Source organism: Engystomops pustulosus, chromosome 4 (assembly GCF_040894005.1).
Source record: "Engystomops pustulosus chromosome 4, aEngPut4.maternal, whole genome shotgun sequence".
Taxonomy (NCBI): Eukaryota; Metazoa; Chordata; class Amphibia; order Anura; family Leptodactylidae; genus Engystomops; species Engystomops pustulosus.
The window spans coordinates 57,232,610-57,299,252 of record NC_092414.1 but is presented as its reverse complement, the minus strand read 5'-3'; the positions used below and the strand labels follow the sequence as shown (position 1 = coordinate 57,299,252).

Here is a 66,643-nt window from a genome sequence, read left to right as displayed (position 1 = left end):
TGTATAAATGTGTGTATGAGTGAAGAACTGTATGTTTTTGTACATAAATATATGTAATATGCACATTTTAAAGGGGGAAGGGGGGCCCCATTCTGAGGTCCGCTATGGGGCCGTGTCTTTCCTAGTTACTCCCCTGACCCAAACTTCTAATTGAAGTTCATGCTTGGCTCTGTGAAGCTGAACCCATCAAGTTTGGTTTCATGTATACTTATCACTAATAATAATTATAAAAATAATAATACACTGTATGCTATTGGGGGACCTAAGTATTCAAATAGGGAACCTCACTGAAGTAAATAATAAAACATTTAATAAACACATAGATTGATGCAAGCTCAGTAACAGCTTTGGCGTTTTATGGCTGTGCAAATGACCCAAATATTATCTTGTCAGGGTGCACGGAAACTCTATGGGCTAAGCTATCCAACAACTTGGAGTTGGAAAACTGAAACATGAACATAATTTTTTTTTTTTAATTGTCTGTTTTTCATGACTATTATGATGTTTATAGACGTTAGTGAGCTTATGACCTACTAGAGTTGTCCTTATAGAAATGTATCATTTACTTCCAGTTGATCATAAATATTCTTCAATGCTGAATCGTTTCAGCTCTCGGTAACAGTTAAAGTTTTCCATATGGTAAAACACATATGCATAAAAAGATTTAACGTCACAGCCATTTTCCTTGGCATGGGGCAGCTTGACAAATGCACTGCAATCTCACACAAGATAAACCAGATGTCTTTGAAGCTGGTCTCCTGCTCAGCAGCTGTCCATGTTACATTTCCATTTTAATTATTTTCTTACAGATGTTGGGTGACACAGTTTACCTTTTTCTAAATTTTATGTTTTGATGTAATTTATTATTTTTTTTATTATAATTTTATATTAAATAGATGTTAATTGTATTTGATATCCTTGATTGATGGTAAAAAAAAGCAAAACTACTTTTATCCGGTTAAGGATCAGAGTAATTTGCCACTTCAGGATAAGGCAATTTGTACGTTTTTGCATCCACTCTTATAATGGCTCCAACATTTTTTGGGATAGGGAAAAGTTCAGGAAGGACTTGGATTTGTTTCCTAATAGCAATTTAAAGTGACTAGAATTCTAGAAATGGGTCAGAAATTGTTGCCCTTAGATTACAAAAAGTGGTTCTATCTCATGGGGACTTGCCTTCTTCTAGAACAACATTTTTCTGCCCCACAAACAATATTACTGTGTTTTAAATTACAGTGGGTACAAAAAGAATTCAGACCCCTTTAAATGTTTCTCTCTTTGCAAACAATTGGTAAGGTCAAAAAGTCTTTTTTGCTCTTTAATGTACACTCTGCACCCCATCTTGACATAAAAAACAGAAATGTAGATATTTTTGCTAATTTATTAAACAAGGAAAATGGAAATATCATATGTATCATAAGTATTCTGACCCTTTGCTGTTCCATTCACATTAAGCTTACATGCTGTCCATTTCCTTCCGATCCTCCTTGAGATGGTTCTACTTCTTTAATGGCTGTCCAGCTGTGTCTAATTAAACTCATTTCACTTGAATAAAAAGGGAACACCTGTTTATATAACACCTCACAGCTAACAGTGCGTGTCAAAGCACATTAGAATCATGTGGTCTAGGGAACTGCACAAGGATCTCAGATTCAGAATTGTGGCAAGGCAAAGTTCTGGCCAAGGTTTCAAAAGGATTTGCGTAGCTCATTGGCCTCTACAATCCTTAAAATGAAAGAAGTTTGGTAAATGCGCCTGTCATAGAGCAGGGTCCTCAAGTCAACAAGAATGTCTTGCCCCTAGGTTGCAGGGTGACCAAACAATTGATTTTCCCCTTAACTTCATCACAACCTACTCTGAAGAAGGTAATGCCATAAAAAAGATCCTACAGAAACACTGGAACATACTCAGGCATGACCCTTATTTTAGAAACCTCATTCCTCAGAATCCAGTACTTACCTACAGGAGATCAAGATCCCTCAAAAACATTTTAGCTCTAAGTCGCCTAAAAAAATCGTAAACCAGTACCCACACTATCTCTTTTTCCCAAAACAGTGAGGAGTTACTGTTGTGGTCACATGAAGTGTAAATGTTGTGAAAGCATAACACATAAGGTGAGGTGTACTTTTATGTCCGAAAACACAAAGGAACAATACGCGATCAAGGATTTTCTCAACGAAAGTTCCAATTATGTGATCTATTTATTGGAATGTACGTGTGGATTACAATACATTGGACGGACCATAATGCCCCTCAGAAAAAGATTCAATAAACATAGGAACAATATTGATCACGGTTTCCTATTGCACAGTGTTTCCCGTCATGCAGCTATGTTCCATAGCAAAAACTATAAAGATTTTAGTCTAACCCCCGATTGAACAAGTAAAATCAAATATTCCCAATAGATTTAGCACTCTGAAGAAAAGGGAAATGTATTGGATCTACAAAATGCAAACCTTTGTACCTGTTGGACTGAATGAGAGCATAAAGAATATCTGACCGTTTTTATGCATCCTAGACATATTCTGATATATAATTTTTTTATATGTATTTATATATTTCTGTATGTATATTGCATGTATTTTATCTATAATTTTAACATATATATTTACTCCTCCATTATGTCGCGGCAAGCGGCTCGTGCCCTGCCGCACTTGGGGAGAGCGTGCGCTTTTGTCCGCTCTCAGCGCAGGCGCGGCGTGTCTATCGGCACCCGGCGCCGAAACATCAAGCATACTTTGTGCATGTAAGTTATCATTTATTAACCTTACAATATAATCTATGCTGTATACCTCAGTCAACTATGGATATATGTAAATCAGTGCACTTCAGCACCGGTTTCTAATCATTTGATTGGCTTCACACTTGTCAGCTATTAGTATACCTCTATAAATGTCTTCTGCCTATCATTGTCATCATTCCTGTCTTTGAGAAAGGGTCGTCCGATCCGAAACGCGTTAGTAGGAATTTCATACATTCTTTTTATTTTTATTTTTTATTGTTTATTTGATTATTTCATTAATAAATACGAAATTACATTTTAAAAAAAATCTTTTTGGAGCCAAGTCAGTATTTACTGCTGTTGTCACTCCCCACACCGGTGGTTAGCGCCCGTGCATTCTAGCCGACCAATCATTGATTTATCAGTTACTACCGGCTCCATTTCTGGAGCCGTTCCTTTTTTGGGCTAGTGGAGCAGCTGACCGTGTTCGGACGTGGATTCACCAGAAGATCCGTACAGCGGATACAACAACTATATGCATACTAGCCAAGGAGGCTTATGGTAAGCACCCACTTGGAAACCATCTTATTTGCTTTTACCTGACAATTTCCCGAGGCGCAGCCCTCCGTTGTCTCTTTTCTTATCTATACAAAACTGAGACAGCCAGCATGGAATCATAGTCAGGGACGTAGCGGAAGGTCAGGACAGGCAGCACAGGAACATAGTCAGGAACGGAATCAAGGTCACAAGGGGAAATCACTATAAATGCAGAGGACATAGGAAAAAACTTTTTCAATGGCAACGAGGCACAAATATCCGGCAGGGAAGGGGCTGAGAATTTATCAGAAATTGGCAGCCAGCCAGTGGCAATTATCAGCATCCTGGCCCTTTAAATCTCTGGAAGCCAGCCTTAGGAGACGGGGATGTGGTAATGCGGAGAGATAAGAACAGTGGCTGGGGTCCGGCAGATCATATAGGAGCAAGGATGCATCCGTGACACGGGTCGTGGATCGGAGGAGCACCCGTGACACCCTCTTGTATATAACCAGCCAACCCATACTCGCAGTATATAGCTTGCCAGCCCATGCCCCCCAGTATATAGCCTGCCCCTGCCCCGAGTTTTCCAAGCCTATAAAAAACATTCTTGTCCTCCAATCAAAAGATTGAGAATATCTTGTAACCATCAACAAATTGTGCAAGAATCACTAGTATTGCATTGCACACCCTTTCTATTATCCCGTCTCATTTATGAGGGAAAAAAGAGATATTTAGAAGCGTCAAGTTTTCCACAATGTTATTTGAGACACTAAAGAGTAAGAAAAATCTACACATCAGAAAGTAAAAACAGATCCGAAAAATGTGGTTCTACTTAGTAAATAAAAAATAAATAGATGAAGCCATCTAGTGAAATTTTTAATGTGTTTTTACTTCCTGATTTTTTAAGATTTTTGACATCTCTTTTATGTACATCATAACCGGGGTGCATTCTTGTCTGAACTGCTGTGAAAAGCATTTAGAGATGATTTACTTACAGCCACATGGACTAAATAAACAAACAATCTAAATATGTTCATTTGAACTTCATGAGATGACATTTTTTGACTGATGGAAGTCCTTGCATTATACAAAAATCCCCGCGCTGCCCGATGTCTCCCCCGTGCTGCCCGATGTCTCCCCCGTGCTGGCCGATGTCTCCCCCGTGCTGGCCGATGTCTCCCCCGTGCTGGCCGATGTCTCCCCCGTGCTGGCCGATGTCTCCCTGCTGCCGTTCCGCGCGTATCTTCCGACAAGTAAGCAGATGTGCCGAACATCTGTAATGTATTCTTCACTGTGTTCTTCACTGTCTTTTTCACTTAAATGATCCTGTGTTCACTGTGTTCACTGTTTTTATTCTATTCTTCATTGTTCTTCACTGTGTTTTTTTAATTAAATGCTCGATCTCGAGCAGGGGAAATACTCGTCCGAGCAACGAGCCGTTTCGAGTACCTTAATACTCGAACGAGCATCAAGCTCGGACGAGTATACTCGCTCATCTCTAGTATTGACCCCTTGATGTTCCTGTGCACATCCAAGTCAGTTGATAAATTCCGCCACTGGACGTACATTTTTGTCCTGAAGTGCTGTCACCATTACAACTGTCAATGGTGACAGCAGTGCGGAAGCTCAGCTGTAACAGTAAGCCACGGTCGAACATCGGCACTTCCTAATCTTACCCCCCACGATTGGCATTCCCGCACCTTTTGGGGACCCCAGTGCTGCCTTCACCACTATTACAGATCCTCTCTCCTGCACAAACAGGTAAATTTTAGGCCTAAATAAAAATGTAAAATTACATATAGAAACTCCCTTTTATTTTAATTCATGTTCTCTTCACTTTAAAGAAACAGTGGGAGAAATAATTGTCGCAGAGACACTGTGTGTTAATTACAGCCATTTTTCACATATGCAAAGTAGCTTCCTTGACTTTTATTCTCTTTTTCATCCCAGGCCCCCTTATTTTGACTGACAGCTCTGTGCCTCTTTAAAATCACTACTCTGCTTCCTTACACTTAAGGACCATCTGCCAATATTCAACTATATACATATTTATAGGAAATATTGTGTTCATTTTTTTAATCGTTGCCACAGAAATGTCATCTAGAGTGCAATACCAGATTTCTATTCACCGAAAGCAAACATAGAAGCTTTCTATAGAAAGACAGCAAGCAGAGATCTTGAAATCTGAATGGAATTGATACAGAAAGTATATTGGAAAAATGCATAATTTTTCATCCTGCAAACAATAATCTTAATTTGCTGAAATTACTGTAGAATATCCCTTTAAATAGCAAATTCCCACACTAGTATTATAGCCCTGTTTTAGTTTACAATCACTGTGTAAAACCATAAGTGGACTGAGCTCCTTATTGTACCTCTACTTCCAATGTTATTTGCTCCATTGTACATGGAATGCTTCTAGGGAAGAATATATCCTTAGGGTAGAGCCTAGTGGAGCATGTATGGCAGTGTCTGGTGGCTCTGTACTAATGGAATCATAGAGGCTTCAACAGTGACGTACTGTACAAGTTCCTTGCCAGTGTTCATAAGCCTTGACAGTAACTTGGATGCAGCTTATATGAAGGGAAGCTAACCTGCTAGGTCGTTAATTACTAACATAATACATTTTGGATATAGTTCAGAACTGACCATATGTATCATGCATTAGTTTGTGGAATAGCATTTAGCCTATACAAAGTGTCTGAAACAGAACATAAGTTTTTCTCTGCCAGAAATGAGGGATTCCATTTGGAGAATACTTGCAGACAGCTTGTTGGTTATAGCATGCAGGTGTTTGCATTGTATAATAGAGGGTCTAGACAAGAATTAGATGTACGTTTCAAAAGATTCTTAGTGCTAAATAAAGGGATAAAAGTAAATGAAAACACAGCTCAGATAAAGTGACATAGCTGATGGCTCTAGAATGCACCATGTAAACAAACTTCTTAATGTTTTTATTCGATGTTGATCTTGCACTTGAGATAACCCTTGTGTTGGACGGCTGCTAGGGAATCTGGGCTGTAATTTCCTGTTATTCCGAACTCCAAAAACGTTGCGATTTTCTTCTACACTTCACAAATCAGCTGTTCTTTTCTTCAGTTTATACATATTCAAGCATATTTTCTTAAGGAAGCTGAGAGAGCGTCTTAGCTCCTGGGTGAGTTAGAAGATACCTTTTGTGTTGCCAGGGAAATATTCAGAATTCCATTTGTAGTCCAATAGGTTCTAGTTTGTTCCCAGGATGAATGACTTTTGTTGTATAAAATGTCTGAGTTCTGCTTTTTAGTTCTAAACTTTAGGCTTTATTTCAAGAAAAAAATGATTTCCTTGAGCTTAAGGTTGAGCATTCCTGGATCACCTTTCTGTGTAGATGTACAATACAATCTGGTGAAAAGATGATATCAACAGATAGAAGCAGATCTCAAATCCACCTCTGACTTCACTCTCGACTGAGCATTAGTTACTTTTGGTAAATGGATCTGCTCTTATTTTAACTCCATTAGGCTCCATTAACACTTATGGAGTCCTGAACCCCTCAGTCTCATTTCCATAATTTTAAAACTCTAAAAAAAACAGGGCATAGGAAGCTAAAAAAAGAGCAGATCCTTCCAGAAGGGGCACACACCAGTGCTTGGTTTACAATCCATTATCCTGGTGGTAGATGGTCCTTTAAGAACATATAATCCCTTAAGGCACCCAGAAGCTAACAGTTGTTTGCTGAATGCTGCCAACATATCTCAGGACTGTATATATTTATTGAAATTTCTCCTGTAGATTAACTTTTGCGGCATCTATATTTTCAGCATACAGATTTGTCAGGGAGACAGAAGTCTTCTTAATCCCTCAAAATATCATGGATATTCTGACAGTGTTAAGATCTATTAATGTCTCCACCATATGATTTCTCGAGATATAATCAGCGCAAAAGTCAATTTACACAAGAAATATTTATATATATATATATACAGTCCTGAGATAAAATTTCCAAACCTGCAGTGACCACCACACAGATATTAGATGCGCAATTGTGAGCTGTGCTGAATTGCAACTACTAAAAAATACCAATAGTCCAGCACCTACAGCATCATAACCTGATTCACCCATTAGTGCTCCTCTTTGTTTCTACATTTTAATTTCTTCCAACGACTCATACTTCTGACTCATACACATGCATTCATGATAATATGGAGTGTTTATGTCTTCTCAATGGGAAAATGAGAAATAAACCGAGAGAAATAAAATAATGGGCATGTTAAATCCAAAGGGTAGACTTTTGTGACCACTGTGATAAAAGCAACCAACTTTTAGAAACCTAGTTTTGCATTTGCATTGGACAATACAAACATAGAACAGAAAGTGTCAGAGTGAGACGACAAACCCCAATTAAAAAGTGTTGAACACAATGTGGATTTTAATACAATTACTATCATTAACTCGTAATGATATCAGTGGTATTCTTTAACATAAAGATTGTATCAAAGTGATTGTCAAAAAGGGGCAGGTAGATGTGCTTGTCAGTGGTTATGATGGAGGAGGCCTGTCTACAGCTGGCCAAAAGTCAGCAGGACACAGGATGCCATAGGTCATAAGTCCTGACCCCCTACTTTCTGGGGGGTCACTCGTAAACCCTGTACTTTATCAGTATAAATATAATGAGTGTGACGCCGTTGAAGCAAACTTTAATGTCAACTAAACCTACCCATTCCAGAGGGACAATGGCTGACTGACTGATGTGTATGGGGACTACCCTTATCTCCCATGACAGTAAAGACAATTCAATTTTAACACACTTGACCCATATACAGTGGGTACAGAAAGTATTCAGACCCCTTTAAATTCTTCACTCTTTATTTCATTGCAGCCAATTGGCATGATCAAAAAGTACTTTGTTTATTAATGTGCACTCTGCAGAAAATAAAAATATAGATATTTTTGCTAATTTATTAAACAAGAAAAACTGAGATTTCACGAAGTCATAAGTATGCAAACCCTTTGCTCTGACGCTCATATTTAACAGATGGTTGTTGGAGTCCAGCTGTGTCTATTTAACCTGCTTGAACTTTATTAGGAAAGGCACACACCTGTCTATATAAGAGCTCACAGTGCACATGAGAATCATAAGGTCTAAGGAACTACCCAAGAAGCTCAGGGACAGAATTGTGGCAGCGCACATATCTGGCCAAGCTTACAAAAGAATTTTTGCATAGCTCAAGCTTTCTAATAGCACGGGGGCCTCCATAATTCTTAAATGGAAGACGTTTTGGGCTTCCACAACTCTTTCTCGACCTGGCTGTCCAGCCAAACTAAGCAGTTGTGGTAGAAGAGCCTTTGTGAGGTACATAAGAAGATCATTATGGCTTACCTCCAGAGATGCAGGAGGGAGATGGGGGAATGTTGCACAAAGTCAACTGCAGCCACTCCACCAGCTGGGGCTTTGTGGCATACTGGAGAGGATCTGCAACGAAGAATGGTAGAGGATCCCCAACTCCAAGTGTGAAAAACTTTTTGCATGAATCCCAAGGAGACTCATGGCTGTAATAGCTCAAAAGCTACTTCAAAGGGTCTGAATACTTATGACCGTGTCATATTTCAGTTTTTCTTGTTTAAAAAAAATGGCAAAAATATCTACATTTCTGCTTTGTTCTTTCAAGATGGGGAGCAGAGTGTACATTAATGATCGAAAAAAGGATTTTTTTTGATAATACCGATTGACTGCAATGGAACAAAGAGTGAAAAATCTAATGGGGTCTGAATACTTTCCATACCCCCTGTAAGTTTCCAGATTGTTCAACATGAGAGAGATGGCTGACTAAAATGAAGAACCAACCCAAAAAAATTCTGACACATCTTAGTTAATAAATAATCATTTGTCAACTGGATTTATAATTTCAAAAAGTAAAACCAAGAAAACGCTTATTAAAAAGTGTGGTTTATTTTAGCACATTTGGTGGGTGGTGGACAAACGCTGTGGTGACTCTGTTGGGCAGATGTTAAAAAGTACAAAGCTTTAATGCAAAATAACTTTGTGGAAAATGAACAAACAAAAAACAAACATGATAACCATTAGCATTCTAGCAGAGACCTGTTTATCTCATTAATCCTATATCACATCATAAAAATGGAAAAATCACAGATATATAAACACATAATTCACAAACTCATCTAAGCTAATATTGCCATAGTCACACAGCATATAACATTTAAAATTGATCTGATTCCACTTATTCCTTACTCCTTGGTGTTATCTTACTGCAAACAATTGTAAATTTTACAAACTTTTGAGTCTACATTTAAAGTTTTTTTTGGTGTTCCTTTTATATCATCCTTTGATATTATATATTCAATAAGTTGATATCATATGGTAATGTGTACCACGCAAAGTATTGGTGTTTCTGTATTTTTTACTACATTTACTTATCTAGTAATCAATAAATATTGATTTTATTTCAAGACAATTATTTTGGATGAACAATGTTTGGTTTCTATGGGTCCCCTAGTGTCACACAAACTAATCACTAGAACAAAGTGGCAATGGTGATAGGAAAGCAATGTGCCTTCCGAGAACTCTACATGTCCTGGTGGCCCAGTGACTATTGCAACTTTTCTCTGAAGGTGTATTGGCTGCAGTACATATAACACATGTTATCTCAGGAATAAACCAATAACTGTCAAACTTTTTTTGTATGTTAACTTATGGATAGCTACAGTAGAACAAGTGCCTCAAGCAGGGGTAACAGTTAAAACATGTTGACAAAGTGTCCGACATTTCACGAGAAAACATACACCATCATTTTATAAAACAATGTTAGAAAATGTGAATCTTGTTGTTAAAAAACAAAGAGGCACCAATGGTGATGACTGCTGCCTAAGGTTTAATCTTAAGACCTTTGTTTCATTTTTGACATTAACATGGAATATGCAGGTGCTGAAAAGACAAAGAGAAAAAAAATCAATAATATTGAAAAAAATGTAGCCAATAACCAAAATGTAATGAAATTCTTCTTTATTGCCTATATGCAGACTCCAGTACCAATTCGCTGTTCTGTTATAAATACAGAGCACTAAAGGTAAAGGAGTTGGTTAAATGCTTTGTATAGTGGCCTTAAGCCAGGAAGGATATGAAATGTCCTTCGTAGAATTCCCTCTTTTATGTCACATCTCACCTTTATGCCATAACAAAAATACCCTTACGTCAGGCAAATATGACTCTTCTCACCTCATTACCCAATATGTAGTCAATACCCCAATATGTAAATTTTTTTAGCTGAACGCCCTCGCCCGAGAATCCGCAGTTCTGCGCATGCACAGTAGCCCCGGCTTCGGAGTAGTGGCCGCGCAGCCGTGGGCTGGCCGTTCTGCGGATGCCTAGAACGCCAGCTTCATAGACGAGGACGCGCAGCTACGAGGAGCTGCATGCCGAAGATGTCAGGGTAGGAGGAGAAAAGAGTCTACTGGGGCGTGTGTGTAGCCTCATGTCCGGTTACCCCACGACCCAGTAGCTGCTTAAGAAAATTTACATATTAGGTTATTAAAGTTTTAAAAAGAAAGCAAGGACAGGAGGATTAGCTCTAAAAAGGGCTATCCTCACGTCCCATACATCCACCTACCACCCGTTCTACCTTTATAAGTAGAATCGTGGTGGTAGGTTCCCTTTAAAGGAATTATACCATGAATTCTGTGCTACATATATTTCTTCAATTCTTTATGTTCTCAGATACACATCCTTGCTTGCATTTACATATGCCTAGGTAATATTTTACCCTACATTATATCTCACATTTAAACTAATCACAAAATATCAATGTTAGTTGGTACAGTCAGCATATTTACCTAATCTTGCATGTCTCTGTGAGACCTGGAAAGAAAAAAAGACATTCAGGATGGAAAAAGATATAATTAGATTACGTTACATGATTGATGACTCCATATTATGTTTTAAAAGTTTGTAAGATGAAAAGTAGCTTTGTTTTTAGTGCATGGGTCTAGTGCTACAAACAAGTTTAAAAGCAAAAACAATACGTGAGGAAACTTGTCACCATAATAAACACATGTTCTCAGCTGGGAACCTTAGTATATAATGCAGCAGACTGGGATACTTATTATACAATATAAAGAGAGGAGATGTTTGTAAGACCTCACACTATGACTATGACTGAGGTAAACTGGGCAAACACAGATTTGGTTGAGGAGGAGCACAACAAAGTCATCTACTTACACTTTGTAGTTTGTCCTCTTAATATAAAGGCTACATCATCTGAGTACTATTAAGAAAGCATCCTTCCAGAAATACTGAGTAAACCCCGAGAACACTTACTATATGTGTGCCACAGCTTCAGCTCCAGAAAGTAACATGGCAGCGATTGTGGACCACTGTTTCTTTTAATAAGCTATTTTTGGGAAATCGTTGGAAGGAAGGGAATGCTGGGCACTTCCGGTATTCCCTTTAACAAACCTTTACTGATCCCTTTACTAACCTTTGAATAGGCAGCAGCTTGTCTTAGGATCTCAAGCCCAGAATCTGAGAGTTCATCTCCTCTATCATGGGATTTTACTGGAAAAAGAAATATATACATCAATACATGTATGGATTACTCAACTATCCATACCATTGTCAGCTTTGTAGTGCAGAGGTTCCCTGTAGGTTTGTAATTTGAAGTCTGATTTATTAAGAAAAGGAGGCAGAGTAGATTAGAAAAAGCTATGTAAATATATTTAGAACAGTTTTTCCTTTTTTTTTGGGGGGGGGGGGACTTTTTCCCCCCAAAAGAACAGGGGATAAGACCATAGATAACTTGCAACCATGGGGGTGAAGAAGAAACCAAGAAATTCCTACTTTTGTAAAACTCCATAAACACATTGATCAGAAATGATTGTAGATTATAAGTGGTTGCACTACCAGTGGACTGGGCTGTTGCTACAATATTCTGGATACCAATCAGCTTGGGCCCCATAATGATCATATGGACACATATTCTAAATACTGTACACTCATTAAGACACATTTATCAAAATTATCTAAAGGCAAAACTCTTCTTGTTGCTCTTGGCAACCAATCAGAGTTCAGATTTAATAGTTTAAAACTGCTTTGGGAAAATGAAAGCTGACCTCTGATTGGGTATGTGCTTAATGCAACTATATTTATAGTTTTTCACACTATTGGATGCGAACACGTAGCATCCAGTCCTGCTGTTTGTATCTGGTGTAAATGTGAGTATCTCAGATTTTCAAAATCCGTGCAGGCTACGCTATGTGGATATGTTGGGGGAAGAATATGCTGCAGAAGATAAAGGAAAAAAACCATGGACCATGGTGGTCCTGTAGTCTGAATAGGAGTCTATCCTTAATTGGAGTTTCTTTCTTTTGGGATTGGAGGAAGGTCGTCAGCTACAATTCAGCCTTGTGTGATAATTACAAGTTGAGGATTTTCAGCTCCAGTTTTATCATTTTATATTTGTACATCAGAGCTCTGATTGATTGACATGAGCAACTAGACCTTTATGATAAATGAGTCCCAATACTTTTATGTCAAAGTACAGATGTAGCATTGGTTGACATGATTGGCTTAATTCGTTAATCAGATGTGATATTACAAACCGTAGTGTAAGTGAATGCACTTTTAGTCATGATAATCAGTGCTACATATGTATGAGAAGGGGTTGATGCTTGGTTCCTATTTACCGTACTGAATATAAATCTTTCTCCCTGTTTAAGTAAATAGTCAAAATTCCACATTTAGCCCTTGAGGTGCATTCCATCAACTTTATGTTATGATCAGTCCATAAATTGTTGTTATGTATGATAAACATCTAAATCAGGACCAAGCATTTTGATGCCTTAGGCAGACAAGAAAATCCCCCCCCCCCCCCACACACACCCATAAAAAATAACTCCTTATTATAGTGTCAGTGGTAGAGAAGAAGTTAAATGGAACCTTTTGTGTTGGGCTCCAACCATGGGCCTACTAAGATACCAGCAGGCACCTCATTACAACTATGTGAGTCACTCAGCCTATCAGCAGGACTCATCTCTCTCCAGCTCTTCCAAGCTAATTTGCATATGACTTTGTAGGAGATTCTTTACAAGTTAATGGGCGAGATTTAACCAAAAAGAAGGATTGCCAAAAAGGGTATTCCTTACCCTATCTTAGGGTGCAGGCAGTTTAAGCCTGGCGACGAGGTTCACATTACAGCATCCACCAGAACCTAATCACGTATAATGTGATCTTCACAATTTTCTCTGGCAAATATGATGGAATCTGTAGCTCTAGACTAAAAGTCCAATCCAGATGTGAACTCAGCCTTATATAATCTTTGTGTTATGTGCCCTGAAGGCATTTTTTATCATTCTGACATATTTGACTGTGCGTACATGCCATAGAATGCCTTCTCTAGCATGCCATTCCAAGGTTAATGACATCTATGATGCTACATAACTCAAAACCATATTTAGAAAGCTGTAACAAAGATCTAACACTTGTACAAATTGATATGGATCAAAGATGTATAATATGGATTGTGCATATGATGTTTCCTAATGATCCTGTATTATCTACCAAGTACATCCGCATGTGTTATGACTGAAGCAGAATTCTCTGATTCTCAGCTTTTATCTGGAGCATGCCAAGTGCCGAGGGTTATTGAGACAAATGATTTCAGCATATGCTGCAGACCTGCCAGCCAAGTCATTTCTCAATGATGTCAACATTAACACCCTGGAAGAAAAGGATCAGACACCCGTTGCACATTTTGCATATTAAAACTGAAGTCTGTGCAGCGAGATTCCTTAAATGACGAGGAAGGAAAAAGAACATTTTCTGACACTTGGGAGGTGACATGGTATATTAACCACATAGGATTTACATCATAGATTCACATGGTTGGGAAAATACTGTACAGTATATACAGTACGTCTACTATTCTGCATAAATGTTACCACCCAATAAACTGTCGTGAGACTACACTAAATGAAGTAATTCTACAAAGCAAATATTACTGCACAATTGGGAATTTTTTTATTTTCTGAACTTTTGAAAATCCTTTATAAAGATTTTTAATGTGGTCATGCACATTTTTGGACACAAGCAACACATTTTATTTCAGGTCACATAAAATCCTAAAATATGTGTTAGGGGGAACTAGCCTGCTGCACTTTTATACAGCAGCTCTACCTTCTATATATAGTATAGTATAGTATATATACTAACTATAACTGAGCATGCCTTCTAATCACTCTGCTCATTCCAACGTCTCATGACATGGGGGGGTGAGCATTTTATGTCATGTTTTTGTAATGTGTGTGTAAGTGTTGGGGCAGTATATTCGGTAATTTATCAATATACATCTATTAAAAGTTCTGCACCGCTTTGTTGATATGTAAGGTGAACCTCATCCAGACATTCCTGACCATAAAATGGCTGCAGATGGAGGTTCATGTGATCTCTCTCTATTAATATTGACACGTAGAACAATAGTGACCGCACACTTGATAGAGGGGTGGTGCTCAATGTAGGATTCTCAATCCACTTTCAATCTATATGGAGAACATGGCACACACCGAACTTGATTTTTAAATGATTTTTTTTTCCAATGATTATATCACATAGCAAAACCTTCACCGTATAATTTTTTCACAGATCAAAAAATTTTTAGCGACGTTTCGGTCATCTCGACCTTTGTCAAGTAGGATCTGACATTAGGGGCATGTCACGTGAAGAGCTAGACTCTCATAGACTCTCTCCATAATTGCCCTGTCAGGACCTTATGATAATATTGATGAATATAAGATCAAGTTCCTGCCAGGGCAATTACTCATGGACATTTATAGTTCAAATGACCCTTCATCTGCAGCCAGTTTATGGACAGAAATGTCTGGCTGATGAGGAAGAAGGCATTTCTGAAGGCTTTACTTTACCTATCAAGAACGTGTTGCAGAACTTTTAATAAATGTATATTAGTAATTATTACTTATTATACCCCCACACTTACACACCTATTACAAAATCTGAGGTGGAAAAAACCTTATCCCTTATGCAGCTTATCCCTGGCTAGGACCTGTAGGAATAGCTATACTTACTAAGTAGCTTTGAGCTTCTTTGACTGTGGTGAGGTATTCTGTGAAGTTTGTTTTTTCTCTCGTATTCACTCACCACTTTCCTGTCTGTTTTCCTTTGTCTGTGTTTATTTTCTAGTGAGTGCTTTTTGGACCTGCTCAGGTGTTTACCCACTATTCCTGACCTCTCCATTGCTCTTGTTACTGTATTCGGCCTTGGTTGTGTGCATACTGGGATTGCTTGTTCAACAAGTTTTTACTTGCAACAATTGTTTCATTAGGGGGGGGGGGGCAAAATTTAGACCCTAGCATCCTTTAGTCCTTTTCAAAATTATCTGGAAAGGTCTTCGTTTTCAGAGAGAGAGAAGTTGTTGGGTCCAGGGATAGCCCTGGTAAGCTGACCATCACTCACCGGCAGGGACTAGCTTAGCCTTAGAGTTTTCCCTTTCCTGTTTTCCTAGTTTTTGTGACACAGGAACCAGAGCTTGCTAACTATGTGTCCTTGGCCTGGATCTCTGGGGAGTTTGTGTATTCATGAAAAACAATGATAGCTACATAATGATGTGGGTTTTATAACCTTTGCTCTTGGCTGAACATGTGAAAGGAACACATAATTATGAGACAGTCTATTACTAAATATGTGTACCATGTGAACGATTAAGTTGGCCACCCAATAGGTAATAGCAGGTAACTGTCCATCAATGGTTTTGTTGTGAAACTGTAGAGCATTTATTTAATTATAATTTTGTGTTTTTAACCAAACTTGAGGTAAGTGAGTAATGGACATAAGTGAACATGCTGTCCACTTTTATAAGCTACAAAATGATGGAATCGTTATACTATAGTCTATAGTCTAGAATTACAGTAATTTTTGCTTCATTTTAGATGCACTGGAGTTTGGATATACAGTTCCCTTTATCGGCATGGCATTTCATGCATAAGATGGACCATAACTTCATCCTCTTACCTGGCTGTAAAACGGTGTTAATAGCGTGGACCACACCATTTGTGGCCATAATGTCTGCTTCAGTAACAGGTGACTTATTCACAAATAAAGTTGAATTTTTCTGAAATAAGACATAAAAAAGTTATGTGTTTTCACATTTTATCTTGACAATTTTTTTGATGTGCTTCATAATGTTTTTTTAGAGTGTCCCCACAAGGGAAAAGTTGTAAAAAGTGACAAGCCTAGTAGAAGATTACTGATAAAAAATAACCAGGTCTACAACTAGGAGGAAGTGCTATTAGGTGCCTATAGAGAACCTACAGAAAATACGAAAAATGTTTAATTTAGTGCTAGTTTTATGAATCTTTGGATTACTTCAGGAGCTATAGCTGCTATGAAATCTATTAAAACTTTTTCAATACCCCTTATCTGAGGTCTCTACTATTATGTGCCATGAAGTCCATGTTCACATTATACCCCATGTTTCATAAACCAGACAAAATAATACACGAGAAAGTCCAAAACTTTATTTTCTACATTTCCGTCTTTGCTTCACCGATATTAACTTTCCATCTAACTATTAATTTTCTTTATTAGTCAGTTCTCCCTTCTGTACATTGAGTCATTATTGCGGTAAAGATCTTGGCTCCAGGAGCTCCATGGCTCCTACGTACTGATCAGAGCAATGTGTCCTGCACTGATGAGCACAATACAGACTATAGCAGATGCTGTGTGTCTGGAGGGGGGAGTATTTGCTCATGTTTTCTGGCATATCAACAAATGATTTCATTCCTTATTGAGATTTCCTTTATACATATCAGCATCTACTTCTAAGGCATGAGATTGGCAATGATATTAAACATTAAAAACATCCTGCTAGGATACTAGTAGATTAAACTACAATATAACATCTAATTTCCATAACCATATGGGAAGGTCTGCGGATACAAAATAGGATAAAGCGATAATTTTGAAATGGCAGAATATACATCAAGGTAATACATACACAATGTTTCTTGAGTAAAATCCATAAAAAATCAGACCTATGTATAGCCTTGCCAAATGTTTCTTTCAAAAGTTTCAAAATGATCACTTTATGCTATTTTATATGGTCAGTTCTAAAAAATGTTTAAAATATATATATTTAGTTTTGCAACAATTATGTTAAATTGTTATTTTATATGCCACTCTTGTTAAATGTAGTATATTCCCCACTAGGGGAATTTATTGAAATTGGAATTTTATCTTTTGGTGTATGAAATCTATAAAGGTTGTAAAAATAGAATTTGCAGATTTTTTAACACCAGGAAGTCTACTACAACAGTGAGGACTATAGGTTTTCCCCAATACATGTACATGATAATGACATTGAAGCCATAAAGCCTGAGCTAAGGGAGTTACATCTTTGGACGCTCGAGCACTTCCCCAGGCCCATATCAAGATCATATTGTACAGGCAGTCCCCCAGGTTACGCACATGATAGGGTCTGTAGGTTTGTTCTTTAGTCGAATTTGTATGTAAGTCGGAACTGTATATTTTATAATTGGAACCCCGAAAAAAAATGTTGGTCTCTGTGACAATTGAATTTTAAAAATGTTGGATTGTCATCAGAACCAGGATTAACAATAAAGCTTCATTACAGACACCTGTGATAACTGTTATAGATGTTTATTGTAGCCTAAGGCTAATGTAGAGTAAATGACCAATTACCAGAGGTCCGTTTGTAACTATGGGTCATCTGTAAGTCGGGTGTTCTTAAGTAGGGGACCGTCTGTATAATATTGTACATATTCTGTAAATTGCACTATAATGTTCAATAAAATGTAATGTGAAAAAAGGAACGACCTTTACTATAAAGGATAAAATTATGATAACATGGTCTCAAGTAAATTCAGTCTGCTATATAAAGCAACATTAGGCAGTGGATACAAATATATACAAGTGTAATTGTACACTTAGTTGAAAAACTAAAATATTGTAAGTCTAACAGATAAGAACTGCCAATTTATTGTAAACCAAACATCAACATTGGCCACTTACAGAGACAGATTCCAGTTTCTCTCCCTGAAGTGACTTCATTCTAACAAGTTGGCTGACGGCCCCGCTAACCAAAATCTCTTCTCCGATGTGATACTTGAGAAGGTTGGATAATTCCTTGGCATTACCTTAGAGCATGAAGAACATGGGCATTAGTATTTCAAATTATTAAAAGATGAAAATATATTTTTATTGCGTCTTAAACGGACACCAAAAAGCAACACAAAAACAGTATCAGAAATTTAGATGAGCAACCTTCTACTCTGATATAAATGGTCTTATAGAAGTACAATGCTCTTCCACAGACTGGGGCATATTTCACCATAAAATATTCCACACAACTGCTCACACAGTGGTGACACACCAGTCTTCTTAAAAAAGCAGTTAGTTCAAGAAACTGGTGATATGTTGCAAGCCAAACCCCCTCCCTTGGAACAATAATAGCAGAGCAGGGAGCAATATGTCGACTGGTGCCTTAGGCCCCAGCAGTTGCTTGGGCCCCGGAAGTTCCAAATTCATTCTGTCATTAACATATTCACAGTAAATTGTCCAATAGAACATCATTGCAATACGTTTTATCTTATACATTAAATGTGGAATCCACAGGTCCAAGGTAGGCTGCAATTTGTTGCAGGTAAAGTAGCAAAAACTTTAAGATAAGTGCAGCTCCCAGAATGGAAAAATAATCATGATATAATGCCCTTAAGGTCATCCATAGCTTTTATTTACATCTAACATGAAATACTAAATATATTTGGATTACAAAAAAAAAATGCTCCTATTATTTTTTTTACTAAAACAAACAAGAAACTGAGCTCATCCTTTGAGTGGTAAACATCCGTGACGCTTGGTGTAACACTCTCCAGAAGCCTTGTGTTTCCTATGTGATGTTAATTACATCTGTATATTTATGTAGGCCTCCGGTAAAGTGCTCATCTGGCAGAATACTCAGTGTTTAGGCCGAAGTTTAAGGACTCACATCTCAGAATCACATCTGTTTTTTCCTTTTTTTTATAGAATGCAAAATGTATTGCAAATATCTTTGATCTCTATTTTAAAACCTCTTAAAGTCTGATAATACAGATACGCTTGTAAGTCATCATTTCAAATATGTTGAAACACAAGCAAACAGTATCCATATTTTATAGTACTTTACTTTATAGTAAAGTTTTCTGGTATTTTTTTTTTTGCTTTGGTTGAATATTCTATCATTGAACGCTCGAAGACAAAATGACAAGGAAAGTTATTGCAGACTATAAAAAAGAAATGTCCTTGAGGGTGATAATTTTATTTGAGGCGTTTCCAGATTTGTTCTGAGTTTTGAAGGCATGTTATAGCCTATATATGGGCTATGTAGTAGAGGTGTCACGCATTACAGTACATGATTTCCTTTAACTTTATCCATCAAAAGTATGAGATGGGTTACAGCAGATCACTAAAAATTAGTAGGCTACTGCACCCATAAGAATGGAACTGTGACCACCAGAGCTAAACTCATGAAGGTTTTCCTCAATGATTACAACATAAAAGGTATCTTATAGTTTGACTTGAACAGGGTACAATTTTGAACAAGAATTATGGGTCAATGGATTAAATATAAGAACATGTCGGGAAAAGGTTTCCCCGGAATAAAATAAAGAGAAAACAGAAACTTATCTGCAGAGATCAACACAGAAAGTCTAACAATCTCCCAAACTAACAACATCATTGTTCTCTATGTTGCTTTTAGCTTAGGAGATCAGATCTAGGGTTGAACCTAGATTTGAAGCCACACAGGACATTTGTGGCAGATAAATTTGTAAAAATGTGCACAGGATTTCTACGCCAACAAATAGAAACTCAAAACTTATTATTATTATACACAGGGGCATAACTTTAAAGAATGGAAATTGTGCACCATTATATATATATTAGATATATGTGTGTGTGATATATATGCTGTATATATGTGTGTATATGCTGTATATGTATATAGTGTGTTATATATATACTGTACGAGTGAAGAACTGTATGCTTATGTATAGATATATAAATAGGTATAGAAATAAGGGTGTATATATGAGTATTATATGTATATTTCATGTATATTTTTAAGCAGAAAGGGGGACCCCATTCAGAAGTCTGCTATGGGGCCCTGCCTCTCCTAATCTCCTTATGTATTACATATATTTTTAAGCAGGATGGTGGTGCCATTCAGATGTTTGTACCAGACTAAGGTATCAGATCAGACATTTCGATATATCTGCAGCAGTGTACAACTGTCTTGTACAAACTAGTAGACACATACTATTTATATGCACTATATATTGAATCTCCCAATATGTAAAATAAAAAAATGTTTAACTCACTATTGTAATCATTCCAACTTCAAAATATACTCAAGGATTAGGCGGTCCAAATATAAACCAAGGCTTCTTATTTTACCACGGGAAAATCTATTGACTAGAGTATAAGCCTAGGGTTGGAAATGCAATGGTCCCAGAATCCCCCAGTATATAGCTATTCAGCCCCCTATGCGCAAGTATATAGCTATTCAGTCCCTTGCCCCCAGTAAATAGCCATCCAACCCCAGTACATAGCCAGCAGCCCATGCCCCCTATATCATATTTTGTGTGCACTCTAATGTCAGCGGCGTCTGATGTCATAGCCAACATCGCACAAACCTGCCACTGCCACTGTAAGAAGAGAACTTGCTGAGGGGCGTTGGAAAGGTGAGTATTGACTTTTTTTTTACTTGAGTATTAGTTGAATTTGGTGTTTTCAGCACTTTGTTTTTGCTGAAAAACTTGGCTTATAGAATATGAATATATAGCGTATGGGTATATATATTTATTCAGTTGCATGCTATTAAAAAATGTACCTTTGTGAACATTATGTGAACATAATTTTTCATAATTTAGCAATGTTATCCCTTTGAAACGAGATTGCTGTGCTTGTATACGACCACCTCTTGGCCATCAGCGCTCAGCTGATTCAGCGCTATATCATAATAAATGCATTTAGAACTACCCAGAAGTTATTACACGCTATGTTCTGTGAGCTTCTTGCATAATGTTACATGTGATTTATCTGACTTGTTTATGAAAGTAGTGGAAAAAATAGAAGTATTGTTCACAAGTTTGTTGTTTTTTTCCAGCCAGCTTCATAGCTAGCCTTTACCAAACATTTCATAATCTTAAATGAGATCATGCTTTTTTCATTGTTTTTCTTTTCATCTCCTTTCCGTAACTTAGTATGCATGCAGTTTATGGACAAATTCCATTGACCTTATTCATAGACTCCCTGTTTAGATCATGATGGGCCTGGATGGCTTTTATTTCATTTATGGTTCCTCATGCAGCATATTGACAGTGTACATACCTAATAGTTTGTTTAATTCTCCTCTTGGAAGAGCACGGAAAGCTTCATCTGTTGGAGCAAATACTGTGAATGTTCCTTCTCTGTTCAGTGTCTCGGTAAGTCCAGCAGATTGGATTGCAGCCACCAACATACTACAATGACACAAAGGAATGTGTTTTGCCAGTGTAACAATTTAAAGGCATTTATTTTCAGTTTACTAAAAAGAGAGATAACACATTTAGTTTAATAGTTCGAAGTGTGACTATTATTTTCAAGATGTCCTGGAAATGATGATATGGCCACCACAGAGCCTTAATGTCAAATCATTGAGACTGTCTGCCAATATATGAAAAGAGAGAAGAAATTTTAAAAGCCTACATACACAGAAGATAAGTGGTTCGGGTCTGTGATAAACTAGATTGGGTCTACCGGAACACAACCAACAACCTGTAACTCCCACGATCAGTGCTGGCACCAATCGCAGGTGTTAACTGTTTAAATCTCCAGTGCCACTTAACTTGATCCTGCATATGTGCACGGCCAATTCTGGGGAGTATCGATGATACTCACATCATGGGAAGAGTCATTCCTCCCCAAAATGGCAGTGCACGTGCATCACATTGATAATGCCACCAGCAACTTTTTTGGTGCCATTTAAAAAGTTATCAAATGCAATCAGTGCTGGCATTGGTGTTTCTTAAGGGCTGGTTCAGGTCCAGGTTTGGTACCCGAACCCAAACACAAACAGAGTATCAGGTTTGAATATGGGTCCACTCATCACTAGTTGAAAGTACTCCAAGACATTTAGAACAACATCCTTTAGAAACCATTTGTAACAATACTATGCTCTTTTTAAGACAAATGGGTGGCTACTGCAGAAGTTCGGGGGTGTTTCCCAAGTGATGCAACTGTTCTTATATGGACTGACTTATCACTGGGGACACAACAACAGCATAGGCCAGGTAAGGATGCAATTGTTATAGGAGTCTCCACTGAGATGGAAAAACGCAGTCTGCTGTGTATTTTTATCCAATGTTACCAGGCTCTATGTGGAGTTGGAAGCAAAAAGGATGCTTTCGTCTGCCAACATATGCCTATGTGTACGTTTATGATTATGCTACTGTTAAACATTTAATGAATAAACTTGTACCTAAAGCGATTGTCAGCTTTCAGGACATCCATGACATTTCCTGATGGAGGAGTCAGCAACTTGTCGACAATAAACAGAGTACCATATCTTCCTTTTTGGTCATGGGCATCAATACAGCTGTTTTCAATGCATAGGGCCTAAAAAGAATTATGCCCGATTACTTATGAAGATTGACATTAGCAGGTAACAAAATCAAATGAGAGAGGGGAGAGAATTACATTTCTGTAGACAAAGACTCTAAGTTTCTTTCCACCAACAGTCTCTAAAACTTGCCCATGATAAAGATATTTGGAAGAGAGCTGCTCTTTCACAATGTGGTTCTGAAGCAAATTCTTCATGTCTCTGTCAATGGGGGGAGTCCCAGCTGAACAGAAAAATTAGAAAGTTAAGACTGAATCAAGCATTCACATATATTAACATTTGCCTTCCACCTAACAAAAGTCCATCACTGTGTTCTAAAGGTAAAATAAACAAATAAGCCTGAATGGTCGCATTGCAGTCCACGACTACAGTAGGTCCTCAATGTGAACACAACTAATGACATTCTGGTATGCCGGATGCATCCAATCAGCACCAATAGAGTAGACAGGATATACAGGTATTCATCTCAAAAAAACTTTGCATGTAAAGGCGGTCCACTACTGAAGAACACCCAACTTACAGACGACCCTTAGTTAGAAACGGACCTCTGGATGTTGGTAATTTACTGTATTGGTAAAATCCTGGTTCTTATGACAACCCAACATTTATTAAATCAAATTATCTCAGAGACCAAAAAAATTACAAAATATACAGTTCCATCTTACATACAAATTCAACTTAAGAACAAACCTCCAGAACCCATCTTGTTTGTAACCTGAGGACTGCTTGTAGCGGATTTTTAATCCAATTTTTGCATGGGTCACAAGATTAGATAAAACATAATAGAAAGGTAAAAGCTTTACGTAAGTTTCCTAAGTGATCTTATATGTGCAAATTATTTATCAAAAATGTTTCAATTGTAACCCATTGGTCAGCTCCCATAAAACAAACCTTTAAATGCATTGTTGTGTGGAGCTATGACTGTCACTCGCTCATTTACTGCAAGATGAGAGCCAAGTCCAGCTTGCTGGAAGAGATCAATGGCCGAGGAAGCAACAGAGTCTTTGCCCAATTCGATCAAAGTTTTAGCTATAAAAGAAAATTATAATTATTCAGGTTAAGCAGCTAAACATTCTACTAATCATCTATCAATTCCTGCAAAGCAAGATTTTTAATAATAGAAGTGAATAAAACATTATACAATTTATCTAAAACTAATGAAACATTGATCTATTGAACCTTAACTTTGGGTGATGGACAGAAACCACCCTTAATAGTGGACCAGCCAAAATGGCATAGTTTGGAGGTCAAGATATCAAATATCTGAGCTTTTGACTGAGACCACTGAACACGTGTCTTCATACTATTGTTTCCTCCAACTTACTCAATTCATATTGCATAAGTTTTCTTCTAGTTACAAGGGACTTGAGTGGGTCATCATGTTCTATGGTTAATTGCTGCAAGGAACTTTGGCTCATATCGTTATATATATTATTCATAAATATTGTATGGTAGTCCAAAAGACTGAAACACTGACTTTCATAAAATCAAAGGTACAGGTAATAATAGCAAACTAGGTTATGAACTTTATTTAGAAATCATACCCTGTGTCTTTATTTTCCCCTGCCTTTCTTCCTGCTTTTAGAAATGTGTAGATCAGTTTCCAGTCCTGTACTCAACTGACGGAACCTGAGAATGTTTCTAATCACTTTACAGACAGTCCCTGGATAGTCTAATCTCATCAGAATTGAATCATCAAGGGAAATATTCTCTGGGTATGGAACAAGTTAAATTAAGGCTGCCTTTCCATGCCTCTGTTCTGTACATAGGCTTTCGGATATAATGCTAACTAATGGACCAGAAAGGAGCAGAAACAAGCCACAGAGAACGATTCTTTATCTATTAAATTATATGACAACATTTATTATTCTCACTTGAACTACTTTTTCTGAAATAAAAAAATATTGCTTGAAAGATTTTGTTAGGTTTTATTAGTTTTAGTTGTCATTTTCAATTGCAACTCCTATAGTATCTCACAAAGTATTCATACAGATACATGTACAGTATTGAAGGGGTTTTAAAACTCAAACACATTGACCTGCTGCGGATCCATGTGCAGTTTATGTTCAGATCACCGCTGGACCAATCCCTGGCCTCAACTGTAAGCCTGAGGTTATGTCAGTTATGCAGAAGTATTTTGATAGAAAACATACTTTAAATCATTTATTTGGATACATATACCTGAATCTGGGATCAATAGTTCATCAATGAAGTGAACAACTCCATTAGTAGCCAAAACATCTTTCCTGGAAATGACTGCTTTGCCATTTAGTGTCAGCTCTTCACCAAGACAGCCAACCTCGAGTGGGGTTCCCTCGATGGTCTCAATAGAGGACCCAGCAATAATTGCTTCAGAGCAGTGGGCAGAGTTTAAGAGGTGGTGATGTAAAAGATCTATAAAAAGATAGAGAGGAATTTATTTGTAATCCAGTTCCACATATTCAGAAGCATATGATGAGATCAAAATATTATCCTTCCTTTTCTTCCCTCTTGAATAGATATATCCACATAAAGGTTTAATGATAAGTAGCTTTTTTAGATAATACTCTCTCCTGACACTGTTACAGGAAGCCATATGCTTTATGTGTCCATGTTCTGCAGTCCTTAAACCAAATGTCAAAAAATAAGCATGGAAACATCTGTAATTTGTAGGGGGCCTCTTCATAAAGTTTGGTTCTAGTTAAAGGAAAACTACAGTCAAAGTTGATTCATTGAATTATTCCTTGTGCAGGTCCTAAATGGAGGCGCAGGACTCCATTTTTAGCAAGGTACTAGGAATACAATGAAAATTAGGCATGCTCCTTCCTTCAGGCCCTGCACCGTGCATTATTTAATGAATTAGCTTCGACTAAAGTGTTCTTTTTAATGCCAAACATTCATGCCATAGTTATATGTGGATAGTTGTATTGCTTCTAATTGTCAAGTGCACAATAGTACTTAGAACAATCCAAGCTGGGAAACCACACAATGAAGGTCTTAAAACTAAAGGTGGTCCCCTACTTAAGGACACCCAACTTACAGATGACCCCTAGTTAAAGATGGACGCGTCTGCCCACTGTGACCTCTGGTGAAGCTCTTTGGATGATTTACTATAGTCCCAGGCTGAAACATTTTAAAACTCCAATTGTCACTGGGGCAAAAAAAAAAATTGTCTCGAACTACAATTATAAAATATACAGTTTCGACTTGCATACAAATTCAACTTAAGAACAAACCTATCTTGTACGTAACTCGGGGACCGTCTGTACATTGGTCTTCTGACCCAATAGTGTAGTATATACAGTATAAGACATTTAAATCTAGGTGTTCATCGTCTTCAACTTTAGTTTTCCAAAAACTTTTTAAGAAAGTCTTTTATGCATTACCACTTTATATACTGCCATTCAAAGCTTACTGTGTGTATCTTCATTTAAAGTAATTCTATTTTATTGTTGCGTCTTGCCTTTTAGTGCTTCTGGGTCTCCAAGGATTCTTGTCAGAGTCTCCTGAGGAACTTTTTCAAAGGCTTCATTGGTGGGAGCTAGTAGTGTGAACTGTTTATCTTCAGACTGTAGAAGAGTGTCAAGACCTGAAGCGGCTACCGCGGCCTGCAAAAATAACATTGTGTGACATGATTGACCTTAAAATTGTATTCACTGTAAGCTGCCACTTTCTAACATTGGGGTCAATTGCGAAGTACCTTAATATCCTCTTTCATGCAAGTTAAAAATTACTTGGCGTGCAACAGTTTTTGTTCAAAGAAGGCACTTATTAAATGTTCAATAAGGCCTTTTTTGAGATATCAACTGCTGGTACATTGTACAAGCCTTGATAAATCCCCTCCCCCCATGAGTACATTTAATCATTGCACTGTATATTGAAGTTAATGCACTATATGCTTCCTTTTTGTCTAACCTTCCTGTTAAATACTTGACACTGAATTCTTAAACCTCATCACAACTTAATAATTTTACTGTGTTTTTTCCTATTTTATACTGTTTTATGTTTGTAAGGTTGAAAACTTTGAATTCATTTGAAATTGTTACCTAAGATTTTGAAATACAGACTGTGCTGTGAATTATTTTAAGACATTCTTTCATTTTTTTTTTTAAGAATTCCTTTTTTTTTTCTATTTGGAAACGTAAAAATAGTGGGATCAATCATATCACAAAGCTACAAAAAATCTCTAATGTTATAGACTAGAAAACACAGTCCCATCTTTATAACAAAATATCAAGATCCGACCCCATCCCTCTCCCAACCAGTCATGTTACTACAGAGGATGACAACTATTAGTTGCATTTCAGCTGGGGGAGGGAAGGAGATCAAATCCAACTTCCACTATGACATGAAAGATTTTGATGGCAGCTCTGTGATTGGTGAGGGATAGGTGTAATATACAGTAGTATAAAGACTTTTATATTCTGTACAGTTTTTGAGAACAATCAATTTATACCATACATGCAATAGAACTTACACTAGGATGTTCATTTTTACATCCCTGCTACAATTTAATGCAAGAGTAAAAACCAGACATCCCGATTTCCCTTGGCTTTTCGTTCAGACGGCTCCGACCGGTTCTCACAGTAAACCACAGTGTAATGATTAGCTATGAAGTGGTCATTTATTGGAGCAGCTTTAGTGTGGTCGCACGACTCAAAAACCGACAACTATTGTCAGCAAAATGAAACCACAGCTTATAATTGTCCTCTAGGGTAATTGTATGGTACTGTTATGAGGTTAGGTAAGCCACAAATGTTGTTTTATAAAATATAACTGGCATTGTAGTTAAGAAAAACATACCCTCAATGTTTCCAGACTATCTTCAGTTTCAACCACTTGGTCAAGGCTATTTGTAACCGCTGTGATTACTTTATCGATAACATGGACTACACCATTTGTAGCATGATGGTCCGCCTTTATGAGCCGAGCGCAATTTACTGTAACAATCTGAATGCAAAAAGAAAAAGGCGGAGTTAGAAAACTGGAGATAAACATCATGAAACAAGTCAGAGCCTTGTGGCTATGTTTAGTGCAAGCTCACAGGTAGGCACTAGAGATCAACTTGAAACACACGGAGACAACTGACATGATGGTTACACAAGGCAACTGGCCCAATGGAATAAGGCTCTTTAAATGAGGGCACTGCTTACAGAACCAGGTAAATACAAAGAACAGAGTCTTACTAATATACATCCACTTTGTGGAACTTTATGCATATATGATAGATTATTTTTTATTAGACACATGTCTAATGCCTTTAACTATCTGTCTATTGATCTAGCTATCTAGATTCCAATATAAAAAAGTTTATAATTGTGCTACACTTTAGGTTTCATTTTCTGAAGCAATCAGGAATGGAAAAACGTTATCAACAGGAGCTAAAACATAGCAAAATGAATAAATACACAACGTTAGATTCCCATCTATCTATGTATCCATCTATCTACCCATCTATGTATCCATCTATGTATCCATCTATCTATCCATCTATTTGGAGCATGTAAGGAGTGGGCAGGTAGAGGGCTGGGAGTGGGCAGGTAGAGGGCTGGGAGTGGGCAGGTAGAGGGCTGGGAGTGGGCAGGTAGAGGGCTGGGAGTGGGCAGGTAGAGGGCTGGGAGTGGGCAGGTAGAGGGCTGGTAGAGGGCTGGGAGTGGGCAGGTAGAGGGCTGGGAGTGGGCAGGTAGAGGGCAGGTAGGGGGCTGGGAGTTGGCAGGTAGGGGGCTGGGAGTTGGCAGGTAGAGGGCTGGGAGTGGGCAGCGGGGCAACAGAAAAACCGATAAAGACTACAGCAAAAAAAAAATTAGTATGTGATTAAACCACCAGTATCAATCTACCAGTATATATCTATCTACTGTATTTATCTATCCATCATCTATCCTTTGCTACAGTTTAATTGCTTGGTTAACATCTAACATTTCAATCAGTCTTGAATTGTCCAGAGTTACTATATAACCTGGGAAATATCCTCTTGCATTATTAAAATACTCAGTTTAAAACAGTCTGAACAGTTCTCTGGAAATATCCCAGAAGTTCATCTCACCAATATCTTGCTGCCTGCCAATTTTCATGCCGAAGAGTATTGCTGTTCAAAGGTTATTAGAATCTGAAAATCTAGGTATAAAGTTGAAGCCCCACATCTGCTGGATGTCTGCTCTTATGGTTCAGTGAGTAATACTTTCTTATATTACTCCTGATATTTCACCCCAGCAGTTTCAGGTTAAGCCCCCCCCCCCCCCCCCCGTTCTTTAGCACGCTTTTTTCTCTTTTTTTTGGAAACATCTCCTTAACCATATGGAACAAATGTAAAACATATGTGCCTTGAGGAACATATTGAATTGGTTAAAGGATTCATGCATTATTTTACGTATCCATTATGTATAGAATTTTGATGACACCCGTGTCTTTAGTCTTAAAGCAAGCCAAAAAATAGTGATAAATAGCATTATAAAAATATTGTCCTATCTATTAACAATAAAGTGGTACATGATCAACTATTTCCGGTCCAATTTTCATTATAATCATTGCAATCAAAAAACACACAAGCCCCTTTCATAATAGCACACTGGTTCTCCAGTCTTTACTAAAGACTGGTTCTGGCCTTTCTTTTGTAGACAGCACTAGAGATGAGCGATTTGCTAATTTGTAGAATCAATATAAATCTGGCAATTTTCAGGCAACAAATTGAGCCTGATGAATCTTGTCTACATAAGAATATAAGTGTAACAAATCTGTTAAATGACCTTTAATTGTTTATGTTAGTGTCAGTCTGCACCACTTCAATTAGGCTTCCTAGAGATAACTAGAGATATCTCTAGATGTTTCCGGTCAGGTTCAGGGTTCATTCTTTGTAACCTCGACATATTGCCATCTGAAAAGTCAATTGGCAAATTAACACCCCTGGCTACTATCCATTGCTATGATTGGTCACTGCCAAACCAGCAATCAGGGGAGCCGAACCTCAAACCTGAACACAAACATGGGATCAGCTCATTTCTAGTCAAAAAAGAAAACAAGACAAGAACTTTAATTTTATAATTTGGTGTTTTAGAGAACAAAAGGGTCTTACATACCAATTTGTAGGACAGTCAAAGAAATATCAATTTGTAATTTTTAGGTTCAGGGCCAATTCAAATCTAACAAAAAAATTCAGCAGAACTTTAACAAATCTAATCTTTAATCATTTGTTCACCTCTACATCTCCTTAATTTCTCAGGTTCCCTAACTGTGCAATATATTCTTCCAATAGCTGCCACTAGTGAGCATAGTAAATGTATATCTGTATGAAGCTCATATTCATGATTCAATAGTTACAAAACAATTCATGTAATATAATAGCAAAACTTTTAACAAAAATGCTTCCTCTGGAAATTAGTGTGGAAACTTTCCTTTAGTTTCACCTGCCAGATGTCAACATTTCCTTTCCATTTTACAAATTACAGATGGATTAAGACAATGGTCTAAAACTTCACTTGACTTGTTTAGATCATTAGATATACAGAAGACAGACATTTAAAGAAAAATAGTTATTGTTTATCTAAAAAAAATCCCAGATTCTGAGGTTTATTGTCACTTTCTCAAGTAGAGGAACCTTAAGACTGTTACTTAAATTTGTTGTCAGGTACCCCCAAGTCTCCACCACTTGACACAAAAACAATAAGCCTTGAAACCTGTTGTGTATTGATGGATGAAAATTGTAACTTTATTTTACATAGAAATCTGCATTCTGGTTTTGTAATGATGTGTTCTGAGTTGTAATAACAATTTACAATTATATTAAAGAATTGACTAAAATTAACCTCGTTGCCTATTGCAACCACAGTGATTCTCTCATTGCTTCTGCATGAATAGAAGACAAATGTACACAAAAGATACCGTTCTAGAACAGATTCTGTACACACGGCAGAGGGTTGCCGATTGGTTGCTACATACAACAAGGCCTGTTGCGCTTAGTCTATGCTAAATGCATTTTGTAAGAACACTTACTCCATTTGGATAGTGATGTATATGAATATCCAGGTTCTGGTACATTGATGGCACAGTGACGCCATGCTTCATTTCATCAGTGAGAAGACGTCTGTCCACCATGTGATAGCGTAATGCATTCAGTAGCTCAATGTTGACATTGCTCACCAAAGCATCTAATATTTCCTGCAAGACATTGTTAGCAATAAATATGTCAGACGCATCCACAGAATCTCCAGATGTTTTGTGTTATTTGAAGTCTTTGTGCTCCTTTTACTGCTAAATAATCATACTTTATCCTTTAAGAGACAGACTTCTGTACTTACAGCTGGCAGAGCTGCCCAGGCCTCATTGCTTGGTGCAAAAATAGTAAAACTTCCAGGACCCTCAATTTCTGGTCTTAAGTTGGCTCTGTCCGAATATAACTGTGTTGTAGCTGCTCCAACAATTCCAAGTGTGTCATAAATATTGGAAAGAGGAAGGGCTGCAGAAGACATAAAAGAAACCATGTGAAGGACCATGGACGATACAAGATTTTCTCCTACCCTCACCATGACTGCATCCTCATATTTGCTTTCATCTTACTTTACTCACCCCTGGAAAATTAATTTGCATTTAGTTTCTTCATGCAAATAAACAGAACCGTTATTCTGCATTTGATAAAATGTTTTTCATTCCAACATCAATATTAGTCCATCAAGCTGTTTATGGAACATAATTTATTCACATATGTAGCTTCTTAGCAATGTATATATATGTATATTTACACTTACATTAAATACCTTTATGTTATGCAATGATTGCCTAACCCAATATTTTGCAACATGCTGTTAAAATGTGGTTGTTCCTTCATGTTTATATATAGATGTAAAGATGATTGTGCCCTTCACTGTACCCAAACTCTCTAAGTAACTCTCTAAATTGAAGACTGTTTGAGGGTTCCCTGACGTCCTAAGAATATTGAGTAAGTTGACTTTTTTGGCTTTGAATTCACTTAAGTCAACACAATGAAATGTAAACTTGAAATACACTTATGTAAATGTTGACTAAACTCCAGGAGATAAATATCAGATGTAATTCTGATGTAAAACTTTATTTAGAAGTTGGGATAGCTGTTGGGTAACAAACACCATACAATTGCCATCTGTCTATCCAGTTAAAATGGTCTAAGTGTCTTACAAGGGAATATGAACATGATCTAGAGGTTTACACAGAATAAGGATACCATTCCATGATCTAGAGGTTTACACCGAATAAGGATACCCTGCCATGATCTAAAGTAGAAAACGATTGAACAATTGTGAGCTATGATGATTGGTAGTAGATGATATTCCCTGGCCAAAATCTGCAGGGATCTTTGTAAGATGCTTTACCTGCTGGGCACCCTTTTTCTCCTGGAACCTTTTCATATCCGGGGCAGCATTCATAGACTATTACACTATAAAAAGAAAAAGAAGAGTTATTGAATAAGAATTAGAGTAATAGTAGTATACTGTTGTTATTTGTAGAGAAAAATGGGGACACATTTAAGGAAAGCTATATTCACAAACCATATATATTTAGTAAATGCAAGATCCTAAAGCAAAAATCTATTATGACTGACACCGAAGAAAACAATATTTGGAAAATTAATATAATCTACATCAATCTACAATCAGAATTTGTATACTGTATTATAACTAAATACTCAAATATTATTATATGCCATCAATATAAAAATAGTCACAGTTCAAATGTGAATAAAGACTTAAGGGGTTTTCCCACAAAGCGAAGTTAGGCTCTTTCCACAGGATTGGGCCTAACTTGCTGATCAGTGGGAGTCTCAGCACTGAGACCCCCACTGATCAGCAAGTTAGGCCAAATCCTGTAGATAGGGCCTAACTTTTCTCCATGGGAAAACCCCTTTAAGTATTTTCCTACTTTATGAAAGTCCCACATTTGATTAGATCAGACAAAGGTTAATTTCTGTTTCCATTCTATGTCTAAATAGCCAAAAAAATCATGCAGCTATAAAGCATTACTATTTAGTTGAAGAAACGATGTACACTGAATCAACTTTTTACAATATCGTAAATGTTGTGGAATGTTAAATGCAATAGGAAGCCATAAGTATTTCAAAAGTTGCTGTCCTAACCAAGAGAAATAAGTCAGAACAGTAAGTAGAAGGGAAAATAAGCCCCAAAACTGTCCCTGCCTATTTGACAATCACACTAAATGATGGCCCTTAACCAGGCAACGCTGCCTACAACTAGTGTCAGCAAGCCAAGTAAATACTGTTATTGGTGGCTAGGCCATAATCCCTAACCAAGAGAATGCCCTAACCAAAAGTCACAACTAGAAGAATACGTAAATGTGAAAAACAAAAATCCATGGAGAAAGCCAACAGACCATAACAGTAGTTATTATACAAAGACAGGAACCAGGAAAGAGGGAAATAGATTTGTCACCTGACCAAGACACCAGAAAGAATTTATTTGGCCAGTAATCAGATGAACAAAATAATAGAACAGATCTCAGGGCTTTAACCCTTGCGTGCCTATCAGTCTCATACGGTCAGCATGAGACTTTCTGCCATTGCAATGCATTTACTTTTTTAAGTGCACCCCAATTAAGCCACATTGCCTCCATCGCATTTAGATTTTTACAAATATCAATTAACCTACCCAAAAACTATCCACACAGTCTATTTTGGGGACATTTAACCATCACAATTTGGATTATATACATTTAAATCCTTAAAGTTTTTGACAGATAAGTGCATGATACTGAATATATGAAGAAACGAAATATATTTAGTTATTACTGTAGCAGGTCACCAAAAGTGTATAAAATGTATGTTGGAAGATGAAAAATTGCTGGAGGAGATGTTCCCTAAGATTCCATTACATATTACAGCGCGCCTGCTGCGTGCATAAACATTTCATTGTTTAGAAGAGATCTCACTTCTTGAGATGTGTTTAATGGTAACATTCAGCTCTCTGTTGTGGAGGGCAAGACAAATGACTGGAGCCATAACATGTGCCAAGAGACTCTGTTTAATTTTATCCTCCCTTCTTTAAATCTTTTGGGTTAAACTATAATTCTATGTCATGCACATAAATAGTTACAGATGGCATCTCCTGGGAAGTATAATGCATTCTAAAGGCATAAATTCTGGCGTGAAGCTGACGTTTTTGTTATATGACTTGCTATGGGGTTTTAGACTTTTGACCTAGGAGGCTCCAACAGTAGGTCCCTCCTGCTGAGATTAAGATCCTTAGAAGCTACTGTTTTCATTAGTTTAGTCCACTTATGATGTAACCCCAGGAAAGTAACTGCCAAAATCTATAATGCTCTGTGTATCCAATGCTGGTATGACAGGGTTGTTCTTGGTCAACTCATGACTACCTTTTTGTTGAAAAATCAGTATGATATAAAAATATTAAAAATAATCTCATTTTTTCCTTCATTCCAGCTGCTTGTAGCCCCTTTTTCCCTGCTGACAGACTAATGCATAGTTCAGAAATCTGTGCATTTAGGTACGAGCGATTTTTTAGTAAAATAAGAACAGGTGAGAAGAGGAGGAGGAGAGTGGAGCAGAGTAGTAGGAGACAATATGCTTCATTCTATTTGCCTCAGCTTGTTAAGATAAATGAAGGTAGAGGGGGTGAAGACAAATATTCACAAAGCCCCTTTCCAATTCTGAAGACCAGTGTGGGCAGACATCCATATTTCCTTCAATCAGTTCAGCACTTTATTTCTTAAGGTATTTTGATGGTAAATAACTGGCAAATTTGTTCTGTTGGATCTTGGTGTATGGGGTGTATGTGGGCCCTTCACTAGTATTTTCTTATGGATGACCACTTTGGACATTCTGCAGAGGTAAACTCATCTAAGAGTATCCAGGTCTAAGAGATTAGCTGTAATCTCTAGTGGATCTGAGCAGTATGTAGCTTTCTCGAGTTGCAAGTATTCTAAATCTAATCAATGATATATTTAAAAAAAAATAACTTCATAAAATTACACTTTGATCCCTCTTTTCTCCTCGTTTGACATCCTGCCATTTTTGTGTACATCTACACAGTCAAGAGTTTGAATGGAGTTTTCGTAATTCTGTAAGTAGGACTTCAAATATTGGCTATTGACTATTGGCTATGTGCAAAATGCAGCTTCTCTGATTTGAAACACAACAAAAAAAAAGTTATATTTTAGGAAATATTCCACACTTACAGTTTGTTTACAACAAACCAGCCTAATGTTAGTTAAATTTTCCAAACTTGGTGAAGAATGCTTGAGCAAAGTTCTTTTCTAGTCGTGTGTCATCAAATGACTTCAATATGTCAAGTTAAGTTCAAGAAATGGTCAAGGGCACAGCATGTTCTTGAAAGTACTTCTATGTGCTACTGAATAGTGTTCCGATGGACACAGCAGTTATATTAAAAAAAATATTTTGTTTTTAGTAGATCATAAAATTAGGTAAATAAAACCTCCAATGGATAACAAACGACATATTCAACCAAGTCATTATTTATTTACCAAAAACTAGGCCAAGCGATATGTAAACAATTTAAAGGGGTATTCTTGTCTGGGAATCCACATTCAGTTTAATTAATCTACCATATATATATACAAATCTTCAATTAGATGTTATTAAAAAAAATACCTGTCAGAAGATAATTTCTCATAAATGTAGCCATATAGTCCCTTAGGAAAAAGACTGTGTCCTTGGATATGACCACCTCTGTTTGAGTGATTGCACAAAGAAACAAAAATGTCCACAGCCGTCCCGTGGTAATGAACGCTGAATCCAGGAGGGTCCAGCAGGGCTCAATAGCGCATGTCTGGCCATTCCTGCTATAGTGGATGGTGGTCCTATCCAAGGAAACTAACATGTTTGTAATGGACAACATGGCTACATTTATGAGAAATTATCTTCACACAGGAACATTTTAAATAACATTCAATTCAAGAAATATTTACATATGACAGATGAATTGCCCAGATGGGAATAACCCTTTTATTTTCCTTCTTGAATTGATAGCTCATAGAACCACCTTTAGCGAAGATAACTGGAACTGATTGTTTTTGTTATATGACTATGTTTAATTATCTTGCTTCAGTTCATTTGTTGCTTCAATTCATTTTGACAGATACATTTTTGCACAAGTTTCTTAGGGTCCTTTTGTATTTTTTCAATTGGGTTGATATCTGGACTTTGGGCCATTGCAACCACTTTTCTTTTCTTTTTCAGCCATTCTGTTGGCTCTTCGCTAGATGGTAGTGTTCATGGTTGACTATAATAGCGACATTTATCTTAGCTTGGAAATTTGTACCTGTCTATTTGGGCTTGTTGCACAAAGGTCAAACATTTTTGACCACCACAATCTAATCTTTTACCTACACCAGCATGGGAGTAAAAATATATCCCTCAAAAATATGCAACAAGAATGTATTAAATCCACCCCAATGACCGCAATTGCTGAGGTTCTGTGGTTACAAAACAAGGCCCAATCATCACCCCCCCCCCCCCCCCACTGCAATGTACCTTAAACTTTTTGGCCCAATTTTTTGTTAAATGACTAATGACACAGTGTAATTTGTCATATGCTGTTATGCATCTGAGCTTGTATGTATCTAATTTTAAGACAGTCTAGGGACCAGATTTTTTATAGTATGTACTTTAATACATCCTAAAGCCATCGAGTAGAGAAAGGATAGCTTTACCTTATTATTGTAAATGTTAATGAAAACTTAGTATAAATATGCTTATTGGGGGCATTTATCATACACCAGCATTGTGCGCCTGTATATAAAGAAAGCCCTGTCCCTCCGGAGGCCCAGATACAGGAGGCTCTGGCCCCTTATTGTATCTGGTGGCTGGCTGCAGTGGGGCAGAATTGCAGCATAACCAGCGACCATTCAGGCCGCTGGCTGCACCCCCTTTACGCCCCTCCATGAGCACATGCCATAGAGGTGCTGTAAAGGGGGAAATAATTGCAATTCCTTGTGGTTCCCAAGGAATTGCGATTACTGATGGTGCAATCCCTAATAAATGTTCCTAACTATCTATGTGTATTAAAACATTAGGAACTAATTTAACAAAGATTATAAAATATTTGAACTTTGTAAAAATAAGTCAGTCTTATTTCTATAAATAATTTCTTTGTACACACTACTGGATTTATAGTTACTTAAAATAATGAAAATATATTGTGTAACTTATATTTCCGCTATCCAATTCATCAAGACACAAAAATTTATGTGTCATACATTCATAATATAAACTCCAATACAAAACCAGACTCAGTCTAGACATTGAAAATGCCTGGTGGAAAATGCTTGCACAAAGAAATCCTCTTCATTGTCTATGTGGACAGCTCAGCTTTGCAGAACCCAGTGGAAATCTTTAGCATAATTAATACACATGTATTTATATGGCTTCAAATATTAAAATATACACACAAACTGTCAACTACAACAAAAAGGTTCCCAATAATCTGATACCTTTCCAAATAATAATGACATTATAATAACCTAATAGGAGTCAGGTAGCATCTTTTACACAACTGAGTATCAGTGTTACATTTAAAAATAAAAGATAGATTATGGAACTACAATAAATATAATAGATAGATACAATACAATAAAATAAATACATATAATAGATAGATCTATATAGATATATAGATAATTTTACAGGCTTTACAGATTACATTACCCGCCCCGTTGACTATACTTAGATAATTCGGGCAGAATTATCTAACAGCTCGGGCCCACTTGGCGTGGAGGTGGCATTAGGGGAAAATGGTAACAAGCCTTGATAAATCCCCCTCCCCCTTGTGTTCTGCTCTTGCTTTCTTAAGATAAATCCTTAATTCTAACTAAACCTTTCAAGCTATTTTTTTATATTCGTTTCAGAAATTAATTGAACCATTGATAATAGTTAACTTTGTAATGTACTTCATTAAGTAATGCAGCTTCTTTGTACCTTTGTGCTCTTTCTCCTGTAAGACAGATAAGAAGGGTAAAAGTTAACTCTTCCCATACCAAGAGAATATTTCTCTATCCAGGAACTGTCTGTAAAGAGTTAAAGGGGGATATCCCAACAACTATCAATAAATATGCGTAAACTGTCCAATGGTGTATGATAGTCAACTGAGACATCAACTGTAGTCTACATTGAAACAGTGTGCCCTGTTACTCATGGCCAAACATAAGTAAATTCTCATATATCTTGTGTCCAGTACTTAAGTGGAACAATATGAACCACTTACCATGTCCCTGAGGTGTAATACTAGAAGAATAAATGAGATGTCTTGTCTTGATAGCAATCACTCAAGTGATTTATGGCTTATGATGTAGCTCTTGTATGTTCTAGAAGATTATGTAGAAGGTTAGATGTAAACATGTGTGACTAATGCACAAGATCTTTTCCACATTTCAACACACTGGACCCCAAGGGACAAGTTCAGATTTTCCCACTTAGACTTTTAAAATGATAATAAATATTGAGATGACTCTACTTAGCTTCTAGGAAATCTGTATTGGTAAAGTGAGTGACTACTGGATTGTGCTACTCCTGGAATGATTTTATATTATTGTTGTGTTATTATTGGTCTTATGCTGATACTTCATTGTCAATACTAGACAGGAAGAAAAAGACTAGTTATCAACAAGTGAATGCACCAGGTAAAGATAGTGCCCGACCACCAATACCAAATCATATGGTCTATATTACAGTCCCATACTGGAATCAGAGATAAATCATAGCCCAAAACATGCCATACACAATTATATTTTCCATAAAAGAATTGAAACCAGTGGGCTATGAAGCCCACTGCCATATTTTTGCCGGGCTATGACAGAGCTAACATATGTGTGTGCAAAAACATGTAGCGGATCCAAAATCCTTCATCATGGCATATATGGCATTTATGCTGTGTATGTCTGTGTTCTCCTATATGTTCATCTGCCTCTGTGAGCTTTTAGAGAATATGAAATAAATGTGTGTGTGTGTGTGTGTGTGTGTGTGTGTAATAACCTAAGAGTGTATAAATTTGTGTATTACTGTAATTAAGTATAAAAATGTGTGTATAAGTGTATAAATGTGTGTGTGCATGAGTGTAGTTAAGTATATAAATGTGTGTATGTGTGAGTGTAGCACTGTATGTATATGTGTGTGTATATAAGTATATAAAAATGTGTATGTGTCTATATATGTGTTTAATATAAATGTGCGAGTGTATAGATATCTATATTTTTATAAAGAGAAGGGGGGCCCCATTCAAATGACAATAAACTTTAGATCAGTGTTTGCCAAAACTACTGATATTTTAAACACCAGCCAACAATTTCAACGGAGGAAATGGAAGTTAAATAAGTTGACTAATTTTCTAGAGTCAATATGGACAGTTCTAGATTTCCAATCCCACAGGGTCTGCAGTGGTAGTTGTGAGATCCAACAACCATGGATCATGGAGGAGGTAATGGACGAGTAAAGCCAATAGCAATCACTGGATGGGAACTGTACATTGCACTTAATCCAGAAATGACACTGTTACTGTATGATAGTCCAGAGAATATCAGATTTTTGGCAGCCCTCTCTTGTGTGTTGTCAGAAAGTTGTAGCTGTAAAAAGTAATGTTACGCTATCCCTATTGGTTAGTGGTTAAATGATCAAGGCGTGTTTGCCTAATGTGTTATATTGCGCAAGAAAACTGCCACCCCATGCATTCATTGCTATATGCACACCCCATCAGCGATAACCACTCCCATGTCAGTGGGTGAAGGGGAATTCTAAGAATAGCCACACGCAGTAATAACTACATGGCTCTGTTGACCTGCAAGCAAGTCAGCAGGACATAAGAAGTCACAGGAAATCCCAAGTCCTGCTATCACATGACCTGCGGCTCCCATGGGCTGCCGGGAAAGTTAAGTGGGGTAAGTACAATATTCGTCATGCTTTAAAGGGGTTGTCCGAGTTTAAAAAAAAATATATATGTGGCCGGGAGCGGGGTTACTAAAACAATAAAGCTGTACTTACCTCCCGGTGCCCTCCCGTATCCAGCGCTGCTGTCGCTCCGGTCCGGGGGCCATGTAAACAAACATGGCCGCCGGAGCAGCGCTGGACTCAGCTTCCGGCCGGATGCGACAACCTTCCGGTCCCCATACACAATGCTGTGTATAGGGACGGATAGGCGTACCCGGCCACGGCCGGAAGCTGAGTCCAGCGCTGCTCCGGCGGCCATGTTTGTTTACATGGCCCCCGGACCGGAGCGACAGCAGCGCTGGATACCGGAGGGCACCGGAAGGTAAGTACAGCTTTATTGTTTTAGTAACCCCGCTCCCGGCCACATTTTTTTTTTTTTTTTTAAACTCGGACAACCCCTTTAAGGGTTCTGTACTTACCCTGGGAAATATTTGTATTAGTGGCTAAGACTTCTAATAAATGTCTGTCAAATGTCTTGCAGAATAAGGTAAATTAATCAGCAAACAAACTTTTCTCCATTTTAGTAGGTAAAAAAGCGTGTTGCTAGTTATTTAGCTTGGTAAACAGATCAATCTTTATATATTGTATGTTCGCCAAAGGAAGTATGAATAAGCAGACCCTTTGTGAAATAGTTTGAGGTTTTCACTACTTCTGAACTGATGCAGAGATTATGGTTTTGGAATTGGTCCAGTAAGCAATGAGTGGAAAAATGTTCCATATTACAAGAAGGCAGTGACTAAACCGGGAAAAACATAAGCCCTAAAATGTTTTGTATTGTACTTTCTATACCATAGAGTTAAGAATTATACATTTCATCAAATGTATTCACCCATCCATGTTATATCATAACTAGCCATCACAATTATTTGTTTTACAATATCTTAAAGTGGTTATCCATGAATTTCATTGATGGCCTATCCTCAAGATAGGGTAACAGTATCCGAATGGATACCCATTGAATTAAAGATAACGTTTCATCTCCTTATAAATAGTAGCAATAAATGTACTGAGTGTAAGAATATACTTTTTGGAGCAAATCTCTCCTCTGCTATACATTAATGAGGTTTACTGAGCAAATGTTATTAAGGACCCATGCATAAAGTAGGTCCTTAATAGCTGACCAGTGGGGTTGCAACACCCCCACCAATTTCCCACTACATTGCACTGTTTCTGCAATGTCTGTGATGGCAGTAGATGAAATCGGCATGTGCAGGGAACCAGTACAGCCACTACACTTCAGACGGAGTCTGCTTCTAGCTTCACCCTAAGAGTGAAACAGCTGACTGCCAACGCTGCCCACCGGTTTCCTTACCTCTCCTTTATTATTTAGGCAACCCATAAATTTTCCCATATATACAAAAGAATTCTGATTCAGCAATAGTGTTCTGTGTGTTTAATTTGTGTCCTGTCATCTCATTTGCGAACATGTTTTTTTAACCCTTTTATATTGATAAACCTATTGGGGCATATATATCAGGGCCTCTGTGCCACATCTGTGCCCTGAAATAATCGCAAATGCTAGCTTATTGCTAGGACTTGCGATTATTTTGCTCTCTCCACCACCTTCACGCCAGTGGGACGTGATGGGATGTGAGGGGGATGCGGCCGGCCAGGAGTGGACAGTAACATCCCGCAGCGCCACACTGGCTGCTGCCGGTGACTTTTCATATGTGAAAAGTCTCCGGGTGGGGTTTTTACTACACCAGGCCCTGCCTGGCGTAGAATAAGCGCTGCGCAGAAACCTCTTGATATATGCCACTGCGAAAATGCACGAGTGCCGATGTATGATAAATATGCCCCATAGTCTCAGTCTGACCACCAGCCCATTTTATGCTCACCAAAAATCTCTCCTGTTAACTGAATCTGGCCTAGGCGGGTCTATTCAACAATAGGAACAATTCAAAACCAATGACTTAAAACTGTGTATGCTATATGTGTGTGTACTGTGTGCATAATCTCCACTGTAATTCTGTGAGATCCTGCTTTATAGTGCTCTTCTGCATGGAAGATGGACAAGGCGAACTCAATCATAAGAAGGAGGCAGGAAAGACCAACAATATAAGATTCTAGTCCTTCTACGTCTGCAAAGCCTTGAGGTTTTCAATAGGGGAACAAGATGAATAGGAAACAAGATCTTCTTTAAATCTTTAAATGGTTGCCCCAAGTTTAATAGTTTTTTTCCTATCAACAGGTTACAGGAGATGATCCTGATTTGACTATTGGGATCCCCATGATCACCAGAACAAGAAATCAATTGATCACAATTAATATTTATATTTTTTAAATAAATTAAACATTTGGACATTGTTGGAGATGAGCCAAGGGCTGTGCTCGGCTATCTCTGACATTTCCAGACAGTAAATGGAGAGAAGCCCACATATGTAACCTTTTTCCAATAACCTATGTTCCATTACAGAGTCAATCGTTTCAACTTTTTAAATTTTTTTTATTCCTAGCCACTAAAAGAATATTAGTTGTCTTGTTTTTTCATATGCTGCCTAAATTTACTGAATGTTAGCAGAGCTGTAAAACTGTTGCACAAACTTGCCAATGAGTTAGATTTTGCAATCTTCAGTCATTCTTCTTGTATGAATATGGTCTTGTGTTTATAAAAGCAGCAGGGCAAGACATCAATCCAACAATCTGACCCTGAGTCACTTGGGATCGTTTTTCAACTCTGGGTGGTAAATACATGAAGTTTTTGTATTCTACTTTGAAATTTCATGGGTTGGCTCTGAGTTCTCAAGTTTCCTTTCACAGCGCAAAGGAATACCATTCCATCAAAAGGCTTCTAACTTATACTTACTAAACTGCGGCAACTCCAGCAGTTCTCAAAGAGCAATAAAGAATATAGAAAAATACATATTGCATATAAGATATATATATATATATATATACACAGTATATCACTATATTCTATCAGTGTAAACATATAATCACATGTATACTATCATTTGAGTAAAATGAAGAACAGTGCCCACTCTTGGCTATGGGCTGTGCTGGTATTGCACCCATAAATAATTCTGCACTTTTCTGAAAAGAAACAGTTTAAGTTTTCTAATCTCATTGATAATGTATTACACTAATGTGTATCACAACATCCAAGTTAGCTGTAATTCTTCAAGGTAAAGTAAAGGACCTCGAAGTGAAGGGCAAGGGACCTTTACATTTTGAGTGCTGTTTTGATAAAACTTCAGTATTATACTTTATAGTCTTAGAAAACAATGCCCTTTTAATACTGAAAAATATCTTTGTGCATATATTCTGTTAATGGGGCTGGCACAGAGTGACTGGAGTAGTATAAAAAGTATAGATTTGCTCTTTCTACAATTCATGGAACTTTCATTCATTCATTTTTGTGAAAACTGGATCCATACAAACTGCATTCAAACCGGTAGACATGCAGCATCTATGGATCACACAATATAGTTTTCCCCTGTAACGGTGGGGATCCCCTCATATAGGTATAATGTCATCTGTAATATTCATAGAGTCACTAAACTTTTACTATTAGGACAATGTAAAATGCAAAGTGACACTTTTAGCATGGACATGATGTATGTGGCTGTTCCTCAACAACTACTGTCCAAATTCCCTAGCACCAAGCACTCAGCAAACAGTAGTCATACCCCCACAATGCTAAGCAGCTATAAAGTGTTGTTCAGGAGCAGTAGACCCCTGTACGCATCCAGTGTGATGAGTCACAAGACGAGGTGTATGAGATAACTTACGTTGACTTGCCGCATATCTTTCTTTGGTACCACTGCTTGCAGTTAGTATAATACTGCTTGTTGGACCCCATCACCTTCTGTACTGCACATACATTGGGCCTAGGATATAAACAAATGGTTAATGGAGGATATAAGTATTAATATTATGAAATATACGAATGGGATAAAAATGGCTGCATAATATTGTATAATAATCTACAGTATGATAGTAAACATAACTACTATGCACATGGTGCAGCCAGAAGCTCAGACAAAGTGAATAGTAAAGCAGAGCCCTGGGTTTTAGGACAATGCACTGTATAGTAGACAGGTCTTACCCATGCTGTCTGCCCCTGATCCTGCTGTGCTGTAGGACTTTCTGATAGGGATACCTCGCTGAGGCTACTAATGCGGCCAGCAGAGTAAGAGTCAAGGCGAGCAGCACAATGCGATTCATTCTGAGAGGAGTAAGTGCAGGTTGCGAACTCCCACTGCTCTGAACTAAAAGCCAGGAAACATAAACTGTGCTGTGTTAAATAGACCGAGAGCTGGAATGGGTGGAGAAAACAAGCTACTGCTGCAATCTGAGCCTGACTTTCCAGGCTGACTCTTTGGGGAATATCTAACCTCTTGGCTGTGTGTCTGAAAGTGTTTCAGAGGTACAATTATTAGGATTGGCCTGTGCCGCCTGCTGTCACCCCTCTCGTGAAGAATGCACCCATTATATGTAGTTAATATATGAAGAATAAGCCTAAATAAGATTATATTTCTAAATACATTTAGCTTAGATTGGCTATTTTGGAATCTTTTCCAGCTCCATTTAGGCTTTATATGATCCCTTCATTTATGAATCCTAGGAATTATTAGCTTTAATTATACTTTATATTATTGTTTGTGCAAATATATAGATTTTATAGAAAAACTACAAATTATGCATCCTGAGGCGTACTGCTCCAGGGGTTGCTTTGTTTTATATGATGGCCCATATTGTGGATGAGAGATATCTTAGTAAACATAGCCCCTCTGACATTATTGGGGTCATATTGTTCCAAAGAGTAGAGTTTTAGAATATACACAGTCCTGGAGAAGTATTTCTGGTAACTGTCCAGTGGCTTTTAGATGGGAAGAAGTTTTCCTAATGGAATGTGAAGTAAACAGTACAATATGTAAACCAATGATGTAAACCTACTAATGTCTTCCTGATAAAGTCTGACTATCAACACATTAATGGAGGGAATAGGAGGCTATTGGGGGTCAAGGTTTGTAAACATTTCTAATCCTTCATTCAGGTCAGTAGTGTAGGAGCTCATACAGGTTTTCCATATGAAAATCAATTGATGCTTTACTTTAAGCCTTAACTATAAATACAAAGCACTTATCGATTCCTGTAAATCCATTTTAATGAAAGTAAAGATGCAACTTTATTAAAAGTGTTCCACTAGTGTCAGACACGCCACCACGTGGATTTCCATTGTGGTTCTACTATCAGAGTGATACCAGTTTAGATGCTTTTCATGAATGATTTATGGAGCACTGATGGCCAGCAGTAGATGATGAGTCTTAGGCCGCGGTCACAGGTACCGCTAGGCGTCCGTCATAACGCGATGGTAGCGCACAGGGGGAGGTCCTCGGCCCGAACGCACATGTGTTTCCAGGGAAACGCGTGCGATTGTTAAGCCGATCGCATGCGTTTCTCTGGAAACGCATGTGCATTCGGGCAGAGGACCTCCCCCTGTGCGCTACCATCGCGTTATGAACGGACGCCTAGCGGTACGTGTGACCGCGGCCTTACTTATCACATGTGCTCCCAATGCTGACATTGGCAGTTTCTCCAACTTTTGACTTTATCTCCGACTTACGCTCTGCCACCTTTGGAAAACAGAGTACGGGTTTAGCTGCCAATCATCATGTAGATGGCTTAAAAAAAGGAATAACTTTTTGATACTAAGGGGCCATCATGACTCATAGTAGCTTCATCTGTAATTTTACATAGTAGAGATAAAAGAAAACATTTCTGTATAAGCCAACAAAAAATAAGTGTTTTTACACAGCAAATAAATACAAATTTGTATGCTTTCAGATCCGGGTCAGGATAAGGAATTTTGGTGCCCCTACCTTCTACCTCACACACCCGCACCCCCCACTCCACCATAAAAATTATGCTGGAGTGGTAAAGAAGAGGTAAAAGAGAACCTTTCTACGAAGATACAACCATGAGCATGATGAAATTCATTATAACTGTATAGCTTTAAAACATCACTGTGTTTCAGCAGTCATCATCGCAGGTCCTTAGACTTTATTAGTAAATTGCAGTAACATATAGAGCAGGCACGTACAGTCCTTTTATGTCAGAGGGTTGCATTGTCAAAATGCTCTAACTTCCATGGAACTCAATAGTAACCACCACCCTAAAACCCCAGAAATGAAAGACCAAGCAATAAATATATAGACACCAGAGCAGATCATTAATACAGTAAGCAGACACCCAATAAAGGAGATCCCAAGAGGAGACACCTAATAATGGAGACCTCAAAAGCAGACCCTATAAATGATATTAAAGGAGATCCCAGAGCAGTAAAATAATAAATATTGATAAATACTCATCTCTCATCACTCCTATTCTCCTTCCCATGCTACCTCCTCCCATGAGTTATGATCCATCTTTTGCTTTTCTGCCCAGTCTCATGCAACTGCTTTTATGCACAACCATTAAGTCCACATGGAGCAAGAAGGAAACCATGACATGCGACTATAGTACTCACCACTCCTGGGTCCTTTCCTGTTCTGGGTGCCTTTCTGCTCTGGCCCCTTACACTATGGTTTAATGCACCAGCATTGGGCCCACATGGCGCAGGAGGGGATCAGGGGCTGTAAGTATATCTGACAAGTACTCATCACTCTCAGTTCCTTTCCTATGCTGGGTACCCTTCTGGTCTTGCTCCTGGTGCTTTTGCATATTACCAACATCAGGATCCGGAGCAGAAGAAAAGGACCCGGGAGTACTTGTCAGATGTACTTACATCTACTCAGATTCTACCCAAATTAGCATCAATCTTGATGATGGGAGTTCTCTTGGGCTATTTCTGTCTGGGTTTCAGCACCTGGTATCATCTAAGGTCCTTTTACAAGGAATAATTCACATTAATTTTATGCAATTTCAGGTTTAAATTTCAAGGTTTTCCACAAATCTCTCTGAAAATGGCACAAATTGTGCCCACTGAGGGCTGGATTATTGCCTTACACCTACCCTTACCTATACTAAGTCATATCTCACTTTCACACTATAACAGTGCAGAGATATCTGTTTCTATCAATAAATAAATATTCAATAAAATTAAAAGGCGTATTTGCCAATAACTGAGCTAATTTAAACTACAGGGCATTCAGCAAAAAATAAGTTAAGCGGATACGGTAACCAGCTTTTACACAGATTAACTGCTAGCATACTCAGATTGTGAAATATCCCTTCTGTCAATTTTATCCTGAGATGTGTCAATTTTAAAGGCTGGAGGGGGAGAATCACTTCAGAAGCCCCCATCATACGCTCCATAGAGGTAAAAATAGCCTTAGGATCATTGTACAGATGAATAAAGAAGCGGAGATGCCAGCAGTTAAAGACAGTTGGGTGTATGAGCTGCAGATCTGATTTGCAGACATTGATCCAGCACACTATACAAGGCAAATACACATTATTGACATAAGTAGTGGGATACCTCTATATTACATTTATACTTTATGGCATTGGTAAACCCTAAGCAACTAAAAAAGCTCCCACTCTTGTTTAAATGCTTTTTACAAGATTTTCCAATGTGTCTGTCAGAAAAGCTGTCCATTTATCCAGAAGAACCTGGTCAGGCTATGATGTTGGATGTGAGGGCCTGGCTTGCAATCTCCAAAAGAGTTTGAGTCTCTATGAGGACCAAGTTCTTCCAAACCTGAAATAGAAATGGGGCTCTCCCAAAAGTAGTTTGAAGCATACAATTATCTAAAACATTTTATCTAATGGAACTTCGGTCAACCCATAGGACAAACTTTATAACGTTATGGGGCACCTTTACTAAGGACCTTGCACCAGATTATTGTCGGACTTTGCACGTTCATTTATGTGCAAACTGCGTGCACATGTATTGAAGAAGTGTCCGCACCACATACGTGTCCCACGCAGGCTCGGATAGGTCCACAGGTCAACAGGTTAATCCACTGATGGGCCGCTGGCAAATTCCCCTGGCAAAAGCCAGTTAGCAGCCAGTTGACAGGGCTCTTCAGGCCATAATAGTCCAAGGCAAGGGTTAGAAACAAGCTACGGGTAAGGTGGTTTTTTGAGGTGTACAATTGGGGGCCCTGTAAAAGATTTTACCTGTGGGTTATATGCACTCCAGTCCGACACTGGTCCCACGCGGCTCTTTTGTGTTGTGGCTGCACTATCCTTCACGCGACACAAATGGGCATTCAGATGCACAGTCGGACCATGCGCCACATTTTTCATGTAGTGTCAGACAGAATTGTGTTGCACACTCTATGTTAAAGGTGCACCAAAAATATTGGTGCATTGCAGGTGTCGGAGCAGTGCCGGGGCGCCAGATTGAAGAAGAATGTGTTTTTAGTAAATGTGCCCCTATATCTTATAAACCAAAATCTTGCCATCTTATTTGGTAATGTCAGGTTTGCATGCAGCTCATCAGCCATGGAAACTCATGCCATGAAGCTCCTGATTCACTATTTGTGCTGATGCTAATGCCAGAGGAGGATTAAAATGCCATGGATATTGAGTCAGCGAAGCTTGGAAGACTTATGTACACTATGTGCATCTGCAATTGGTGACTCTGCTCTTTATGATTATGTGGTTTGCCAGTTAATGGCTGAGCTACTGTGGTTTCTAAACTCTTCCACCTTTTAATAACATCACTTACAACTGAATACATTTCCCAAACAATCTTATTACAAAGCTGGCATCCTATTATTACAGTAGCATTCACTTTGCTTTTTAGAGTGAGGCATTCTTTTACCAATGGATCTCAACTACTACATGGATAGGGGATGGATTGTTTATAGCAGGGACAATGGGACTAACGATAATACCAAAATTCAACGATTGGAACAAACTTGTCAGTAGAAATTGATCTAGAAAAGCATAAGTGCAAGCCTGCCTGACTTTTTTTTAAATGAAAATATTAAAGAGATTTTTTTTTTTTACCTAAGAACGACTGCAGGACAAGATTTCCTTTTTCACTAATGAATTAAGCAATCATTGACTTTAGGAGGTATCGGGCTACAACCAATGAATTCTCAAAACTGCCCCTAGGGGAAGGCAAAGGCCCTGATTTTACTTTCCCCTTTAAAAAATGACTTTTATGTATTAACCTTTAAAACACTGATGAAGAAAATCGATACGTATGTATACTAAACAAATTGGTTAAAACTTGGTATGTAGGTGCCATACACTGTGTGTTCACCATAATCTTGCATTAGGTCACTATACTGCAGGTAGTGTAGTACGAGTAATTCAGCAATATTCAGTTTGGAAATAATTTACTTTGTTATTTTAATAATACCTATTAAATAAACCCTAAAAATTCTGCAAAAATATTGACCATTCCAGACATTTTACGCTATCAGTGGTTTTAGGCTAGTAGCAGAGTGAGGAACTGTTCACAAAGTTTGTAAAATTTCTTTCCTCTACATCAAACACTTTTCCCCATGTTCTAAGTCGATACAGTAGGGATCATTGTTGATTTCAGAATGACCAATAGAAGAAGAGAATTGCAAGATGTTTGACATCCTAAATTTCCCCTTAATCATGTAGACTTTCTCTAGGACATGAATATTATGATGAAGGGCTGCACATGGCTAGTAATTTCTTGTGATAGTGTATGTCACTGTTGGCGAACCTATGGCACACAGGCCTTCACCCCAACAGTGAGTTTGCCAGACAGGACCCAAGGTTTCCTCCTGTGGTCCAATACAGCCCAAGATTTGCTATGCTCAGCGCCATTTTAAAGCAACATTTTTGGCTGCCATGGATACAGGAGGAAAGAGAAGGTGTGGATAGAAACAGATTATTGTTTTAGCTCCTGCTCTGAAAAACCCTGATTCTTCCTCTTCAAGGAACCCTGGAAGGAAGCTAAAATCTAAATTTCTCCATCTATTGTATTGCTGAACTCATGATGCCAATACAATTGAAACCTGTGATACAGCAGGGATTAATAAATTACTACTTAAATTGTCATGTTGGCACTTTGCAACATATAAGTGGGTTATGGGTGTACTTTGGGCACTCTATCTCCAAAAGGTTGGGCATCACTGGTGTATGTACTTGGCATGTACGGGTTATGGATGGTAGCTGTAACTAACACTGAAGAATGGGAAAGTGCATATGCTCTTCTTGTCTTAATGGATGTATGCACAGTTTAGGGGCATGGAATATATTAAATCTATTAAATCGAATTTCAGGCTAATCCAACTTCAGTGAAAATGCTTTAAGACAAGGAAATGAGGCTCCGTTAGTAGGTGTGGTCTCCTAAGGAATTCCCTCCCTGACCTGGATTAAAGTAGCAGTCAACTCCTGGACAGTCTGTGGTGCAACGCGACATTGATGGATGGAATGAAATATGATGTCCCAGATGTACTTGATTGGATTCAGGTCAGGAGAATGGGAAGGCCAGTAAATAGAATTGATGCCTTCATTATGCAGGAAATGCTAACATACGATGGACAGATGAGTCCTAGAATTGTCATATGGTACATCAGAAGGAACTGCACCTGCAAATGGCCAGACATTGGTGCTTATTTAGAAAGGGTCGAGCACTGCACTTTTGGTCTCGTTCACCGTTTTCAGGGATTGCACGGCTGTGACAGGTATTAAACAGGGGTCTTCCCTGGGATTGTGTCGCACGTAATCGAATTTTGGCGCAGCTGCGCTGGCTTCCATGTGACACAGATTGTGGGGCATGCCGTTAGACGATCCGACTGATTCAGACTGAGCGTGGTATTTAACTTTTAAATTGTTGCAAGACAATGCACTTACATGCACCACAAAGAAGTTGAACTCCATCAGGGAAGCGACACATGCAGGTTATCGGGTGCACGATCTTAGTGAATTGCGGCAGAATGCATTATCGTCAGACAATGCACTTTTGGTGAACTCCGCGGACGGGTAAGTAAATGTGCCCCAATGAGTCTGAGGATCTCAATGCAGTATCCAGTGGCACTCAGGGTACTTCTGCCTAGTACATGGAAGGCTATCTGGTCCTCCAAAGAAATGCCTTCTTACTAAATTACTGACCCACTGCCAAACTGCTCAAGTTGGAGGATGTTGCAAGGAACAGCACTTTCTCTACGGCATCTCTGTCATGTCTATCACATTACATTACTGACTCACTGTTAAACCAGTCATGTTTGAGAATATTGCAGACAACAGAAAATTCTCCTCAACTTCTTCAAACTGTCATGTCTATCACATGTGGTCAGTGTAAACCAGCCTCTAAGAGAAACGCACAAGATCCCAATGTTGAATCTGCCAATTTTGGAGTTCTTTGGCAAATGACCATTCCTTTTTTTAGGTTTATCCATATAAATGACCCACCCTGTATTATAGGTAGTGTTGCAAAATCTTTTACCCAAAACATAAAAAAGGTTAGTAGCTATGTATGTGTCATAGTGTACAATGATATGGATGGGGAGCCCACAAAATGTACCTGTATGGAGCCCCGAAATTCTCGAAGGAATCCCTAACTCCTACATCAATATTTGTTGTGAAGATGTGCCTAAGTCATGTAGGCATCCTTTGCCATGTGCCATTATAATAAATATAATTGCTTGGTCTATTATTCTATTAAGGGGCTATATCAGAAAAGGCAGCTTTCCCCTGTCCAAAGGATATTTATGACCTTTACTGTAATTACTGGTAGAGGATTGCTGGGACAGAAGTGCTATAGATGTGGAGAAAGGACCGGTCAAGCAGAGTAACTGCACTCTGTTTGATATAGGGCAATTTAGGGAACTTATGGTCCCACATTTTTCTTATTGCCAGTAGTTACAAAGTCAGATTGCTAGCGATCAGGTACTTAGCCCTAACCCTGTGTATAGGAGATACGTTTCTTTATGGTAGCCCCTTTAAACAATGAAGTTTCAAAAGTTTGGTACAATGTAAAAACAAAAAACAGATGCCATCCTTGTGTAGAAGAAATACCACACGTAAAAGACTGTAAACTGTATTGCATCATGCACAAAAGATAAACCAATCATCAAGTTCTTTTGTCTTCTTCAACATGGTGGCTATTGTTCCTTTACACACAAGTGAAAATAAAGGATTAAACATATCTGTGGTGGACTTAGAATAGAATATGTTTGGGTTCTCATATGAATTTAAAACAGTAAGAAATCTTGTGAGAAATGCAAGGTGTTATTCCACTGCCCCCTGTTGGAAGATACTTTAAACCACCACTAACATCAAGCCTAGGAAAGATAAATATCAGAATAAAATAGATAACAGTTGGGTTATTGATCATTGGTTTCCCTCAGCTTTTTTGTCAGAAAAAAAGTCTCAAAAATGTTTTTGGGGACTTTTCACTGCTAAAAAGTCTCACATGGCTACTTCCGCCACTTTATTAATCTGGGGTAAACATAAAACTACTTCTAGTACAATGTCAAAGTCCCATAAGAGGTCTCACAGTTACTTCAGTCCCCTGCTGGTGTATGTGCTGGGAATTTTTGTGGACTGAAAAAAAAAAAAATCCCAGACAGAAAGTAGGCCATAAGAACATTTTTTAAAGACCCAGTGTCCTGCATTTTCACTACAGACATGTCTTCTGTAATGGGATACAGAAAAAGGGAATATTTGACTTTGGATTTGGATATCAAGGCGGACTAGAAATGCACAGAAAGGTTATAAGACGTTTTGTCATTTCACATTAAATGGATCAATACTATTGCATTATGTCCTTCATGCGGCTTCCTTTTTGACATTATGCATATCCTCTGTAATGTATCCTCAGATTTACATCTGTAAATGGAAGACAGAGAATAAAGGGACATACCAAAACTGGAAAAGAAATGTAAAAATAAAGGTACCCATCAGTCCTAAAAAAAAACACAGTGGGGCAGATTTATCAAGCTGTCTGAAAGTCAGAAAATTTCTAGTTGCCCATGGCAATTAATCACAGCTCCCCTTTAAAATATTCATGAGCACTGGTAAAATGAAAGCTGAGCTGTCATTGGTTGGGCAACTAGAAATATTCTGACTTCGTACAGCATGATAAATCTGCCCCAGTATGTCGAAAAAAAAAATTATTTTAGTATTTCAGGTACTTTTTTTTATCAAGTAATACAGCTGAAGTATATACAATTTGCTCTTGGTAATTTTTTTCTATCTACATCTTCTAGAAACAGGAAACATTAATTTAAAAGACCCCCTAAGAATCGACGGCGAAACGCGCGTCGGGGTTCTGTGGTCCATCGCCATTTCTCCTGAGCATGATGCAACCTGGTCGGTATACATGAATTTCTTTGCACAATGCACTTTATATACTTGTATGTCTGCTATACCTACCAGGATTTAGAATACAATCTATATAGCTAGTGAAATATTAGGGGCACTAGTATTGATATTAAACCATATTTTATGGAGGTTCATTAGTACTATTTGATGTGACCGATATTACATGTCGTTAACTTGTCCATCTGAACTGGCTTGATTGTAATATTATATCTAGTGCCCTCCAGGCTATTTATTTACCTGTATTGTAATAACACTACTTCAGGAATGGCTATGCACCTTTTTGTCCACCAGGGATTGTTTTTATGGGTTGGTTTTTAATCATGGTGATCATACATTTGTAATTTTCTGTGTATTATTAATTAATAAAATATATACTTTTTGTCAATAATTGTTGTTTATTTATTTGGACAGTCTTTATGAGGTCTGTTTATAGGTACTAAAAAATTTATTTAAAAGAGTCCTGGCCAATAAGGCGGGGTCTATGAGATAGAACAGGGGGTTTGATTTGTATATCTTAGCTAAAAAGTAGAAAATCATAAGTGCTTTGTTACCAAATGTAAAACATTACAAACAGAAATAAAGGATGAAACATGGAACCACACACACTAATTTAAAAAATACAAGTATAATATTGAGTTCTGGTTATTAGGGTCAGCAGCTATTGAGAAACTCATTCTTATAAGGAATCTGTCAGGAGTTTATACCATATAGAGCTGCATACAGTGTATGCTAGTAGCCATGGAGAGCTGTGTATTCATACCTCTGTGTGTGTTGTATGTAGCAGCAGGATGTGTATCTGATCTGGAATACCGTATTTTTTGGACTATAAGGCGCAAAAAAAAATCCTTTGATTTTCTCAGAAATCAAAGATACGCTTTGTAGTCCAGTGCGCCTTATATATGAATCGTACTAGCAGACAACAGCTGCCTTGAACTGTGCACAGGTCTGCCACCTGCTGGTCATTCATCCTTGTAATCAGGTGTGCCTTATATATGAACCTATATGTTTTAGCAGGCATTTAAAGATGGTGCGCCTTATACTCCGGTGCGCCACATAGTGTGGTACATTGGAATAGGAACAGTGGAGAAATTGGTTAGTAGAGTATCAATGAAAATGTGCCTTGATCCAAGGATTAATGTGATACAATTCTGACTTTATGATATATACCTAACATAGATAACAATCAATGCTGTTGGATATGGTGAACATGTAAAAAAAAACATGCAAACAACAGCATAATAAGTAAAAAAAAAGTCTGGATACTGCACAAAGGCACATAAATCTGACGTGCCCATGTGTTTTTTATCAATATGTAGTAGTTTAAGCTGATCCTTTACTAGACTTTTATTAATGAATAAAACATTCATACCCCATTACATGGAATTACCAACAGATAGATGAATGGTGGAAAGTCTGAGGTCATGACAACAAGGTCTACAATAGATACCATTACTCTTATTGTAAAGGATCTGTGACACTTCCTGTTGATAATCCGTCATAGTCAAATAATTGCCTACAAGATAAGTCTAGTCCAGTGTACAAGAGAATGGAAACATTGTTACAATAACAGTTATGGCTCCTGGTCAACAATAAGTCCTGGGAGGTGGCAATTAGATATTTTTTCACAGTTTTACTGATGTCTTTTTGAGATAAAACCTTTATCTTATAACAATTGAAGTAACTGGTCTTCACAACTTATTGCATTGTACCTATTGGATATCCTTATTTTATGCACTAATATTGCAATAAGGGTACAATCTATGAAATATTATAAATAGTTGTAATGCGAAACATTGGGGGAAATAAAATAAAACAATCTAAAATTTTAATACTGTAGGACATTAAAAAACTGTCAAAAAGTTAAAAAACGCAATTACGCTGTTTTCTTGTGGGCTTGAATTTTACAGCTTTCACTGTGCGCCCCAAATAACATGTCTACATTATTCTTTGGGTCGGTACGATTACGGGGATACCAAATTTGTATAGGTTTTATAATGTTTTCATACATTTGCAAAAATTAAAAACTCATGTAGAAATTTTTGTTTTGGTTCTAATAACTTTTTTATACTTTGGTGTACAGAGCTGTGGTTGGTGTCATTTTTGAGACCTCTGTTGAAGTTTTTAAATGCTTCCATTTTTAGGACTGTACGACCTTTCGATCACTTTTTTTTGAAATTTTTATATTTTTCAAAATGGCAAAAAATTGCCATTTTCGACTTTGGGCGCTATTTTCCATTTCCAGGTGAAACAGAGTGAAAAAATGTTTTATTATATTTTTTATAGATCGGGAATTTTGGTATGCGGTGATAGCTAACTTATTTATGATTTTTACTGTTTATTTATATTTATATGGGTTCTAGGGAAAGGGGCGTGATTAGAATTTTTAGGGGTTTTTTAATATATTTTTTTAACTTGATTTTCCTTTTTTTTTTTTTGGACCCCCTAGGGTACTTTAACCCTAGGTTGTCTGCTTGATCCTACTATATACTGCCATACTTGTGAGACTTTGGAAGAGCCGAGGTTGTCATGGCAACAGATCGCCACCCCTGATGACATCATGGGGTGCAACAATCTTTTAGAAGCCACTGACAAATCTGTGGATGGGTTAACACCCACGATTGGTTATTGGCTATGAAGTAGGATCAGCCCGTGAGCCCTCTCCATTCATCCGCAGCTGACATGTGACGTACTATTACCATTATAATTTTGTATTTATGAAAATTATGTTCTTGGTGCAGGTTGGGGTGTGGGACCATTCCTGCTGGAGCACCTGTTTTCTTCTTTCTGCCTATGACAACCCAGTTCTTCCATTTACACAATGTTTGGCATCTCATGTAGAAATAAGCTGTAGAACAAGCCAGTAAGCCCCTGTCAGGTGGGCATGGAGGGCCGTAGTTGGGCCATGTCCAGCTGCAGAGTGGGTCATCGCATATAGTTCCGGACTCATGCCGATGCACTAGATATAGCTGGGCACAGGTTATAGCACTGGTGGATAATGCACAGCACTTGATAAATCCATCTCATCGTTCTCTCTAAATGACATTATGTCTGGAAAGCTTTTACTTTACTAGTTGTACAGGCGGTCCTCTACTTAAGAACACTCGACTTACATACGACCCCTAGTTACAAACGGACCACTGGATATTGGTAATTTATTGTACTTTTGTCCTAGGCTACAATAAACAGCTGTAACAGTTATCACAGGTGTCTGTAATGAAGCTTTATTGTTAATCCTGATTCTTATGACAACCCAACATTTTTAAAATCCAATTGTCACAGAGACCAAAAATGTTCTGGCTGGGATCACAATGATAAAATATACAGGTCCGACTTACATACAAATTCAACTTAAGAACAAACCTACAGACCCTATTTTGTATGTAACCCGGGGACTGCCTGTATATGTGATAACATACTGCCTAAACTGCTTACAAAATGTGTTGCAGAGCATATTAGAAAACCTTTTGGCACAAATTATTAGAATTCTGGAGTATTTAGATTAATTTATGTCCCCCATTAATTCACTGTCATAATAAGCACAAAAAAATGTTAAAAATGCATGCAACGAAGTTTTCTATCAAAACATGAATTTTACAACATTGAGTTATACCATTCAACTTGGTGATTGTGTTTAGTGTGACTGTTAAAAGAACTTTTATTATTAAAAGTGAAAAAATGACAAACAGACATAAAACAAAGGATCCGCCTATGATAATGTGGCTTTTCCCTAATTTATATACTGCACTTATGTCTCTGCATTATTTTCAGCAGTTTATACTGAGTGCTACTATAACAACTGATTAGAGCAGTATTCACACTATTACGAGACTGCTGCCAATTATAGTCCTACACCTCAGTTTCTACATCTCCAGATTATGGTCTGCAGTCTTTAGCTCTGGTAACTACCAGTCCTTAGTCTTTCCCAATATTTAAGTTCTCATCCTGCGGCTCCATTCCCTGTCCTGTCTATAACATAACACTATGCTGCCTATCTAAACATTCTCCCTGCCCCTAGCATGTTTTGCCAGGTTTTTTTAAATCTGGCTCATCAGAGGGCAATCGGACATAGTGTCTAGTAGCATTCAAGTTAGCAGTGTCAGTGCGGCCGCTGAGAGTAAAGCTATTTAAAGAGCATGCTCCACCCCTGTCAGAACAAGCCTCCCTAGACCACCAATCACAAGACGTGACATCATACTGGAGGGCGGGAACACTACCTTCAGTACCTTGTGTCTGTATGGGAGGGATTGTAGGTGGAGATTGCATTCAATCATCATAGTGGACTGTCAGGGCGCTTTCACACGTTGCGTTTTGGTCGCGTTTGAAACGCATATACAACAGCTGATGAGAGGTGATTTGCCTAATTACATTTGCCTAATTACATTACCGTTTACATTTGTAAACGCAATGTTAACACATGCGTTAACAAAATGCATGTGTTAACACGTTGTTAATGCATGCGTTAACATCACGTTTACAATGTGTTTTGTAAACGGACATGTTAACAGTGATGTAATTAGGCAAATCACCCCTCCTCAGCTGTTGTATATGCGTTTCAAACGCAATGAAAACGCAGGTCAAAACGCAACGTGTGAACGCGCCCTCAGGGCTCGTTCACACATTGCGTTTTGACCTGCGTTGTCATTGCGTTTGAAACAACAGCTGAGGAGAGGTGATTTGCCTAATTACATCACTGTTAACATTTCAGTGTACAAAACGCATCGTAAACGCGATGTTAATGCATGCGTTAACTTTGTGTTTACAGACGTAAACGGTAATGTAATTCGGCAAATCACCTCTCATCGGCTGTTGTATATGAGTTTCAAACGCAATGAAAACGTGACCAAAACGCAACGTGTGAATGCGCCCTCAGGCCGCTGTCACACGTACCGCTGAGGGCGCATTCACACGTTGCGTTTTGACCTGCGTTTTCATTGCGTTTGAAACACATATACAGCAGCTGAGGAGAGGTGATTTGCCTAATTACATCACTGTTAACATTTCCGTTTACAAAACGCATCGTTAACGCATATGTAAACGGTAATGTAATTAGGCAAATTACCTCTCATCAGCTGTTGTATATGCGTTTCAAACGCAATGAAAACGCAACGTGTGAACGTGTCCTTAGCGTCCGTCATAACGCGACGCTAGCGCACAGGGGGAGGTCCTCAGTCCGAACGCACATGCGTTTCAAGGGAAACGCATGCGATTGTTAAGCCGATCAGGGAAACGCATGTGCGTTCGGACTGAGGACCTCCCCCTGTGCGCTAGCGTCGCGTTATGAATGGACGCTTGGTGGTATGTGTCACCGCGGCCTCAGCGCGTCTCCATTTGGCCGTACGCCTGAGGGCGCGTTCACATGTTGCGTTTTGGTTGCGTTTTCATTGCGTTTGAAACGCATTACAACAGCTGATGAGATGTAATTTGCCTAATTACATTACCATTTACGTTTGTTAACGCAATGCGTTAACATGTGCTTTAACATTGTATTTACGAAGAGTTTTGTAAACAAAAATTACATATTAGGCAAATCACCTCTCCTCAGCTGTTGAAATGCGTTTCCCACATTGCGTTTTGGCTGCGTTTACAAATGCTAACGCAGACAAAACCGCACCCACCAGGAAAGAGCCGCCGGTGTTTTGCGATAATTCAATGCAAAACCCACGGCCCGCCCTGGTTGGTGTGGTTTTTGTCTGCGTTTGCGTAAGTAGAAGGAGACTGCAACATTATCATTCTTTATGCGTTGCGTTCATAACGTGATGCTAGCGCACAGAGGGTGGGGCTCGGGGCGATCGCATATGCGTTTCCAGAGAAACGCATGCATCGGGTTATCAATTGCATGCGTTTCCCGGGAAAGGCATATGCAATCGGCTCGAGCCCCGCCCCCTGTGCACTAGTGTCGTGTTATGAACGCGACGCTAGAGGAACTTATGAATGGGCCCTTGAAGGGTACGGCGAATTGGGGATGATGATGAATGCAATCTCCACCCACAAACCCTCCCATACAGACACCAGGTACTGGAGGGAGTGTTCCCGCCCTCCAGTATGATGTCACATCTTGTGATTGGTGGTCTAGGGAGGCTTGTTCTGACAGGGGTGGAGCATGTTCTTTAAATAGCTGTACTCTCAGCGACCGCACTGACACTGCTAAACTTATTACTGCTAGACACTATATCAGATTGCCCCCTGATGAGCCAGATTAAAAAACTGGCAAAGCATGTAGGGGCAGGGAGAATGTTTAGATAGGCAGCATAGCGTTATGTTATAGACAGTACAGGGAACATAAAGCCTGCAGACAATTACCTGGAGATGTAGAATCTCTGATGTAGGACTATAATTGGCAGCAGGGTCGTATTAGTGATCACACTATTAAGCGTCTGTGAAGGCAGGTCTGATGTTACAGACAAGACTATAACATATACAATTGTCCTGCGCTTCTCTTGTCTGTCCCCCCCCCTCCCCTGAGTGTGGATATTATTCTAATCGGTTATAGTAGCACTCAATATAAACTGCTGAAAATAATGCAGAGACATAAGGGCAGTATATGAATTAGGGAAAAGCCACATTATCATAGGCGGATCCTTTATTTTTGTGTCTGTGTCATTTGCATTTTTAAAAAAAAACTTGGTTAATGAATAGGAGGTCCAGAGTAAGGCTACAACGTTATTTCATGTGGCAGATTTATTATGCAGCATTAAGCTGCATTCAGACAAACATATGGGGGATGTATGTACAGCTACAGGCTTGCAGCTTCACATACGTCCCCCATAGATGGCAATGGCTGCACAGAGCGGCCATCTTTCCCCATATGCACGGCCCGTATATAGTGCATTTCTATGGCGAGGGGAGGGGTCGCGTCTCCTTTTGAAAGTACCGGACGTATACCTGCCTGGCCGTAGCCGTGGGGACATAGGTTCGTCTATATGCATCATTAGAGCCTTAGACACTATAATAAAACCGGTAAGGTTTACATTCATGTCTGTTCATGATAATGCACTATAAGGCCTCTTTTTTATTTTTCAATTTTTATTGTAATACATTTATCCACTGAATAACCTTTTCATATATTGCATGGTCTAAAAATCTAAATAAGAGAAATACTAAAAGTCAATTTCTCCTTTAAAAAAAAAAACAATGATCACAAAGCTTGGAGAATTGTCATCATGAATCGCACCAAGCACACTCACGTATAGCTGAGTGCACTCTGATGCAGGGAATTTTCTTCAATATCCATAAAATGATGTCAGTTCTGCAAAAATCATCTTTTTCATTTAAATCCAACGACAGGGAAGCAGCACTCCAATTGAATAGTGGTATTTATTTCACCAGTGGAAAAGATACAACGTTTCAGCTAACTCTATGTAGCCATTTTCAAGTATACCAAACAGTGATACAAGGCGGGTTTATATCCCCCGCAGGATGTGACCTCATCAGTAAGATACAATACAATTAATCATATACATTTTTTTCAAAAGTGTGTTCAAAAATATCCAATGTGATATATGTGAATACATATCAGTGTTCATCAAAAATGCACAATGTAAATCAACATGCAACCCGGCGTACCGCTCAGCCAATAAGTGGCAATGCTATGCAAGTCCCAGGGCGTTGCTAGGTAACCCGATTCCTAAACGAAGCAGATCACTACTCACTCATCCATCCTATACAGTGCTCAGTACTCGCGACTCATAGCCCTCACTCACAGATATTTACAGACCTTGTGTCGATGTGAAGGGGGGATCCAGAGGTGGCCAGCTGGGACCTTGTGATCGCATTGCGGTACCTTGTACCGCTGCGATCCACTCGCCACACAGCAATGTCCACTTCTCATGTATCCACCATGCTCTCGCGAGAACCACATCAGACGGGTCCGGAATGAATCTGGAGGTGAGCATGCGCTTTCCAGGCTCAAGTACAGGTAAGATTAGTGAACTGACAGTACCGATATCTTTAATAGTGTCTAAACTTCTAATAATTATACTTAGTAATAAAACCGCTCGTTGTATACCGAGACAAAGGAAACTGTTCAGGACACTTGTCGGTACTGCAATTGTAGAGTCAGGTATTCCCCAGCCGGGTTTCCATATGGTGACCACACATCAGGGCAGCCATCAGGAAATTCGGGGCCCCATACAGCAAAAGTGTCTGGGCCCCAACACACCCCAAAACCGAACAAGCCTCCTGCCCCCCGCAGTGACCTTTCACAAACAGGGTTTGAGGCCTGTTGCTACGACAAGGCACACTCTTCTGGTAGATTGCCAATAGGAGTCATACTTTTGGTCAAGTATATTTATTATAGTGCAAATATGGCATCAAAAACTAAAGCATGGTGAACAGTAAACATATAAAAGTGTTTAACAGACAACATATAACAAATATAACATTATAAAGTGCAATTGCTAGGGCCGCCACTATCTTTTAATGTTTTAATAAAGAATTGTGTTAATTACCAGTGGGGGTGCTCCAGTGCACCTAAGGGCTCTTTACGTCACCCTGCCACCAGTCCTGAGGTAATCTGAAGTCCTGGTACCTGTGCCTGCTCAGCAACCTCTGTGAATCACTGCATAAGGGTCAGGACTTCATATTTCCTCAGAACCAATGGGAAGGAAAAGAAGGAGCGTTCATTGCATGCCCCAAGGAAACCTAAAGTCCCTGCACCTGCACACTGATTCACAGAGGCTGCTGAGCAGGCACAGGTATCGGGATTTCGGATCACCGCAGGACTGGCCGCTGGGTGACATAAGGAGCCCTTAGGTGCACTGGAGCACTCCCACTGCTCCTAAGCTGGTAATTAACATAATTCTTTATAAAAGCATTAAAGGATAACCATAGAGGCCATTTTGATGGAACTTACAGTGCTGAAGTCAGGGTCATCAGGTGCATAGCATGATACCTTCAGGTACTATGCTGTGCACCTGGTGCTCGATTCCCTTTAAACAAGGGATATATATAAAGACAAAATACTCATGTACCACACTATAAAAATAACTTTATTAGATGCATGCATCTATAAGTGTGTAGTCACAAGAATGCCAATAAATAAGCATCAGCATTCAATGGATAAAGTAAATGCAACAATGTTTATAAATATATGTAAACTTCACCATAGGTGTAAACAAAAAATTAAACCAACTCAAATCACTTTGAGCCTCTATTGCAACAAACAGTTGGTCCCAGCAGCTCCAAAAAAGTGTACAGTTGGTGCAACATGGTCCTTGTGCTGACTGCATCACAAGGACTGCACTTCTCACATCATAACCCATATATGATGCAGGGAGCTCTGAGCACTTGGAGCTGCAGTGAACTGTAATGACATCGTTTGTCTTTACAGTGCACTGCCACTCCAAGCACTGTGGAATTCCTTGCATTATAACTGGCTTAGGGTGCAGTCCTTGTGACGCGGTCAGCAAGGACCATGTTCTACAAACTATACTCTGGCCTGAAGCCACATCAGCTAGATCTTGGCAAAGTAACCGCAAATTCAGATTCACGGAGCAATCAGTCTTCTTACTTTCAGATTTGCAAAATCTTTTATCAAATTCCGCTACCTGTTCAGAAAATGCTGAAAACTTTACTAACAATTAACATCCCTACAGACAGCTCCCTGACACTGTGTGACTGACTACAGGATCTGGGAGTCATTAGTGGCATCTAGTACCTTATAGATGACAATCTCTTCCATCAGGAGGACTTTATTCCGGGTTCTCCAATTCATGACGTATCACAGGTGAATTCACAGCTGTATATCTTCAGCTCCGTGCAGCATCTCCACCCGGCGTCCCTAAAAATACCACAGTCACTTACAGTATAAAGTCTCCTGGATAACAACACTGCGCTCCTAAATAACCCTCACAACACAAGTGACCGCACGCTACCCCACATAGAACACATCCCCTCATTATTGATATGCTGCCCCCCCCCCCCACAATGATTTATTTGATATGCTGCCCCCACAAGGAATGAAATGATATGCTGCCCCCCCACAATGAATAAAATGATATGCCGCCCCCTCCCCCACAAGGAATGAAATGATATGCCGCCCCCCACAATAAATTAAATGATATGCCGCCCCCCACAATGAATTAATTGATATGCCGTCCCCCCCCCACAATGGATTAAATGATATGCTGCCCCCCCACAATGGAATAAATGATATGCCGCCCCCTCCCCCACAAGGAATGAAATGATATGCCGCCCCCCACAATAAATTAAATGATATGCCGCCCCCCACAATGGATTAAATGATATGCTGCCCCCCCACAATGGAATAAATGATATGCTGCCCCCCCACAATGGAATAAATATGCTGCCCCCCACAATGAATTAAATGATATGCCGCCCCCCCCCCCACAATGGATTAAATAATATGCTGCCCCCCACAATGGATTAAATGATGTGCTGCCCCCCCACAATGGAATAAATGATATGCTGCCCCCCCACAATGGAATAAATATGCTGCCCCCCACAATGAATTAAATGATATGCCGCCCCCCCCCCACAATGGATTAAATAATATGCTGCCCCCCCCCCACAATGGATTAAATAATATGCTGCCCCCCCCCACAATGGATTAAATGATATGCTGCCCCCCACAATGAATTAAATGATATGCTGCCCCCCACAATGAATTAAATGATATGCTGCCCCCCCACAATGAATTAAATGATATGCTGCCCCCCACAATGAATTAAATGATATGCTGCCCCCCCCACAATGAATTAAATGATATGCCGCCCCCTCCCCCACAAGGAATTAAATGATATGCTGCCCCCCCCCACAATCGATTAAATGATATGCTGGAATAAATATGCTGCCCCCCCCCCACAATGAATTAAATGATATGCCGCCCCCCCCCCACAATGGATTAAATAATATGCTGCCCCCCACAATGGATTAAATGATGTGCTGCCCCCCCACAATGGAATAAATGATATGCCGCCCCCCCCCCCCACAATGGATTAAATAATATGCTGCCCCCCCCCCACAATGGATTAAATAATATGCTGCCCCCCCACAATGGATTAAATAATATGCTGCCCCCCCCCACAATGGATTAAATAATATGCTGCCCCCCCCCACAATGGATTAAATAATATGCTGCCCCCCCCCCACAATGGAATAAATGATATGCTGCCCCCCACAATGAATTAAATGATATGCTGCCCCCCACAATGAATTAAATGATATGCTGCCCCCCCCCACAATGAATTAAATGATATGCTGCCCCCCACAATGAATTAAATGATGTGCTGCCCCCCCCCCCACAATGAATTAAATGATATGCTGCCCCCCCACAATGAATTAAATGATATGCTGCCCCCCCCACAATGAATTAAATGATATGCTGCCCCCCCCCCCACAATGGATTAAATGATATGCTGCCCCCCCCCACAATGGATTAAATGATATGCTGCCCCCCCCCCACAATGAATTAAATGATATGCTGCCCCCCACAATGGATTAAATGATATGCTGCCCCCCCCACAATGGATTAAATGATATGCCGCCCCCCCCCCCCCCACAATGAATTAAATGATATGCTGCCCCCCCACAATAGAATAAATGATATGCTGCCCCCCCCCCAATGGAATAAAATGATGTGCTGCCCCCCCACAATGGAATAAATGATGTGCTGCCCCCCCACAAGGAATTAAATGATGTGCTGCCCCCCCACAATGGAATAAATGATGTGCTGCCCCCCCACAAGGAATTAAATGATGTGCTGCCCCTCCACACTGAATTATTTAATATGCTGCCTCCTCCCCCACCATGAATTATATAATGTTCTGCCCCCATATTTTAATAAGCCCCCACCATGTTTTTACTGCTATTTGATTTAAAAAAAAAAAAAACTCGTACTCACCTCAGGCTCCCACATCTTCTTTCTTCAGCCCACGGCCAGGCAGGAAAGGGTGCGCGGCCGCGTGATGACGGCATCGCGCGGCCGCGCATCCTAATTCATGGAGCGATGTGGCCGGAAGACAACCCCGGCGCACATCGCTCCAGTAATAGTGCTCGAGCGGCCGTTTCCGGCCGCATCGAGCACTATACAGTGACGGGCAGGAGCTTCCGGTCCGGACGGACGGAGGTCCCTGCCCGTCTACCGTGGAGAGTGTCGGGGCCTGCCGGGGCCCCAGCAGGAGCATGAATATCGGCGCTATTGGAGCGCCAGGCCGGGGGCCCCCAACCAATAAATCCGGATCCGGGGGCCCGGCGCTAGCGCTCCAATAGCGCCAATGATGATCCGGCTCTGCTCATGGCAGATGCGGCCCTGCGGGCCCCCCCCTAGTGTCTTAGAGTCCGGGCCCCATAGGGCAGTACCAGTTGTACTGCCCTATCGGCGGCCCTGCCACACATAGTCACATATTTTATACAAATCGTAACAGTGTGGGCACTACTGCAATATATAATTGTTCCTGCATGCTGTAAAGATGATGGCTGGTGGTAAACACTCGGGTGCAGTTGTTGAGCGACTTCATGTGAATAGTGATCTATATAGAAAACAGAGAAAAGAAGAGTCAAAAATAATTATCAAAGTAATCACTTCCTTACACGATCAAATGTGTCATCAATAGGCTCGGTAAGCAGTAGGGGTCCACTTAAATCAAGGTGTTTACATTGAAGTCCAGGTTCAGACCTGTGGGTTGCAACGAATTTAATCTATAAATCCATTCTGTTTCACGTTTCAGTAAAATCTTACGCCTGTCACCTCCTCTCCCACCGCGCCTATTGTTTCTCCTCCACCTTTTAGGCGCGATTCCCCCACCTCTAAAAAAGAGTCCTGTGCATTGTTGGTTTTATTTTTGTTCTGCTGTGTAGATTGCTTCTTCAGACCTTTCCTATTGGATCTATGGCTCTGTGGTCTAATCTCCATTTTGTCATCTGTTTGCCAATTATATATCTTCCCTGCTTTGTAATCTTCCGAATCTCGGTGCCACTTATGTCTCTTTGTTTCTTCCTGTTCATGTTTAAATTTCTGGAATACTTGTATGGATTTTTCCTTGTAAGTGGTAAACTCAGCTGATTCCATTAGCTGCTGAAGTTGTGTCTCATATGAAGACACTTTATCAGAGGTGACCATAATTTCTTTTTGCAGAAAATCAATATTCAAGTCTGGTGAGTGAGAGACTCACCGAAATGTCTGAGAAGTTTGTAGCCCGTGGATACCCTACCCAGAGAGTCAGAAGACATAGGGACAGGGCAGAGAAACTTGACAAATTATCCCTCCTGACACCGAAAGTAAGGGATAAGAATACACATGACAGAATACCTTTTGTAACGACCTTCGGACGACATAGTCAAGATGTAGCAGGGATAATTCGGAAACATTGGCCGATATTGTCTCATTTTTATAAGGACATTAGAGAATTTCAGGCACCCCCTCTTTTCTCTTATAAACGCTCCAATAACTTGAAAGATCAGTTGGTGAAGGGGGACTTGGGACCGCTTGATAATAAGAGTAATTTAGCATCCACTCTGAAACCAGGATGCTTTCCATGTATGAGCTGCGAGAACTGCAGCTACATGATCAAAGGGGAGGTCTTTATTAATCCAATAAATGGCAAGAAATACAACATTAAACACCATCTTACCTGCAGGTCAGACCAT

At 38.9% G+C, this 66,643-nt stretch overlaps 1 protein-coding gene across 1 annotated transcript; it reads right to left on the bottom strand.

The window, feature by feature from the left end:
• Window positions 1–9,172: 9,172 nt before the first annotated feature.
• Window positions 9,173–44,098, bottom strand: TGFBI (transforming growth factor beta induced). Its single transcript, XM_072145960.1, has 17 exons — window positions 43,881–44,098; window positions 43,564–43,662; window positions 32,238–32,302; window positions 31,191–31,348; window positions 30,886–31,050; window positions 27,703–27,849; window positions 26,363–26,507; window positions 25,102–25,314; window positions 23,812–23,949; window positions 22,998–23,143; window positions 22,780–22,916; window positions 21,651–21,781; window positions 18,294–18,418; window positions 16,275–16,374; window positions 11,734–11,810; window positions 11,090–11,114; window positions 9,173–10,184 (listed from the first exon to the last, which is right to left on the bottom strand). The coding sequence occupies exons 1-17, from the start codon at window positions 43,997–43,999 to the stop codon at window positions 10,138–10,140; spliced, it is 2,037 nt and encodes a 678-aa protein (XP_072002061.1). The 5' UTR covers window positions 44,000–44,098; the 3' UTR covers window positions 9,173–10,137.
• Window positions 44,099–66,643: the final 22,545 nt, after the last annotated feature.

Excerpts from the sequence above, each read along its gene's own strand:
- TGFBI (XM_072145960.1), bottom strand. The coding sequence starts at position 43,999 with ATGAATCGCATTGTGCTGCTCGCCTTGACTCTTACTCTGCTGGCCGCA. Across the intron at positions 23,950-25,101 it reads ACTATTGATCCCAGATTCAG|CTAAAACTTTGATCGAATTG; the intron begins GTATATGTATCC and ends TTTCTTTTATAG. Across the intron at positions 11,115-11,733 it reads AAGCTGCTGCCTATTCAAAG|GTCTCACAGAGACATGCAAG; the intron begins GTTAGTAAAGGG and ends TTTTCTTTCCAG.